The sequence below is a fragment of the Lotus japonicus genome, chromosome 4 (assembly GCF_012489685.1).
Source record: "Lotus japonicus ecotype B-129 chromosome 4, LjGifu_v1.2".
In the NCBI taxonomy this organism is placed as follows: domain Eukaryota; kingdom Viridiplantae; phylum Streptophyta; class Magnoliopsida; order Fabales; family Fabaceae; genus Lotus; species Lotus japonicus.
In genome coordinates, this window is record NC_080044.1 from 39673495 (window position 1) to 39745583 (window position 72089).

Sequence of the window (72089 nt, forward strand, 5' to 3'; positions counted from 1 at the left end):
TTTTGGGGTTATTATGACCATGTCTTTGGTACTCTTATTGCCGGGTCGATTTAAGGTCGATTAACCGACGTCTCGATTTTCGCGCAAACAAGTATTACAGTAAAATATCACACATAGACACACACACACACACACACACACATATATATATATATATATATATATATATATATATATATATTATAGTATAGTTAGATTGTTAGCGCATATTTGCCTATTCTGACTTTCTAGGGTTTCGCATTTCCTATGAGGTCGTTACCTGGTTGGTGGGATGTTACACTCTCCCCTCCTTTTTATGAATTTCATCCTCGAAATTCACATCCTAAAATACTAAACAGTTGAGGGTATGTCCTTCTCATATCCTCCTCTAATTCCCAAGTAGCTTCTTCATCTTCACCCTCACTCCAAGCTACTTTCACAAACAGGATTTCCTTTTTCCTAAGTTGTTTCATCCTCCTATCCAATATCCTCTTAGGTTCGGCCGTGTGTGTTAAGTTCTCCTTGAGTTGTATATGTTCAGGTTTTATCACATGAGAAGGGTCGGGGATGTATTTCTTTGTTTGGGAAACATGAAACACATCGTGCAAGTTTGACAAAGATGGCGGTAGTGCCACCTGGTAGGCTGATGTTCCTACCTTCCTAAGGATCTGGTAAGGTCCTAAATATTTTGATATAAGCTTTTTCGACTTAATTGACCTTCCTATCCCTGTAATTGGGTTAACTCTGAGGAAAACATGGTCTCCCTCTTCAAATTCTAAGGGTTTTCTCCTACGATCATAGTAAGTTTTCTGCCTATCCTGTGCTATCTTAAGCTTCTCCCTAATTCCTTTCACCTTTTCCGACATATCTCGCACTACGTCGAGTCCTAGTACTAACTTGTCTCCTTCATCAAACCAACTCAACGGGGTTCTACACTTCGTCCCGTACAATGCTTCAAATAGTGTCATTCCTATGCTTGAGTGGAAACTATTGTTATATGAAAACTCCACTAATGGCAAACAATCTTCCCAACTGCCTTGCTCCTCTAAAACGCATGCTCGCAACATATCTTCCAGCGTTTGAATGGTTTTTTCCGTCTGTCCGTCCGTCTGGGGTGATATGCTGAGCTAAACTTCAAATTCGTTCCCAAGGCCTTGTGTAGGCTCTTCCAAAATTGTGATGTAAACCGCGGATCTCTATCCGAAACTATGCTTGCCAGTATTCCATGATGTCTCACTACTTCCTTCACATATATCCTTGCAAATTTCTCTAGTGAGTATGTCATGTTAACCGCTATGAAATGCGCGCACTTTGTGAGTCGTTCTACAATTACCCAAATAGCATCGTTCTTGCTCTGAGTTCTCGGTAATCCTGTGACAAAATCCATGGAAATGCTCTCCCACTTCCAATCCGGTATCTCAAGAGGTCTCAATTTTCCAGAGGGTTTCTGATGCTCCACTTTCGCCTTTTTACATGTCAGACAGGTCATTACCTTCTTCAAGATGTCTTTCTTCATTCCGGGCCACCCAAATCTTTCCTTCATGTCCCGGTACATTTTGGTGAATCCGGGATGTATGCTCAAAGAGCTTCTGTGCGCTTCTTCCAAGATTCTTTCTCTCAGCTCCTTGTCTTCCAGGATGTATATCCGCTCGTGGAATCTCCACAATCCGTCTCTCCCTTTGGTTAGCTTCTCGCCTTCATTTTTCCTCATCTGCTCTTGAAAATCCTGGTCTTCCTCTTGACTTCGCTTAATTTCCTCTAGAAATTCGCTTGTTACCACAACCATACCGAACTTCATCTGCTTTGGTCGCAGTTCCACAACTAGGTTCAGGTCTCTGAACGCTTCCAATAGCTTCAGTTCCTCTACCACATTTGCTTTTCCTGGGTGGTACTGTAACTTGAAATCGTAATCCTTCAAGAATTCTACCCATCTCCTTTGCCTCATATTCAACTCCTTTTGGTCAAATAGATACTTGAGACTCTTATGATCGCTAAACACCGTGAAGTTCGCACCATACAAGTGGTGTCTCTAGATCTTGAGCGCAAACACTACTGCTGCTAGCTCCAGGTCATGAGTGGGGTAATTCACTTCATGAGGTCTAAGTTGTCTTGATGCGTACGCTACTACTTTCCGCTCTTGCATTAGCACACATCCTAGTCCCATCTTTGACACGTCACAATACACTTCAAATTCCTTTGCGGGATCGGGCAATACCAAAATCGGCGACGTAGTTAGCCTTTTCTTGAGTTCCTTAAAGCTCGCTTCGCATTCTGGCGTCCATTTATAAGGCTGATCCTTCTTTGTTAACTTGGTTAATGGCATCGCGATCTTGGAAAATCCTTCGATGAATCGCCGGTAATATCCTGCCAGTCCGAGAAAACTTCGCACTTCCGTAACCGTCTTGGGTGCTTCCCATGAGTTAACTGCCTCTACCTTCGCTAGGTCGACCGCTATTCCTGCCTTACTCACCACGTGTCCTAAAAATTGCACAGATTCTAACCAAAATTCATACTTGGATAGCTTGGCGTACAGCTGTCGTTCACTTTGATGACCCGGGTGTTTAAGTTATTTTTCTAGCTTATTTTTATGCATTTTAATATATTATTTAGGATATTTTAGTCATCTTAGGTCATTTTAGGATTATTTCATGCATTTTATTATTTTTATGTGTTTTCAGTATTTTTCTATAATTTTTATGATTTTTATTCATATTTTATTAGATTTTCGGATTAATAAAGGGGAGCTGATTTTGTGATGACGGATCACGAGAATTATCATGCACTTGCAGAGATGGATGGCTGCAGTTTTGTTGTCTAACACATGGCGGGATCAAGGAAGTGGTCCACCGTAAGAATGGTACGCGCGAAGCACTTAATTGTTTACTTAAAGCTTGGCCCAATCGGAGGCTGACATGTGGCAGGGTGTTGGACCAAAAGCAAAATCAGCCCAAAAGATGTCACGTGCTTAAAAAGTTAAGAAAGAAAGGGATTGGCTGAAACAATATATATATTGAAAACCTAAAGAACGTGAGGGGGGATTAGGAACGCAGTAGCAGTGTTACAGTAGAAGGAACGAAACGGCTTCGAATTTTTCATAGGTTTTTCTTACTCCTTTGTAATTTTTATGGCTATGTTTGGCTAAACCTCTTTAGAGTTAGGGTGATTGATCTAGTTTTCTTTCAAATTATGGTTTGAACCAAGTTTTAGTTATGATTATGGATTCTATTTTATTTCTTGAACTACTCCTCTGTTTTCATTGAAACTTTCTATTGCAATAGTTTGTCTTACTATTTTCTATGCAATTGGAAAATTGGTAGAATTTAGGGATTTGGGGAGAAATTGGGCAAGGGTCTTTGCGCCTTAGGAATAAGGGTAACAAATTGCTCGTGTTTGCCTGAATTGAACTTCATCTCTAATTAATTAGGATTAGGTACTAAGGAATTAGCTATCACTAATTAATTGGAAGGGACATTTATGCAAGGAATTGATAAGTGGACATCTAGGTTTAGCACCTTGATAATTAATTTGATTCATAATTATAACTGATTGGGGAGATACATAGGGAGAGAGTTAACGAAATCAGGATCCCTAGCGCCTTTTTAAATTGAATTCACTTCAATCGTTTATTTGCTTTCTTTTATTTTATTGCAGTTAAGTTTCATACCAACAATCATTCATCTCTCTATTTTTATTTTTATTTTCACGTCCTTTCATTCAAAGTTTAGTTAATTTAGAGTATAAACTATGCAATCTCTGTGGTTCGATCTTTTTATTACTCCGAGCAATCTGTACACTTGCAGATTCGCTATTAGTATTCCCAATACTATTCGGAGGTGTTCTTCATGTTCTCACTTGCTCCTCGAGTAGATCAGAGTATCATCAATGAAGACCACAACAAACTTGTCGAGATACGGGTTAAAGATATGATTCATGTAGTCCATGAATATCGCAGGTGCATTAGTCACTCCGAACGGCATGACTAAATACTCATAATGCCCATATCTTGTCCGAAAGGCCGTCTTCGGTACGTCTTCTTTCTTCACTCGAATTTGATGGTATCCGGATCGCAGATCTATCTTGGAGAAGACTTCAGCTCCTCTTAACTGATCCATCAAATCATCAATCCTAGGCAACGAGTACTTATTCTTGATGGTCACCTTGTTTAGTTGTCGATAGTCTACGCATAACCTCATGCCACCATCTTTCTTCTTTACCAAAAGAACTGGTGCTCCCCGAGGGGATACACTCGGCCGCACAAACTTCTTATCCATAAGCTCCTCCACTTGCTTCTTCAACTGCGCTAGTTCCACCGGTGACATCCTATACGGGGCTATAGAGATAGATCCCGTTCCAGGAACTAAGTCTATAGAGAACTCGACTTCTCTTTCTGGTGGTAACTCAGATACTTCCTCGGGGAAAACGTCGGGAAACTCCCTTGCTACGGGTATCCCTTCTATACCTAAGTCGTCCCTATCCGCATCTAGTGCTCCTAAAAGTACGTTCGATTCGCTCTCGGGCGCTTTTCCTACCTCTTCGGTTCGCTTAGTCCGCTTAGCGTTTCCTTCGCTAGTCCCAAAAGTAACCGTCTTCCTCCTACAGTTCAGGGTTGCATCTTTGGCCGCTAGCGAATCCATTCCTAATATTACTTCTAATCCTTCTAAGGGTAAGCACACTAAGTCTTGCCTAAAGGTTCTTCCTAAGGTTTCTAACCTACAGTCTCTACAAACCTTCGAGGTTCTACAGGTATTTCTAGTTGGGGTACTTACTTCTAAGTCCCACGCCAAACTTGTCACTGGTATACCTAATTGTTTGACCCTCTCTTGTGATATAAACGAATGCGTTGCACCCGAATCATATAAAACACTTAAAGGAAAACTATTAACATAACACGTACCTTGGATAAGTTCTGGCGCCTCAACTGCCTCCTCCAGTGTCATTGCAAACACTTTCCTCTTATTCACAGGTCGTCCAAACTTCCGGTTATCCTTTGGTGTCGGTGCACCTTTGCTACTTCCCTCGCCTGTTGTAGCGGTAGGGTTTCGATTCCCATTTCCGCTAGCCTGTGTACTAGCCTGTTCCCCTAACACGGCTCTACACTCCGGAGCGCGGTGTCCATTCTTTCGGCACCTTACGCAGAATGGATTGCTAGGATTGAATCCACTTGTCCTGTTGTGGAATCCAAATCCTCCTGTTCGATTTCCGAACTGATTTCTTACTTGCTCGGGTGGCCTAAAGTAGGGCTTCCTTCTTCCTTCCTTCTTCTTCGGCGCCTTATTAACACCTTCTCCCTTCAAGTACTCCTTCCTGGACTTCTCATTTTCCTCAAAAATCCTACACTTCTCTACTAGAGTAGCAAAGTTCAGAATCTGGTCATGTCCCACAGCAGTCCTGATGTCTGGCCTCAGTCCATATTCAAACTTGACACACTTTGAGGTCTCATCAGCCGCTGCACCATAATGTGGGTGGAACCGACACAGTTCTTCAAACTTAGCTGCATACTCTCCTACTGACATCATACCTTGCTTTAACTCTAAAAATTCCATCTCTTTCCTTCCCTTCGCATCCGCCGGGAAGTACTTTTCCAGAAACACATTCTTAAAGATCTCCCAGGTTATGGCTCCTTCCACTGGAGTTATCCTTCCTCTTACTCCAGTCCACCATGTCCTAGCTTCTCCTGAAATTAAATAACTAGCAAAAGCAACCTTACGCGGGTCAGCACATACCAACGTCTCATAAATCCTTTTTAACTCTCGGATCCACTCATACGCTCCGTCGGGATTGTAACCCCCTTCAAACTTTGGTGGATCTCGTTTCAGAAACTTGTCCAATCTGTGGTAAACATCCTTCGCTGCCGGTTGGTGTCCACCTCCATTCCCGGCTCTTTCCGCTTGTTCGGTCAAGAAAGCAGTGAGTTGTTCAATAGCTCTAGCCATTGCTGCTGTCATCCTTTCCTGAAATTCACTAAGTGATTAGTTTCCTATGACCTCAATTACCTATCATAGACTCCCTAGTAGGCTTCTAACCCTAGGCCGACGAATCACTGCTCTAATACCAAGCCTGTGGCGTCCCCCTCCTTAAGTGACGACTTCACCTTACTCCATCACTTAGGAGTGAGCACGCAACGTAATTTTGGGTAGTTTTTTTTTTTTTTCTACACACTATTATCTCGTCAGGTCGGGATCGCAAGAGTAAAGATTACTCGAGCATTCCCTTTTAATCCCCCAGGCATTTCGACCTCCTAACCTAAGACTACGCAGAATAACGATATAAACCACACAGATCATACATAACGTGCATAGTTGGTGGGTGGATCCACCGCATAAGTCTACAAATAAAAACACAACACATAAAGAGGACATAGCGCCACAATTTCTTTCATTCTTATTATCTTAATTTTTAATAATCAAAGTATTGATTTATGTATCAAGTACAATAGACATATTCCCCGTGCAACATACAGGTAAAAAACACTAGTATATCTCAAATGAATATGTATATCAATATTTAAACACTAGTATATCTCAAATCATAAATTTTATGAATAAGTAAGTTGAGTTTGTTAATACAACAATTAAGACTTATCCATAACATAAACTATATTATCTATCTACAACAGAAAATACAATATCTATAAGATTTAAATTTTGAAATCTATAAGATATTATCTAGAAGTTGCTGAGTTGGTTGTGGTTTCTACATGCTCTCGTAAGTTAAAGTTTCCAATAACAACTCGTATCATGTCTGTTAAAGTATGAAAATGTGTGGTGCTAAACAATTTTGTAAGGAGATCAGCAAGTTGATGCTTTGTTGAAACATGAGAAACTTGAAGGTATCCTTGTTGAACCTGCTCTCGGTCAAAATGATAGTCTACTACAATAATTTTCATCCTTAAACGAAACATTGATTTGGATAGAGGTAGGTCGCGCCTACATTGTCACGTAGTAGTTTCGGAGGAGAAGAAATGAAGTACCAAGTTCAGAGAGGAGATTTGTGAGCCTCATAAATACTGAAGCAGTTGATGTAGCAACCCTGTATTCTACATCCATGGATGATCAAGCAATTGTGCGTTGCTTTTTGGAAGACCATAATTGTAAGACCTGGATTTACAGAACTAGTTACTTTCCGACTCACGCGTACGATCAGTGTAAGCGTGACAGGAGTTCGTCGTTTGAGAAAGATTAATGAAGAAGAAAGTTCAGGAATTGCTTGAGGAATGTTTCATAGTTGTTTTAGGAGTTAGTGCGAGTCGTCTGTACACCTGCCTTATAGCGAGAGTGTCCAGAATATGCTAATTTCGCTCTTAAAGCAACGTTTAAGTGAGATTTCAAATCCTTGGAAAAATTAAAAAGTTCTCTTTATTTTTGCTTCGACCAGTGTTTCATTTCGGAACCCTGGACTGTACGCACGATAGTATTCACTTCTCGGAAGTCCGACGACGCTAATTTCTTTGCTTCAAAACCCTAAATTCAATCACTGAATGAAGAATTTTTCTATTCGGAGATTTTAACGAAGTTTCCGTCCGCGCTGCCAGATTTGTTTCGATGTTTCCAATCTTTCTTCAGAATGAAGTTTTGTCGTCTGACCTTCACAGCAAAAAGTAGTTTTTCGGGACAGATTAACTTACACCGCTTTTGAGGTTTTAGAGATCGTTTTTCCCTAATTCTAGAGATTTGTTTTGAGTTCTGGAATTCTGTCGCCAGAATCTCTCTTAGAATTCACCGATGAACGTGCTGCAAAAATCGGAATCGCGAAATTTTCATTTTTCCGCGATTTCACCTTCCTATAAATAGTTGAAAAATTCAAAATATCTTCCATTTTCTTCCAAGGAGGCCGCGGGTTGAGGAGAGAAAAGAGGAGAAGAGATTTTCGCCGAAACTCGACCGATCTTCGAGCTGTTTGTCCCTACTTCAAGGTATCGAGGTAACTAGCTTGATTCTTACCTCTGATCATTGTTTCTACTGCGTTTCTATATCTCTTTCTGTGCTCAAAGTTTCGAGCTTTTCGTAAAACTATCCGTTTTTCTTGATTTTTCGCTTGGGATATCTTCTGTACTTGCCCAAGAGCCTAGAACACGCGCCGATATTCGCCGATTTTGATCGAGTTGTCAAGGATCTGAAAAACTGATTCAAAACCCTTTTTGTGCACATATCGAAACTTTAATGTCGAAAAGTCGCAATCCGACTTCGTGCCTTTAGGATTAGTTTCTACAAATGTCGTTAGGAACATCGCTGTCAAATTTGTTTTCCGAAGCTTTAACTTTGAGGTTTTGAGCTTTTATTTTGGACCAAAACGCCCCTGAATAGCCGTATTTCGATCCGATCGTCCGAAAATTTTTCCGACAGTTTCTTTACCTTAGTTTTACCCTAAAACTACCTTGTAATCAGATTAGATCGAAGAAAAAGAGCCGGAGCTCTTTTCCTCTTTTGGCCGAGAGCATGTTAGTGGGGGGGGGGAGTTTTTCGTTTTCGAAAACTTGTCTTTTCGTACTCGATTATTGTATTCTGAAGCTTCAATGCTTTGTCTATCGTTAATGAGTTGTATTGTGATCGAGCTAATCAATTTTGTTGGATTTCTGCTTTGTTTTCTCCGAGGTTCAGTTGAAGGAACTTTGGGTTTCTCAGAGCAATTGTGTGAAGGAAACTTAGACCACGAGGCTGGAGCAACTCGAGGTTAGGGCAACTTACCTTTTAGCTAAGACTGCATGATAGGCGTCGATAAATTCGACTTATGCTTTACTTTTATATTGATTATAATGATGAATTAATGTTATGAGGTTTTCCATAACTTATGGTATTGAGATGTTATTGAATTGTGCGTTTTGACGCGACTTCGGAGTGGGGATTCATTGAACTGGTTATCTTTGATATTTCGGGTTGGGGAAACAACCCTAGGCAAGTTCAAACAGGGGGTTTGAGACTTAGCCATTTGTTTGTATACTTAGACTTTCCCCGGGATTTACATTTGGTGGGTTTTTGGAAAACTTAGAATGAATAGAATTTCGAAAACTAGAGACCTTAGAGAATTTAGTATTCAAGAATTAAACTAATAACCTGACTAATTCAATTCGAAACATTTTTATTAACGAATAAACCATAGGGAATCTAAAGGGGAAAATGATTGCGAAAGACGGGGAAAAGTCGACTTTTGTTGTGGGTTCTGGAGAATTGCTGGACACCAGGGGGGTGAGCCACGGTGATGATTGAAATTCACCGAGTACTTTAGTACTCTTGTTGTTGGAGTTGTGTTGTATTGACCGACACTAAACTCTTGGGTTTTGAAATTGGGTTTTGAGCTAAACACTTGCGTTGGGAGGACGATTCGATGTTTGGCTAACCATATTGCATCATGCATCATTTGGGGGTTGTACGATCGAAAGATTGGGCCTCGGTGAAGAACGGGAATGCTTCAAGAACAGTGAAGAACGGGAATGCTTCACGAAGGTTGGGGATTGCCTTCATCGAAGAACACCTGGGTGTATCTTCGGCATAGCGGGCAGAGTGGCACGACCTAGGGTGGTTGGGGCTGATCCGACTATGCATGGGTTTGTAAGTGACACCCGAGCGGAAATGGTTAAACACTAGGCCGGTGTTAGGACTGACTCGATGCTGCCCATCCCACTTGAACTATCCGGATCATAATGAATTGCATTTCACGCATACATTCACTCTGACTGGAATTGTATGCTATTTGAATTATTGAAGCTTTGTTAGAGCCAATAACATGCTAGGATTATCTATATATATATATATATATATATATATATATATATATATATCAACATATATATCTATATTCCAATCACATGTTGAGTGTATAATTACTTTATTCCGTGAGTTGACCCTAGCGCTTTGGCTTTGGTTTCATATTTGTGTTTGGGCGGTCGGCCTGCTGCCAGATGTCGATGGCGGACTGGTTTTCGATGGTCTCTCCCTCGAGGGGGATCAGGTATGAGTTGGTGGACCGTCATGCCCCCACCGCTTGGGTGATCGATGTTGCGGGTCATCGGGCGACGTACCGGGGAAGGGTCATGGAGGACCGGACAGACGAGCGTGGACGTTTGACGAGGGGAGTGCTACGACGCATGGAGCTGAGCTTTGACTTGCCGCCTTCAGTTCGCTGTGGACCAGGTACTGTTCGAGGACAACCTGCACCACCTCCGACTTCATCTTCTTCCGATGACGAGGACCCAGCCGAGATCGAGGTTGCTGTTGCTACACCTGTTGCGCCACCTCCTGCTACTGCTATCGACCCTACCGACGTGGCGTCGTCCTCGAGGCTCGTGCAGCCGAAGAGGGAGTCAGTTGTTCCATCTGCCTCACGTCGTTTTCCTTTTACTCCACCGTGCGGCTACCGTGTGGAACCCCTGGTTCGGGTGGTGGAGGAGGATGTTCTTACTGGAGAGGTGGATGTTGAGACGGGCTTGACTAGGACGGTGCGCAGGACAGTTAGGAGGGAGGTGGTGGACTTGGACACTGAGATGATCACGGTGGATTCCGACTCGGACTCCGACAGCAGTGGGGACAGCTACTCGCCGAGCGACGAGGGAGAGGAGGAGGAGCTATGAGCGGTATTGGGAGGGTAGGTTAGGCAGCGTCATTTTTTGTGTAGAGCTCTGATTCGTCTTACTTTTGGGACAGGGTAGGTTCCCGATGCATGGCTTTTTGTGTGGTTCTCTTGATGAGGAATCACAGAGAGTCTGTCGGACTATAGGGGTCTTTTGTTTAGGCCATTTTTGGAGCCGACTTTCTCTTGGATGACTGTACTTATGATCTTTTTACTGACACTACTGGTTCTGTACATATTTGCCTACGGGCACACTACTTTGAGGTCACTGCGAGTGCGCGTGACGTTGACGTGCAGCTGAGGCTGTACATGTATATATGTTTGTACATCGGTTAGTTAGATGCTGGGTTATGTCTATATTTTATGTCGCTTGAATTTAAAAAGGAATCGAAAAAGAATATACCGGTTTTTCGCGTAAAGTTTATTTTTGAGTTACTAAAGTGACACCTGGAAATCGGGGTGTTACAATAATATTGGATTTCCACAAAATAAATAATATGAGCAGATGTTGATGTGTGATTGTTTACATTGTCAACCCAGTCAGCATTAGTGTAAGCCAACATTTGAAGACCATTTGTTTTCTGTATGAGCAACCTAATATTCATTATAAATTTGAGATAAAGCAAGACTCACTTAAGATGTTGCATGTGAAGACCAATGTGTTTGTGCATGAAATGAGATAGCTTGTTAATGGAAAAGACAAGTTTGGACGAGTTTGAGTTAGGTATTGCAGTTCACCAATATTTTGGTGTGATAAGATGTGGCATAAGTTGCTGGTGTCCCATCAATGAGTTGTAATGTTGCTGAAGGTGAGAGGGGAGATGAAACAGATTTCGCCCCCGTCATGTCAAACTTTTCCAACAAGTCTCGAACATATTTATGTTATGCTTGACACAGACCATAAATTCCTTGTTGCGCTTGCAAAAAATATTGGGATACTGAATGTGGATAATCCCTGGTGGTTGTGTCATGTACACATCTGCATGAAGTGAGCCTTACAGAAAAGCATTGTTAACATCAAGTTGATGTAGTGTCCATGAGTGAGCAAGTGCCACAGTAATAATCACTACTACAAAAAGGGATTTAGGTAGCGGCTATGGGGTAGCGGTCAGTGTTAAATGCTGCCCAAAATGTTATATAAGATAAAATTATGAAGGGGTCTATCTATTTTTTTTTTTAAAAAAAATAGTGAATCGCTACCCAACTTGGAAATTTCGGTGTTGGGTAGTAGTTGGGCGAACCGGTTCCTAAGTTAATACACTTTTTCCCCCAAAAAACCCTAGTCGCGCCTAATTTTTTTCCTTTTCCCTCTCTCGAATTCTCAGTCTTTGCTTCTGTGTGAGCGATTCTTGGAGTGACTCTTCCTTGCTCTCGCGCGCTGTCACTGAGCTTAGGGGGGTGATTCTGGTCTTATTTTTCAGTTCGACGCTCTTCTCATCTTCCTCGTTGTTCTAGGTTTGTTACTCCTTCCAATTAGCGACATAATTCCTATTTGGACTGAGAGAGTTAAATCGTAATCATGGCTAGGGTTTATTTATGTAGTCCAAAACAAGGGCCACGCATTAGGAATTTCTTTTTCATTTACTAAAGCTAAAGTGGGCTACATAAGAGTGACCTTTTTGGGAAACGATTCCTCTGCTTGTGTTCTATTGCCACTGTTTGAGGTATTTGGGCAGTACAAGGTTGATAGATATGCAATTTTTATCCCTTGGCGTACTAGTGTTTTGTCATCGATTAGTATTTTCTGGTTTAGTGAAGCATGTGTTTGTCTTGACTAACTAACAGAGTCTCAAATGGAGTTTTGGGCATTTTTAGATGAGCATGTGTTTAATTTTTTGTATTGAAGTAAAGATATCTGATATTATTTAATTAGGAACTAGATCGTGGGGTTTTTGCCAGTTAGTTTGTGTTTTAAATTTATGTCAGGAAAATGTTTGGTAACATATTTGGTTCCCTTTCTGCTTGGAATATACTGAAATGTTTTGTTGAATTGAGCCACCTTGATGAATTGTTTCTATGAATTGCATATCCTATGTTTTAATTTTGTGTTCTTGTTTCCCAATTTCAGCGGGATGCTGATAGTGCACTAGATCGCATGTGACAAAAAAAGAAGGCTGATATTAAGCAACTAGATGCCAAAGTTCTTGTCATAGATATATTTGAGTATGATGATCTACCTATTGCGATGCTCAGTTTTGAATTTCCTTTGGTACCTTCAGCTATAGTTTCTTTTTGACTGATTAATAGTGTGCATCGAAAAGGATCTGGTTGTTTCTAATTTCAAGCTTATATTTTTGATGTGGTTATCGTTTGAGAGGCTTGTTTAGCTACATAAAAGTGTGTTGTGTAGCTGAGTTAGTGGTGCTGCTATAGCAGAATTCTACATATTTATGTTTCTTGTGTTAAATCATAACCTTATGACTAATATGGATTGCCTTTTAAAATTATTTTCAAGTCGAATTAATCCTTCACGAATTAAGATGCAGAATTGCAATTTGAATTGAGTAAATAGCATCTTGGTGATATCGTTTTTTTTTTAAAAGCACATCTTAATGTAATAGCATTGTAATAGCCAATGCATTTCCTATCTTTTTGAATAACATTGTAATAGCCAATGCTTGCTAGTACCCAAATTATGATTCTATCTGTTATGTACATGATTATAGAAAAACTCCAAACTCATCGTAATAGTCAATGCATTTCCTGTTGAATGTATATCATTAATTGTTTTGATGATGTTCTCATTGTCAATAATTCATTTTCTTGTCGCAGTTGACATTCTCATGGAAATTAGCAAATTAATTAAAGTGCAATGCCTGGTAAGTGCTTTAACTCTATGCGCCCAACAAGATAACTTTCATTTTACATTTACTTAAAATCCTTTTGTGACTGAAAATGTTAAGTATTTTTTCTATTGTTTTTCAGTCATTAAGAGGTAGTAAATCAAATAAGATGCTATTAGCTCAAACCATGTAGATGCAGTTAAACATCCTAGAATTAGAGTTGAATTCATTAAATAATAGTTGTCAATAATATGGACTGATTGCTTATTTTGATAGATTGATTGGATGAAAGTTTTTTGGCACATATTCACAACCTTCTAGATTAATCTATGCTCCTTTTTGTACCGGTAGTTGTGATTAATTTATTTGTTTGATAGATAAAAAAGTATGAATCGAAAGTGGATGTTAGCCAATCGTTAGTAGGAGGAATATGAGGATGGAGTGAAAGAGTTTATCACATTTACAGTTGAGCATGCTGCGGACTGCAATAGTATAATATGGTCGTGTTTAGATTGCTGTCATTCAAGGCGAGTTAATGTAACTATGTTGGAAGAGCATTTACTATATTATGGAATTGATGAAAGTTATACACGCTGGACAAAGCATGGAGAAAGAAGACATGAATCTAGTAATTTTGAGGCTAATGTGAGTCATACTGCCAATGTTGATGCCGAGACAAATTCATATGATGAGTGTGATCGTGTTGAAGAGATCGTCAACATGGTTGAAGAAGATTTTTGAGAGTGTCCACAGATGTTTGACAAATTAAAAACTAATGCAGAGACGTCATTATATGATGGATGTCTTAAATTCACAAGATTGTTAGGTGTGTTACAATAGTATAGTTTGAAAGCCGGCAACGGATGGACTGAAAAGAGCTTCACGGAGTTACTAAATCTCCTAAAAGATATGCTTCCAGAGGATAATGTTCTTCCTAATAAAATGCTTTGTTCAATTGGATTGAGGTATGAGAGAACAGAGGCATGTCCTAAAGATTGGTTTGTTCCGAAACGAATATGCAACGTTAAAGGCTTGTCCTCGATGTACAGCCTCCCGGTATAAGAAAAATGATCATCTCCAGCAAAGGTGGCATGGTATTTTCCCATAATATCGAGGTTTAGGGGCATGTACAATAGCGCAGAAGATGCAGAGAACCTAAGATGACATGAAGAAGGAAGAATTGATGATGGAATGCTTCGACACCCATCAGATTCACCTCAATGGAGAATCATTAATGATGATGAGTCTCTTTTTGGGGAAGAAGTAAGGAACCTACGCCTTGCATTGTCTACTGATGGAAATAACCCACATAGCAATCAAAGTAGCTCCCATAGTACATGGCTAGTGATGTTGATGATTTATAATCTACCTCCATGGCTATGCATGAAGAGCAAGTATATGATGTTGACAATGTTAATCTCTGGGCCATAACAACCAGGAAATGATTTAGACGTATACTTGGCTCCTCTAATTGAGGACTTGAAACAACTATGGGAGCTGGGTGTGGAAGTTATGATAGGTTTAAGGAAGAACGTTTCACACCGAGAGTTGTTTTATTCGGTACTATTAATGATTTTACAACTTATGGTAATCTGTCAGGATACAGTGTTAAAGGACAATGTGCATGCCCTATATGTGAAAATGATACAAATTCAATCTGGTTGGAACATTGTAAGAAGAATGTTTATCTCGCTCATCGTAGATTTTTGCATCTTAATCATCAGTATCAAACATGGAATAAGACTTTCAATGGGAACTCAGAACAACGAATAGCTCCTATGTCATTGGATGGTGATGTTCTATTTTAAATAGTGAAACACTTGAACTGTAAATTTGGTAAGGATTTTGCAGAAGAACTTCCCAAACGGGGTTGGAAGAAAAAATCAATTTTCTTCGAATTGCCATATTGGAAATCATTACATGTACGACATTTTCTAGATGTCATGCACATTGAGAAGAATGTATGTGATAGTGTCATTGGTATATTACTAATGAATCTAGAGTTGAACCTTCAAGAATCCTGAACTTGAGACGTTGCTTGCTGAATCGTCTAAGAATAAGAAGCTTAATTTTCAGCCATTGCTTTCTTATGTGCACAAACTTCCCAATTGCAAATTTCTTTGGACACATGCACAAAATGTATTGGCACGAGGAAGTAAATTGGAAATAAAGATGCACAATAGCTTATTCAATTGCAAACTAACATAGTTAATTGGTGTAGAGCAAGTGAAAGAAATTGTCGACCATCAAAAACTAAGTGCATCGGCTATCTGTGTGTATATGAGGTACTAATAAAACTTGAAATATGTTATAGTGTTTTATGTCTTGTGTGTAGACATTGAAATATTACTAATGAACTTATTTCAGGTTTTTGTACGATCAAGTTATGCTCCCAAACCAATTAGCTGAGAGGTTCTGCTTTTTGTCTCCTCTTAAATTAAGTGTTTATGAAACTAAACAATCGCAGTATATAGCTGATGCGCTCTTAGTGAATGAGGAGCCATATAGAATCTTTTTCGCACCTTACAATTGTGGGTGAGTCTATATTTGGTAAACTTGACATTTATATTTATTTGATATGAATGTGTCATTTAGGTGTTTTTTTACTCATCATTTTTGTACGGAGCATTGGGTGTTGATTGTCACAAATACCTCAGATGCTTCTATAACATATTATGACTCGATACGTGGTGATCTAAAAACTTACACAGCCATGAAAAACTTATTTGATTCGTAAGATATCTGATTATATTATAGGCTTAATCCAGTTTTTGGTCCCTATCCTTTGTCATAAATATGACTTTAGTCCTTCGCTGGAGCAAAGGTGGGGATTGGTTCCCAGTTTTTTGCAAAATAGTTGGCTTTGGTCCTTCCGACCGGTTGGGTCAACGTCGGAGCTCCGGGAAGCTCATGTGGCATTGCCATGTCATTTAATGAGCTTAGGTGGAATTTTTATATATTTTTTATTGAAATTATTAAAAAAAAATTAATTAACCCCAGTAATTAATGTCCCTAATTAACCTCATATATTATTTAAATAAAATCATTGAAAAGGGGAAATTCAACAAAATCCTCTTGCAATACCCAGAACTCCAATGCCACAAAATCATAACTCTAACCCATGAACTCCCTAAATCTAATAAACTACCCAAAGTACCCAAAGACACGATATTCATCAAGAACCACCAACCTTCTATTTCCCCTTCCTTCATGAAATCCTTTTGCAATACTCAGAACTCCAAACCCTCCACCTCCTCCACGCGGGTATGGGTAAAGGCTGGATATTTACATCAAAAGGAACACGAATCTTCTATCAGCCATCACCATCTTGACGTTGTGTTGAAAGAACATCAGGCTTGCAGAGAACGGTGGTGATAGTGGACGGGATCGAGGACCTGAAGCGCGGATCTGAACCTCGCGCGATGAAGGTGTCAGTTTGGTGGTGACAGATCTGAGCTTTTGAAGCGCTGGATCTTTGGTTGGTGTCTATGGATTCTGTTCTTGAGTATCTGTTGGTGCTGTGATTCTCCTAGCTGGGCGTGGTTGTTGCTTGTGAGAGTGCGGCAAGTTTTGTTGGACGAAGACATAAGCTACCTCTTCTTGGATATTATGTGGAAGGAAAAAAAAATTATGTGGAGGCCCTCACGCTGTGCTCCATTTTCTTTTTCTTGTGTTCTGCTTCCTCTGTTTTACCCCTGTAACTATGCTTCTATTTTTCTTCCTGTTTTTTAATCTTGGTCACTGACCTTGATTTTTTCTTGTATTTGCTTGATGGGAGGCACCCCTTTTAGTTTCGATTCTAGTTTTGATTTTGATGTGTAGTTTCACCGTTCTTTTCGATTTTGATTTGAAGAATGGATATGAAAATATTTTATTTTTGGTCTCCTTCATTTCAACGTAAGAAAGTCTTTCCAGAGGGAGCATTTCAATTATCACTGGTTTGATTCAGGAAGATGGTGAAATGATGATGATGAAGATCAATTTAATTTAATTAGGGCAAGTTTCAGATTGGGTTTCTTGGTTTCTAAAAGAAAGAAAAGATGAAGTTGAGGATGATGAAGATGAAGATTGAATGATGGTAATTAATCTGGGTTTTTTTAAATTTTTTTAAATAAAAATTCCACATAAGCTCATTAATTGACGTGGCAAAGGCCACATTAGCTGGCGGAGCTCCGGCGTTGACCCAACCGGCCGGAAGGACCAAAGCTAACTATTTTGCAAAAAACTGGGGACCAATCCCCACCTTTACTCCGGCGAGGGACTAAAGCCATATTTATGACAAAGGATAGGGACCAAAAACTGGATTAAGCCTATATTATATGACTAGAATTTCAATTGGCATCAGAGCAGGCACCCCTGTTTTGTTTGGGTGAGCTCCAGGGAGATTTTGTCTGGTTCTCATGGAAAATATGGAGGGAGGATCGGTTAACAGGCAACCAATTCTGGATGGGACCAATTATGATTACTGGAAGGTTCGCATGACCGCGTTTCTCAAGTATATTGACAACAAGACTTGGAAGGCCATCGTCAGAGGATGGAGTCATCCCATCAAAGTGCAAGCTAAGGGAAGTACTTCAAATGCAGATGAGAAACCTGAAGAAGAATGGACAAAGGATGAAGATGAAGCTGCTCTGGGAAACTCGAAGGCGCTGAATGCTATCTTTAATGGAGTGGACAAGAACATGTTCCGGTTGATCAACACGTGTACTGTGGCAAAGGATGCCTGAGAGATTTTGAAGACTGCACATGAAGGCACCACCAGAGTAAGAATGTCAAGGCTCCAGATGCTTACTACTCAGATTGAGAACTTAATGATGAATGAGGATGAGACTATTTCTAAATTCCACATGCGTGTACGTGACTTGTCCAATGCCTCGTTTGCTCTAGGAGAACCCATGTCTGATGAGAAGCTTGTAAGGAAAATCTTAAGGTCTGTTACCAACAAATTTGCTATGAAAGTCACGGCTATTGAAGAAGCTCAAGATATCAGTAGCATGAAGGTTGATGAACTCATTGGTTCTCTACAGACTTATGAGTTGAAGTTGGGTGAGAAGCCTGAAAAGAGGAGTAAAAGCATAGCCTTTGTTTCCAACACTGATGATGCAGATGATGCTGATTGTGAAGGTGAGAATCTATCTGAAGCTCTGGCTCTACTGGCAAAGAAATTTAATAGAGCACTGAGAAAGATAGATAGAAGAAACAGGTCGAATGTCTAGGACATTAAGACTGACAATTTCAAGCCCTTCAATTCTCAGAAAAAGACCAAAGAAGAAGACAAATCTGGTCAGAATAAAGGTGTTCAGTGTCATGAATGTGAAAGATATGGTCATATTAGAACTGAGTGTGCTACTTACTTGAAGAAGCAAAAGAAAAGCATGGTGGTAACATGGTCAGATGAAGACACTGAGGATGAGGAAGAACTCTCTGCTAACAGAGTTAATGCCTTCTCAGGAACTATTGATGTTTCACAATCTAGTGATGAAGAAATGACAGATGAAGAGTTGGAAGAGACTTACAGGCTTTTGCACACTAAATGGGAAGAAGCATGCAAACTTCTGAAAGAGCAAGAAGATAATATAGAGCAGCTCAAGTCAGAAAATGAAAAGCTGAGAGGGACTATTGATAAACTGCAGGATGATCTTGATGAATGGAACACAAAACTTAAGGATGTTGATACTGTAGAAAAGGCTAAACTGATGGTAATTAATGCAGAACTTCAGGAAAAGGTGGTCACTCTGACAAATAAACTTGAAGCCACTCACAAATCTGTGCGTATGCTGAATAGTGGATCTGACATGCTGGATGAGATTCTGAAGGAAACAAGCAAACAAGGGAGGAGCGTGAAAGGAATTGGCTTCAATTACAATACTTCCAATAAGGAAAATCAGAAGCAGCCAAAGAAATTTGTTGGTGCTAAAATGAAATATGAATTTAATAATCCCATCAACTATCAGATGTCAAACCCAATGTCCCAACATGAGCCTCAACATAGGGGTCCTCAGCTAAAAAGTGCTAAGTCTAACCCATGGAGATGTCATTATTGTGGAAGAAATGGTCACATAAAGCCTTATTGATTCAAACTCTATGGTTATCCTCAGACACCGAATGTGTTGAAGGGTTCAAAGGAGAAACAGATCAAGAAGACTTGGAAGCCCAAAGACCAAGTGACATGCCTCATAGCTCACACATCTTTCAGAGCTTCATCAAGTGAAGACTGGTACTTTGACAGTGGTTGTTCAAGACATATGACTGGAAACAAGGACTATCTTGAAAATCTCAGAGGATACGCCAGCAACTTTGTCACCTTTCGAGATGGAGTAAAAGGAAAAATCAAGGGAATAGGAAAACTGGTAAATCCTGGATCCCCTGATCTAGATGATGTGTTTCTTGTTAAAGGATTGACTGCCAATCTTATCAGCATAAGCCAACTCTATGATCAAGGACTTGATGTCTTATTTAGTAAGGCAGTGTGTGTTGTTACAACAAATGATCATAAAGTAATGATGCAAGGAATCAGATCCAAAGACAACTGCTACATGTGGATCTCACCAGAGAAGGCACAAGTTTCTAGATGTTTGATATCAAAAGTTGATGAGCTAAACCTATGGCACCAGAGATTGGGCCATATCAACCCTAAGTGCATGCAGAAGATCATCTCTGGAGAAGTTATTCGCGGTCTACCAAAGTTGAAAACTGGTGAGGGGAGAATATGTGGAGAGTGCAAGATTGGAAAGCAAACCAAGATGTCTCATGCAAAGCTCCAACAACCAACCACGACAAAGGTTCTTGAACTGTTGCACATGGATCTAATGGGGCCTATGCAAGTTGAAAGTTTAGGAGGTAAAAAATATGTTTTTGTGTGTGTTGATGACTTTTCCAGGTACACGTGGATTGATTTCATGAAAGAAAAATCTGAGACTTTTGAGATATTCAAGAGACTTTGCCTGAAGCTTCAAACTGAGAAAAGCAGTGTTGTAGTGAGAATCAGAAGTGATCATGGAATAGAGTTTGAGAACTCAATTCTCTGATTTCTGCGACTCAGAAGGAATAAGTCATGAGTTTTATGCTCCCATCACTCCTCGCAGAATGGTATTGTTGAAAGGAAAAATAGAACTCTTCAAGAATCCACCAGGGTGATGCTTCATGCAAGAAAGATTCCAAAGAGATTCTGGGCTGAAGCAATGAGTACTGCTATGTCCACAACAGAGTAACTATTAGAGTAGGAACTTCATCTACTCAGTATGAAATCTGGAAAGGAAGGAAGCCTACTGTGAAACATTTAAACATCTTTGGGAGTAAATGTTATATTCTGGTTGATCGTGAACCAAGAAGGAAGCTTGATCCCATGAGTGATGAAGGAATCTTTATGGGATACTCAACAAACAGTAAGGCTTATAGAGTGTATAACTCTCGTACAAAGGTTATGATGGAATCTGTCAATGTTATTATAGATGATGTACCAAGCAAAATGTCTGAGACAAGTGCGAGTGAAGATGATGATGCTGATGTCCTAGCCGATGTCCCAGCGATTGACCTCGACAATGAGTCTGTGACTAGTGCAGATGAACAAGAAGGAAAAATGATTGAGTCAAATAAATCCTCATCCATCATAATTCAGAAGAATCGCCCTCCAGAAAACATTATTGGTGATCCTAAGGAAAGAGTAACTATCAGGTCCAAAAGTTTCATTGCTCATGGCTGCTCTATCTCTAAAGTAGAACCCAAAAATTTCAAGGAAGCACTGACTGATGAATACTGGATAAATGCAATGCAGGAAGAGCTTGATCAGTTCAGAAGGAATGAAGTTTGGGATCTCATCTCACGCCCTGAAGGAATGAACATCATTGGTACTAAATGGATTTTCAAGAATAAGTCAGATGAGAATGGAGTGGTCACTAAAAACAAAGCGAGATTGGTTGCTCAAGGCTACACTCAAATAGAAGGAGTGGATTTTGATGAAACTTTTGCACTAGTGGCTAGACTGGAATATATAAGGCTATTACTGGGAGTTGCATGTCTGTTAAAGTTTAGACTCTATCAAATGGATGTAAAGAGTGCTTTTCTGAATGGGTCCTTGAGTGAAGAAGTTTATGTTGAACAACCTAAAGGATTCATAGATCCTCATCATCCAGATCATGTGTACAAGCTGAAGAAGGCCCTGTATGGATTGAAACATGCTCCAAGAGCGTGGTATGAAAGACTCACTGAATTTCTTGTCAGCAATGACTATTGCAAGGGAGGTATAGACAAGACCCTGTTTGTAAAGAACGACAAAGGCAAGCTCATGATTGCACAGATATATGTGGATGATATAGTATGTGCTGGAATGTCGAACACGATGGTGGAACATTTCGTTCAACAAATGAAATCTGAATTTGAAATGAGTTTGGTTGGTGAGTTGAATTATTTCTTGGGTCTTCAGGTTAAGCAAATGGAAGACTCTCTGTTCATTTCACAAAGCAAGTATGCTAGGGGTATTGTCAAGAAGTTTGGACTAGAAAAGGCTGGTCACAAAAGAACTCCTGCTGCTACACATATCAAGTTATCTAAGGATGAACAAGGAGAAGATGCTGATCAAAGCCTATATAGGAGTATGATTGGTAGCCTTCTGTATCTTACTTCTAGCAGGCCAGACATCACCTTTGCTGTAGGTGCTTGTGCTAGATATCAAGCTGCTCCAAAGACTAGTCATCTCTTGCAAGTGAAGAGAATAATCAAATACGTTAATGGTACATGTGATTATGGTATTCTCTATACACATGATACGAATTCTACGCTTGTTGGTTATTGTGATGCAGATTGGGTATTCTCTAGACATCACCTACGCTTGTTGGTTATTGTGATGCAGATTGGGTATTCTCGAAACTACCAATAACTGCTGTTATGACATCATCATCATGATTGCTTCTCATCCACTCAACTGCTATATAATCATCACCAACGGCCACTTTTCTATCTTAAAACTGATTGAGTTTTCTACTTTTGCAATTCTGATTTGTCTTTGCTCTCAATTTTTCATCAATTCACTGAACCTGCATACACTGCCATATTTCACCATGTCTCAAGTCTCAGGAAAGCAAGATTCCATCAAAGGCAAGATTGAGAAGACCTCTTCTGGAGTCAAGGTTATGGGTTTGAATGCGCAGGCCTCCGCTCAACCTAAGAAGGCTTTTGCAAGAAAGGATTCAAGAACTCCCGCCAGAAAGCGCTACATGTCGAGTGCGAGACCTTAGGGCACTCATAACTCACCAGTGTTTGATGATGTTTCCCATGAAATTTCCTCTGGAGGTGATGAGGCCGATGTTGAAGCATCTTCTCCTCAAACTGAAATTCCCGTGTCCAATGTGCCTGATAAGGAGAATTCACCATCTCAGGATTCATCCTCTGCGTCCAAGAACTCAGAACAAGAGAATGAAGCCCACGAGGAGGTCGCTTCTGAGGAGTCTACCAAATCTCCTCCATCTGTTCATGAAATTTCAGATGCTGATGACTCAGATGATGTTCCTCTGGCAAGTGTGGCTGCCAGGATGAAGAAGAGAAGAAGAGTTTCTGTTGAAGACACCCCCTCTGGTTCACAAAAGAAGGCCAAATCCACTATGGATGTGAAGAGCAAAGGTAAACAAAAGGTTGTGGATTCCTCTCACAAAAAGGTGAAGAAAACTGCTGAGAAGAAGAAAATTCCAAGGATTGATTTGGAATCTGAGTCAGATGTTGAAGCTGATGTCCAGGACATTCAGACTTCTGAGAAGAAGAAATTCTCTGGTAAGCGAATTCCTTTCGATGTTCCTTCTTTCCCTATTGATAATGTTTCCTTTCATGCTGGTGAGAATGTTCTCAAGTGGAAGTATGTTTGCAACCGTCGGATTGCAAAAGAAAGGGAGATTGGCAAGGATGTGCTTGAGTGTAGGATGATTGTTGCTCTCATTGACCGGGCTGGTCTAAGGAAGACTGTCATGGATATTGGAAAATGCTATGAGAAGCTAGTGAAAGAGTTCCTAGATAATTTGACAGATGATGTTGGCATTCCTGGAAGTGCTGAATTCAGGAAAGTTTATGTGCGAGGGAGGTGTGTAACCTTTTCCCCTGCTGTGATCAACCAAGCCCTTGGAAGAAGTGTTGTGGAGTTTGTTGAGGAAGAACTGTCTTTGGACAGGGTTGCCAAGGAACTCACTGCTAGACAAGTGAAGAAGTGGCCGGCTAAGAAGCTTTTATCTACAGGGTTGTTGAGTGTGAAGTATGCTATTCTAAACAGGATAGGAGTGGTGAATTGGATTCCTTCTCATCATACCTCTGCTGTCTCTGCAATTTTAGTCAAGCTGATCTACAGAATTGGAACTGAGATTCCTTTTGATTTTGGCTCTTTGGTGTTTCCCAAACTTTAAAACATGCTGAAACTTGTGTTGTAAAGCTGCCCATTTATTTTTTTTCGCTCTTGACTGCTATCATTCTGAAGCAGCATCCTGATATACTCAGAATGGATGATGTGACTTTTCCTAAGGATACCCCTATCACTTTGGATCATCGTTTGTTCCTGGATCCCCATGTCCTGGACATTGATATGCCATCTCGCAGGACATCAATTCCTGTTTCAATGTTTGCTTCAGGAACTTGAAGTGTGATTGCTGAATCGGAGGATCTCTCAAAGGAACTGCAGGTATCTATCAAGGTTGCTACTGAGAGGAAATTGAAGGTGGATTCTTTGCTTCTCAAGCTTAAAGAGGAGGCAGGTCTTGAGGATGTAGCTGAGGAGGAAGGATCTGAAGAACTTGCAGAAGAGACTTCATCTTCTGGCATTTAATAATGGTTTTTGTTTGTTCTGATTTGGCTCATTTTCTTGTTTTTCAACCTTCGCCAAATTTATTCTAAAAAGGGGGAGTTGGTATAGTTGGTAGTTAGAAGACCTGACGGTTCTGTTGAAGAATATGTGTTTGTTTTCTGTTTCTGCTCCTGGTTTGTAATAGTTAGCAGGTTTATTTCAAGACAGTGTGACAGTGCTATGTTTGTTTAGTTTCTAGTTTCTACTGGTGTTCTTGTCAGACTTATCTGGTATTTGTGTACTGTTATGGCTATGATTTATGTACTTCAAGCAGTTTTTATGTGTGGGTTTTTGGATGCTTCATTTGAGGGGGAGTTCCACTATGTCTGCGTATGAAGAAGCATTGTTTTGAGGGGGAGGTGTTGTTTTTATTTGTTCCGCTGCTGATTCTGTGTGTTTTACCCTCTCTGGTTATGAAGTTGTTTTTAGGAAAAATTTGACAAAGGGGGAGATTGTTGTTCCTTATGTTGTCATGCATTTTGCTAAAAACAACCTGATGTCGAAGCAGATGTCGTGACATCTGATTCTGTGTAGCCAGGACATTCGTTCACTGGCTGGCGTGCATCGTGGGTCCCTTCTGTGATCTGTTAAAGATTTGTTTTGTTGTTACTTGAGGTTCAAGTAACTGATTAAAGGGAGTTTTTTGCGGGTTGTTTATTGTTGAAATAAATCTATGATTGAAGATTTGTTTCTATCTTGTTATTTGGTTGTTACGCAAATCATATCTTGGAAGATTGCGTTTGGATTTCAGTGAATCAATATGTTCTTTAGCCCAGCTAACCCTAGTGCCGTCTCTGCTAAAGTATAAATAGAACAAAGACTTAAAACGTGAAGTTACCGAAGCTAAAATTGAAGATCAAGTGTTTTAGTTATGGTACAAAAATCACTAACATGAGGCCCTCCAATAGCTGCACACTCCACTTGGGCTACACTAGCACCGACCACCTTGGTCACCTTTATGTGATTTTGAATCTCCGCTATTCGTTCGGAGAGTTGCTTGTTGGAGGCCAAGAGCTTGTCATAAGCTTCAACTTCAAACATACTCCTTCGGGTTTGGCGATCATTTTCAGAGTTCATGGCTCTCGCTGCCATCTTTTCTATCAAGTCATACCCCGCTTGTGGGGGAAGAGCATCGAACTCCCCATTTGAAGCCGCATCTAGGGCAAACCTCCAAGAGTATTGTAGACCATCATAAAATGTTGCAACCAATTCAGCTTGGGTGAGATTGTGTTGAGAGCATTTCCTCAAGAGCTTCTTGAAGCGCTCCCAAGCTTCATAGAGATTCTCTTCAGCGGTTTGCACAAAATTCATGATGTCTTTTTTTAATTTCCTCAAAAGGGCTCTTGGGAAGAACCTTGTTGTGAATTTTTCTGCTAAGTCTTCCCAAGTAGTGAAGCTCCCTTGAGGTTGAGAATTCAGCCATTCCTCAGCGGTGTCCTTCAAAGAAAATGGAAACAAGCTCAACCGAATTGCATCCGCCGGAACATTGTTCACCCGGTAAGTGTTGCAATTCCGGATGAACCTCTCCATGTGGGCATGTGGATCTTCCAAAGTACCTCCACCATATTAGTTTTGGCTCACCAAGTTGATGAATGTCGGTCTCAACTTAAAGTTTCCCACTCCCTCAGGAAAGACAATGCTCCCGGGATAGTCATAACTCATGGTAGCCGAAGTGAGTTCCCGAAGAGACCGGTTGGCATTCTCAACTTCTTATTCACATAATCGGAGGGTGATCCCCTCTTGGATTCTCGCCTCAATATGGGCTTGCATCTCCTCCTCCGTCATATGGCCACCCATGACGGTGTCTCTCTCGAGAGCAACCTGAAAGTGTGACACTCAAACAGAGAAAGATTAGTAGCACCAATTCTAGACAAAGATAAAAACAAAAACAAAAAACAAAAAAACCACAAAGTAAAAGCTTAAACCAAAAACCACAAACAATTCCCCGGCAACGGCGCCAAAAACTTGTTGGTCAATCTGCAAGTGTACAGAATCTACCCGGTTTTAAATTATCGAACCACAGGGAATTGGTGCGGCCATTCAGTTTAAACCTCGAGTTCACGGTAGGAAAGCGAGTAAAATTCAGTTTTAAAGGTTGGTTGTTTGTTGTGATACTTAATTAGAAAACTAACAAAGATAAGTGTGTGATAATCAATGGTGAGAATGCCTTAGGTTCTTGCTTGACTAATTCAGTTCTAATCAACATATTCTACCCACAAAACTCTGAGTCGCTCCTTTATGCTCTAGCCTAATCAATCATCTATCGATGCCGCGCATAGACAATCCTCTCAAGTCAAAAGATAGGCACAATTCCTTGACAACCTAAACATTTGCTAAAGGCACTAAGCATGCAGTTCAGGCCAACAAACCCCAACCCTTCCTCTATTCCTAGTAGCAAGCATAGAAGGGGTAATCCCACAACAACTCCCTAATCTATAACAAACTTCCGTTCTATTATAGAAAAGCATGCAGCTAGTTCGCGATCAAGCTTGAAACATAAAGCATGGATATGAGATTCAAGGGTTTACTCAGAGGATTCATGAATAGAAATATGAATTAAGATTAAAACATCATAAGTCTCACATAGAACCCAAAGCAAAAGGGATTTAGCCAAGCATGACTATAGAACCCTTACAAGAAAGAAAGGATAAAACCTGGAATATGGACTTGGAGAAAGCTTCTCCTCAAGCTCCAGAGCCTAACCTTACTTCTAACTTATTTAGGAATGTATATAAATGACAAAAGTTACAAAAGAAATGACAAAAAGCCTATTTATAGGCAAACAGGTCGAGTCTGGGCACTTAGGCGCCAATTCAGAGCGCCTGAGCGCCAATTTCAAGTGAGAAAAGCGCCTCTGGAAGGCATTTGTCGCTCAGGCGCTCAATAGGAGCGCTCAGGCGCCAATTCCTTTCTAGCATCATTTACAGAACGATCCACTTGGCGCTCAGGCGCTCAACATGAGCGCTTGAGCGCTCTCTTCATGCTAGAAAGGTTCTTGAACTTCTTCTTTACTCCTCTTTATGCCTCGCTTCAATTCTCCAAGCCTCTTGACCTTCTTTCTTCAGCAGTTTCAGACCTGATTACTTAGGAACAAAGCAAGGAAAATATCTAGGAACTCCAAGAGATTATTAGCATAACAGACCCTCAATTCAAGTAGAAAAGATATGCAAGTCCTAAACTTACTTAAAATGCAAGAAAGGTCCCTATAAAACTACAAATTTATGAAAACAATATAAAAACTCAAAGAAAGATAAAAATGCATGATAATGCATGAAACACTACATGAGACTCAATAAAAAGACTCAAAATAAACTACGAAATGACCATAAAAACACTACTAAAATAGGGTCATCACACCACTATACTCAACGACAGCTCGCCCTCGAGCGTGAACAACACTCGCTTGCCCTCAAGCGCAAGAAATGCTCCTAAAACAAGCGCTCACAAAGAATACTTTAAGAGAAAACCGGGGGATTTAGCAACTACAGCTGGTTCCAAAAGAAAGACACAACAATCCACTTCATGCAACTTTTAGACAAAGGAGAGTGTAGAGTCCATCATGAGAAGCATATAGATCTAAAATCCTAGGATCAGAGAAATATTTAGTGCACTGAGCACACAAGCAGTTCATAGGTTCTGGATATCATTCACTCAAGAGCAACCAAGATCAAACATGCACAAATTCAATGAGACTTCAAAGGGTTGAAATGTTGGCTTGGTGAAGTACAAGGTAAGTCCCTAAGGAAGGCTAGGCTTCAAAACATATTGAGTGTGGTCCAATTAGTAACCCCGAAGCTTTCAATAAACAAACTTAATAAGCACAAGTCTCTTGACCCCTCTTTTTCAATTTTCTTTTCTTTTTTCTTTGACACTCTAATTTTGATTAGGAGTGCTTTTCTTTCTTTTTTCTTTTTTCTTTTCTTTCACTTGGGGCAAGAGATACTTTCAATTTTAATTAGCTCCAAAGCAATGCAAGGACCAACACTCCCCAAATTCCAACCTATCATTCATCCCAATCATTTAGCTAACAAAGAAATCTTCAATAGGCTCAAATGAGACAACTAGGGACAAATGTTCATACCAACAACTCTGAAGCTCAAAAACCTACAAGTCTCAAGAATAGTGCAAGTATCACAAAGCATACAAAGAGTGAAATCAACACAGAACCAAGAAGTACAAGTGAGTCAGGATCCTCCAGAGAAATTTTATGGTGAAGGGTCAAAGATGGACCCTTATGGACTCACACCAACTCTATCCTCAAGAAACACTCGGAAGACCGAAGTCTCCTCCTCTCTTCCCCAAAGCATGCAATCACTCATCCCCAAAAGAAACACATGTATTCACAAAAACATTTTCCAAAACCAGCACAACGTTAGAGAGCATAACTACGGGCATAAACATGTGAGCATAGGGAAGTAAAGACCCAAAAACGACACTAACAAAACAATGCATGAATAAAAGAAAAATAAAAGCTACAAAAGAAAAATATGCAAAAATGCATGAGCTAAACTAAGGGAAAGAGTCAACCTCCTTTACAAGTTACCACGGAGGCCTTAGATACACCTCCTACTCCAGAATTCAGGCTCTCATTCCCTGCAAAATGCAACAAACAAACAAGCAAAATAAAACAAGACTTGGGTTGTCTCCCAAGCAGCCCTAAGTTATAGTCCTAGGTGGACTCTCCTTCCTTTGGTGTTAGGAAGGAAATTCCTTACCATCAATCTTTCTTCCACATGTGCAAGGTAGGAACCTTGCACAAAACCTTTGGAACAACTCCTCCCAAGAGAGGGTATCATCTAAACCATCGTACCAAATCCATGCTCCCCCCTTCAAGGAGTGAGGGAAGAGCTTAATCATGAGCTCATCACTAGTCACACCTTCCATATTTACAAGGAGACTAGCTTGAGTGAATCTGGCCATGTGGGCTTGGAAATTCTCATCTTTAGACCCCTAATACTTGTTTTCACTAACAAGCTTGATGAGAGCTTGATTAAGCTCAACATCTTTTTCACTTATCTTGGGGGTCTCCTTTGAAGACCTGGACAAGCTTTTGATCATATCACAAACAAAACCATCATTAATGTTAGTTTGTAAATTAGGATTGAAAACCGAAAATCTTACCTTGTCCTCACCAACTCTGAGAATGAGCTGACCCTTATCAACATCGATCTTCGCCCTGCCAGTGGCTAAGAAGGGTCGGCCAAGAATGAGAGGAATCTTAGCATCCTCCTCCATGTCTAGCACCACAAAATCAACTGGGAACACGTACTTATCAACCTTAACCATCACATCTTCAATGATCCCATAAGGTGTTTTCAAGGATCTATCCGCCATTTGTAAGGAGAGCAAGGTCGGGGTGACCTCTCCTAACTTCAGCCTTCTAAACATGCTAAGCGGCATCAAGTTGATGCTCTCTCCCAAATCACACAAGGCTTCAACAACAGTCAACCCCTCAATCTCCACTGGGATAGTAAAACTCCCAAGATCCCTTCTCTTCTTAGGCATCTTTCTTTGCAAAATGGCACTACACTCCTCGGTCATCATGATAGTTTCATCAACCTCACTCAACTTCCTTCTCTTATTTAAAATGTCCTTCATGAACTTAGCATAGATAGGCATTTGTTCTAAAGCATCGGAAAAATGGATATCAATATGGAGTTTCTTAAAAACATCCATAAATTTTGAAAACTTTTTATCCAAATTCTTTTTAGCCAATGCTTTAGGAAATGGAACTTTGCTAAGCTCAGGAATAGGATCATTCATCAATCTAGTTTTAATAGGAACACTACCTTCCTTCTCAACTATTTTCTCACTTTTTTCTCCCTCTGCTTTCTTTTCTAACCCATTCAACACTCTACCACTTCTAGTAGTAACAACAACAAAATTTTCTTGTTCGGGATTGGGGATAGTATCAGAAGGAAATTTACCTTGAGACTTTTCGGCTATTTGCTTGGCTAGCTGGCCAAGTTGGATCTTCAAGTTCTTGATAGCCGCCTCTTGGTTCTTATAGTTTTTCTCCATGCGGTTGATGAAAGTCTCAACCAACTCCTCCAAACTCTTCTTGCTACCACCACCATCAACTTCACCTCTCTCATGTGGCTGCCTTGAGGGTTGGCCTTGAACACCTTGATTAGTCATGGTACAAAAATCACTAACATGAGGCCCTCCAATAGCTACACACACCACTTGGGCTACACTAGCACCGACCACCTTGGTCACCTTTATGTGATTTTGAATCTCCGCTATTCGTTCAGAGAGTTGCTTGTTGGAGGCCAAGAGCTTGTCATAAGCTTCAACTTCAAACATACTCCATCAGGTTTGGCGATCATTTTCAGAGTTCATGGCTCTCGCTGCCATCTTCTCTATCAAGTCATACCCCGCTTGTGGGGAAAGAGCATCGAACTCCCCATTTGAAGCCGCATCTAGGCCAAACCTCCAAGAGTATTGTAGACCATCATAAAATGTTGCAACCAATTCAGCTTGGGTGAGATTGTGTTGAGGGCATTTCCTCAAGAGCTTCTTGAAGCGCTCCCAAGCTTCATAGAGATTCTCTTCAGCGGTTTGCACAAAATTCATGATGTCTTTTTTCAATTTCCTCAAAAGGGCTCTTGGGAAGAACCTTGTTGTGAATTTTTCTGCTAAGTCTTCCCAAGTAGTTAAGCTCCCTTGAGGTTGAGAATTCAGCCATTCCTCAGCGGTGTCCTTCAAAGAAAATGGAAACAAGCTCAACCGAATTGTATCCGCCGGAACATTGTTCACCCGGTAAGTGTTGCAATTCCGGATGAACCTCTCCATGTGGGCATGTGGATCTTCCAAAGTACCTCCACCATATTAGTTTTGGCTCACCAAGTTGATGAATGCCGGTCTCAACTTATGGTAGCCGAAGTGAGTTCTCGAAGAGACCGGTTGGCATTCTCAACTTCTTGTTCACATAATCGGAGGGTGATCCCCTCTTGGATTCTCGCCTCAATATGGGCTTGCATCTCCTCCTCCGTCATATGACCACCCATGACGGTGTCTCTCTCGAGAGCAACCTGAAAGTGTGACACTCAAACAGAGAAAGATTAGTAGCACCAATTCTAGACAAAGATAAAAACAAAAAAAAAACAAAAAAATCACAAAGTAAAAGTTTAAACCAAAAACCACAAACAATTCCCCGGCAACGGTGCCAAAAACTTGTTGGTCAATCTGCAAGTGTACAGAATCTACCCGGTTTTAAATTATCGAACCCCATGGAATTGGTGCGGCCATTCAGTTTAAACCTCGAGTTCACGGTAGGAAAGCAAGTAAAATTCAGTTTTAAAGGTTGGTTGTTTGTTGTGATACTTAATTAGAAAACTAACAAAGATAAGTGTGTGATAATCAATGGTGAGAATGCCTTAGGTTCTTGCTTGAATAATTCAGTTCTAATCAACCTATTCTACCCACAAAACTCTGAGTCTTCTTTATGCTCTAGCCTAATCAATCATCTATCGATGCCTCGCATAGACAATCCTCTCAAGTCAAAAGATAGGCACAATTCCTTGACAACCTAAACATTTGCTAAAGGAAATAAGCATGCAATTCAGGCCAACAAACCCCAACCCTTCCTCTATTCCTAGTAGCAAGCATAGAAGGGGTAACCCCACAACAAGTCCCTAATCTATAACAAACTTCCGTTCTATTATAGAAAAGCATGAAGCTAGTTCGCGATCAATCTTGAAACATAAAGCATGGATATGAGATTCAAGGGTTTACTCAGAGGATTCATGAATAGAAATATGAATTAAGATTAAAACATCATAAGTCTCACATAGAACCCAAAGCAAAAGGGGTTTAGCCAAGCATGGCTATAGAACCCATACAAGAAAGAAAGGATAAAACCTGGAACATGGACTTGGAGAAAGCTTCTCCTCAAGCTCTAGAGCCTAACCTTACTTCTAACTTTTTTTTTTTTTTCGTTCCATCGGAAAACACTTCTAACTTATTTAGGAATGTATATAAATGACAAAAGTTACAAAAGAAATGACAAAAAGCCTATTTATAGGCAAACAGGTCGAGTCTGGGCGCTTAGGCGCCAATTCAGAGCGCCTGAGCGCCAATTCCAAGTGAGAAAAGCGCCTCTAGAAGGCAATTGTCGCTCAGGCGCTCAACAGGAGCGCTCAGGCGCCAATTCCTTTCTAGCATCATTTACACAACGATCCAATTGGCGCTCAACATGAGCGCCTGAGCGCTCTCTTCATGCTAGAAAGGTTGTTGAACTTCTTCTTTACTCCTCTTTATGCCTCCCTTCAATTCTCCATGCCTCTTGACCTTCTTTCTTCAGCAGTTTCAGACCTGATTACATAGGAACAAAGAAAGGAAAATGTCTAGGAACTCCAAGAGATTATTAGCATAATATCCTAAACTTACTTAAGATGCAAGAAAGGTCCCTATAAAACTACAAATTTACGAAAACACTATAAAAACTCAAAGAAAGATAAAAATGCATGATAATGCATGAAACACTACATGAGACTCAATAAAAAGACTCAAAATAAACTACGAAATGACCATAAAAACACTACTAAAATAGGGTCATCAGACTGCTCGTCGCCCTAAGCTGGCGCTTCTGGGCGAGGGACCTCGGGGTCTCGCCCAGTCCACAAGTCCAGAAGACACCGAGCTCGAAGCATAAGAGATAAGTGTGTCTTTAAGTAGAAAAACTAAGGCGACGACTACGAGAAACTAACTCATGCTAACGCTTAAGGTCTAATTAACCAAGAATAATGGCCTACATGGCCTGGTAATTAAAGCTTTAAAGTTAACATTTTGAACTTCTCGCCACACTCCCCTAGCGACTCAAGTCCACAAGCAGGCATGTGGCGATGACACTTGTCTTCCTCGCCCTATCACCGTAAGGCACATGCTCTGACTTGTGACATCTTGACGCACATGGGCCTATGACACGTGGCAATCGAGGTCTGCAAAATCTCAACTGCCCTCACAAAACGTCTCCTCGAATCCCCATAAACCCTGCAAGTTCGGATACTGGGCTAATCACCTTTATCCGTTTGCAATTTCCTCTTACTGCATCACTTCCACTTCCTGAAAACCCGCAACCGCAATCATTTTCCGTTGTTATGAGGCACGATCCCCCACCTTTTCCCCACATTTCCCAACAACTGCTCCTAGCTTCCCTTCACACGTTTCCCCTTAATCATCATACCCTGCTTAGAAAGTTGTTGTTCCTCTCCCTCCTTGATCTTTTACCACCGCGACTTCCTAGGTCCCCCTTCATAAGCCATTGCCTTAGTTTTCGTAGCTTACCACGCTCCGCCCCTCTTTCTGGCGAGTCTTCCCAGCATTGAGATAACCTTTATCCTTTTCGTAATGACATCAAGATGTCAAACCAGAAACTCTAATCGCAGCGTCACCGTCGCCTCCCCCTTACGCTGCGTTACTCTAGTTAACCCCCCCCCCCCGGGGGGAGTTTCGCTCGAAGAAAAAGACGTTGTTGCTTTCCGAACGAGGACTTAGGAGTCCTTGCCAGCTCCCGGAGTGAGAGCCCTTCCCGCCGGAACGGTGCCTAACCAACTGTCTAGCTTGGAGCAGTGGTCGTCTATTTGCGAAATTTCTTCTGAGTCCGGTGGGCTTTGCCACGAGAAACCCCTTGACAACCTTATGTATTACGGAGTTTGCTCAGCCTCCGAGCGCCCTTGGCTTCGTCCTCAGGACTATCATGTGGGTGGCCCCCATTTCTTCTACGCATACGGATACATGTTCACGAGTTTGGGAATCAGGTTTCCTTTTTCCCCATTTGTTTGCTCCGTGCTCCATAGTATTAATGTTGCTCCTAGTCAACTCCACACCAACAGCTGGGCCTTTCTGCGATGCTTCGAAATCCTCTACGACACAATCCAGCAAGAGCCTGAACCTTCCACTTTTTCTATTTCTACTGCGTGTCCGCCCAATTATCGCCGCCGCGTAGCTAGGTTTCCCTGGAAGCTCGCCCCGGTCGTCAGCGTTTCAACCCTTTTTGGTGCAACATTACCGTGGATCTGGCCCGGAAGTTTTCAGGGTCGTGGTGTCTCATGAGTATCCCCGAGGTTTTTACCCAGAGCGACGACACCGCCCGATTTCCCCTCTACTAGACTGAAGAAGTGCTTCGGGTAGTTGACCCACTTGAGGATTCCCTAACTCCCAAGGACAAAACTGTCATCAGTTTCCTGGCTAGACTCCCAGTCTTAGACTGTGCTCGCGTGATTGGTAACTACTTCCCTTTATTTACTTCATATTTTCCTACTTCCTGTGAACTCAACCTTGTCGTTTGCTTCAGGAAAGATCCATTTTGCCGGTGAAGACCTTCTATCTGCTTTTAAGAAGAAAATAATCGTCTCATTTCCTCCTCAGGTTAACTTGAAGAGCGACAAGACGTCCCTATTGAAGGCTCAAACAAGTGGGAAACGACCCTCCGGTGAGGAAGGTCCCCGCCCTTCCCCCAACAAACTGCGCCTCGCGTTTATCGCATCGCCTTCCGGCGAGGGGAGCACTCCCATTATCTCTGCGTCTTTCTATGAATCTGGAAAGACGATTGGGGCGCCCCGATCCGACGGTTCTCCCAAGGTAGCTCCAGTTTCCTCACCCAACGCCCGGGGCGGTTATGTTGACAGATATCTCCCTAATACAACGGTTGTCCCGCCACCTCTAGGTCAACAGTCAATGCCACCTGTTAGTTTACCGCCTCCACCGAGTCACCACCCGGCCCCGCCCTCAGGCTTTGTGAATCAAGACTCGCCATATTCCCTATTTTTGACGCCATCGTAAGTTGTGAGGATGGATGAGGTGGTTAAACAGAAAGGTTTGGACAGAGTCTCGGAAGGCGCTTTGGCGACAGTGCTCCATGCCTTTCATTGCTACAAGCGTTCGGCCCAGGACGCCGGTGCCTTGCGGTCAGAGGTGGCGCGCCTTCGCGCCCTCAGCACTGGACTCGTTGAAGAGCGCCTAGCACTCCTCACTCAGCTAAATGCCAAAGAAGCCTCCTTTTCCAAGGAGTTGGCCAAGCAGACTATTCGTGTTGAGGATAGCTTGGAATTCCGAGACAGGAGAATTTCTAACTTGGAAAAGGCCCCTGCGAAGCTTCAGCTAGATGTGCAGTTGGAATCCGAACCGAAATCGGACTTGGTGGCTTCCAAGGATCTAACCCTTTCTTTGATGGAGACTGAACTTGAAAACCTTCGCTCTGAACTGGCGAAGAAAAATGAGGCTCTATCTGAGGCAAAAACTCAGGCTCAGCTTGATGCAAAGGCTTTAGAGGTAAAAATGAGGTCAGACGCCGCTGCCTCCGCCGTTTTTTAGCGCGACCGTGGCTTTTTCCTCGCCAAGGCCCAAGTCCAGCATCTTCATCCCCAGATCGTCCTTCACCAAATGGGGGCGTTCAAGAAGGTTACTCTCGCCGGGTTGATTGGTGTCGACGATCCCCCAAGCTTTGTCGCCGAGCGTTTCCGGAATGAAGAAGACGTAGAGCGAAACGAAGAACATTAGCAGTTTTTTTTTTAAGTCAATTTTGTAACAACGATCTATTTTTGTTGTCTTTCAATGAAAATTCCAAGTGTTCCTTCCGCAGTTTTCTTCTTCCTTTTTTCTATGTTTCACCTTTCCACCACCTTTTTTTTTTTTTGAATTCTAGCTTAGGCCTTCCTTTCCTGCCAGCCTCGTACCCCTCACAAGCCTTGGGCGCACGTATCACACTGGGAAAACTCCTAGGCCATGAGCCACGCGAGTCAACCTTCCTACAGAGTCTTATTCCCTTATTCTCGAAACGTCTCACTCCTTCAATTCCAGTAGGGGATTATTATTGACCACCGGCCAGGGATACTTATGGCTTCATTACGATTTGCACCAACTTCCAAGGGGACTCCTCGAGAAACTGCTTTGGCAATAACTTCTGGAAATTGAACTTAATGTATAAATAGCAGTTCTCCTATAACAGTCTTCAAATCTTATCTGCATCTAAATTCAAACGTTATAATGACCTCCTTCAAAAATTGCATCAGTGAGTTGAGGAAGAAAGCTTTTGCCGAGGATCTCTTCATCAACGTTAGGTATCCAGAGGATCCTAGCGTCTATCATTTGACCAACCGATTACTAGGCATGAGCCTAAGTCCAGAGTTGGACAATAAACTCAGGGGGTTCCTCGCATTTGTGGAGGAGCTTCAAGAGGGAGTTGTACAATTATGTCGACATTCTGGCGGTAGAGGCTTCCCTGGAGGTCATGGCGGCGAGTTCCGAGAAGCAGGAGGTTCGCCGAAGCTTGGTACAACTGGAGTACAAACAGCTCCATCTGGAGCTTGAGAAAACAGAGTTTCGCTGAAGCTTGCATTAGTAACTTTGAGAGTGTGCCATGTATAACTAGGACTTTAGCTCGGAATTGGACTGAGACTTCTGTTCACACGCATATTTCCCGTAAGAGTAGGTGTGGCCCCACCAGCCTTATTAGGCGGGGACTTATAGTTTCTCAGGGCCCAATGGCCATTAGGTTACCCGAGACTTTTAGCCTAGTTAAAATGCTCGCCCGCGTTTCGGGAAGACTTGACTCGCCCATATTTCGGGGAGGTTCTTTGGATAGAAAGCTTATTCGCGCACGTCGCCAACGGGTGGCGACGGGAAGCTTATCCGCACACGTCGCCAACAGGTGGCTACGGTCAGCGCCGGACTTTCCGGAGCGATCCTCAGACATCAAGGTCGTGTTGGGATCGCCACCTTCCGGGAATTTTTCCCACCAGGCTACCGTCTCAGTTCAATCGTCAGGAGTATTGCTAAGAATATCCTTTTGTATTTGATTTGTAAAGATTTTGCATCGAGGGATTCCTCGTTAAAAAACTCCCGTGACGGAGAAAAAGAGTGCATCTTTATTTTTGGTCCTATCTTTTTAGTTGTTTCCTCGCCATGCTTTAGTTGTTTCCTCGGCGTGCTCCTACTTAATGTCTGGCTCTCTTGATCAGAGTATCACGTCCAACGCCCCATCCTCGTCGCCACTTTTGACAACCATGTCTTGCTCGGTGCGCCAGGCTGACCTCGCTGGCTTCCAATTCTCAACTCCTGCCAGTTGCTCGCATTTCCTCTTATTCTGACGGCGTTGTGGTTGGTTACCCTTTCCTTCCACCACTTTCTTCTCCCAAGTCAAACGAGTTTGCCCTTCCTCCGCCTTTAGTGCCGCCACTTTTTCCTTATCTCCCGCTGATACGCCCCAAGTTGATGCAAGGGCTGCAATGGATCGTCTAGGATTGATCTTGGATGATGAGAACTCTGAAATGTGAGAAAGAAGAAGAAGAATTTCGTGATGGAAGGGAAATGGACAGAAAAGAGGGGAAGTTTTAGTGAAATGGAAGATGAAGACTTCACACAAAGGTGGTGGCAAACCCTTGATAAGCCTAATTCTTGAATCACTCAAGAACTATGAGAATCACTCTCACAAATCTGAATCACTCAGAAAAGAAAATACTAATTCATTCATATTCTCCCAATTACAATGGGTTGAAATGCCTTTTATAGGAAAAGAAATCAGCCTAAAATAATTAAGTCTAATTTCTCTTAAGAGAATCCTATTCTGGAAGTTACACAAAATAAAAGAAAATTAAAGCTTTGTTCAGCCCCTTTATCCATGTACAATGGCTGAAGGCATCTTGTAACTCCCTTCTTGATTGTTCTTCATGGTTAGGGAACCAAGCATTCAATGCTCTTTATGCAATTAACTCTTTTGTCTTTGTAACTCCTTTTCTTGTCTTGATAGCCTTCATTCTTCTTGTCTATTGCTGAATCATATTCAGCTCTTTTTATCATTCAACCATTGATGATTTATTCCACACAAGCAAAGAGTATCAAGAGAGAGATGCCCCCCCCCCCATTCAGCTCCATGCACCACACACACCACTTTCAAGTTATCAGATAATTCACCCCAAAAATACATACGAAAATTTAAAGAAAAAAATAGAAAATTTATGATTTGCTTATTTGGACTTCAATCTTCAAGTGACCCCCTTTGGTTCTCATCATTCCCTCCTTCTTCGAGAAAATTCGCCCTCGAATTTAGCTCTTGATTACCTCCGGGATCAAAGACTAATCTCATGAATGCAAACCAACTTCTAAAACACTCGTGTTCAATGAACTCAAAAGCTAAGAAGCTATCCCAATCCGCATGCCACACACTTTGCAAATAGCCATATTCATCAAGATATTTAAAAAAGTATTTTCTTCTGAATGCATAATTTGAACCAGTTGTCTCTATTTCTCCACCAAGGGAATATGCATAACCTCTTAAACTAGTGACATACTGAAAAACATGTGAAGACGCACTCAGCATGCAAGCTTTATAACCAATACTAAAACAATCATCCATGTGAGTCAGATTCACATAAACAACTTCCTGCTCCCCCTCTTGAGGATTGGTCATGAATGCTGGCTTAGTAGCTAATGGTGCACTTGGAATGAGACCAACACGATTCTCAATCCTCAATGTTGATGTACGATCACATGATTCTTGACCCTGCAAAATAATTTCAGCACCTCTAGACAAAGAAAGATCATTAGAATTTAAATCAACTTCTTTGCAAGAGTACAATTGACCATCACTATTATTTTCACCCTCATTTTCTTCTTTCTTCTCACTCTCTTTTTCTTTCACTCTCAATTCCTCTCTCTTTTCACTTTTTCTCTTTTCTTTTTCTCTCAGTTCTTCTTTCTTTTCACTTTCTTTTTCTCTCAAGAACTCTTTCTTTTTATTGTGGAGTTCTCTAAGATAATAAGAATGTGCATAACGCTTCCTCATCATTTTTCTCATCTCCTCCCAAGTATTCACCAATGGTTCTCTATACCGTTTCCTTTCTTTTTGTTCTTTATCCCACCAAAGTAAGGCATAATGACTCAATTTCATGGCTGCCATATTTACCTTTTCTTCTTCTGTGTATTTGTGGCATGAAAAGAGTTGCTCAATTTTCATCTCCCACTGAATATAAGCTTCTGGATCATTCCTCCCTTTAAAAGGTTGTATGCTAAGATTTTCTTTCTTAATTCTTTCCTCTCTAACATCATCATCATAACCTTTTCTCCTCATTATTTCTTCAAGCCTCTTCAATATTTTCCCATTGTGCTCCTTCAACATCTTGTCAAAAGCCTCCAAGAACAATTTGTTATTTCCCACAAGAGGAGGGCTTGTTCCTGTCATAATTTCCATAAAGAACAAACAAAAGTGAAAGCAAAAAAAGGAACCTGACCACACTTCTCACATGTTTACACTCTAATGGATGATTCCACTAACTGAAATTGGCTTTTGTGTGATGACCATCTCTTGTTTTTTTTTCACTCAAAAATTCTCACAATCTCTTGAGTAAATCAAAGTTAAGACACACAAAGAATTATGCCACCAAATTTGTGTAGGGTCATACAGATTAGAATAGACAAAATTCCAGAGAAGAAAAGAATAGAAAATCCTAGAACCGGAGCTCTGAATACCAAATGATACGCCCCAAGTTGATGCAAGGGCTGGAATGGATCGTCTAGGATTGATCTTGGATGATGAGAACTCTGAAATGTGAGAAAGAAGAAGAAGAATTTCGTGATGGAAGGGAAATGGACAGAAAAGAGGGGAAGTTTTAGTGAAATGGAAGATGAAGACTTCACACAAAGGTGGTGGCAAACCCTTGATAAGCCTAATTCTTGAATCACTCAAGAACTATGAGAATCACTCTCACAAATCTGAATCACTCAGAAAAGAAAATACTAATTCATTCATATTCTCCCAATTACAATGGGTTGAAATGCCTTTTATAGGAAAAGAAATCAGCCTAAAATAATTAAGTCTAATTTCTCTTAAGAGAATCCTATTCTAGAAGTTACACAAAATAAAAGAAAATTAAAGCTTTGTTCAGCCCCTTTATCCATGTACAATGGCTGAAGGCATCTTGTAACTCCCTTCTTGATTGTTCTTCATGGTTAGGGAACCAAGCATTCAATGCTCTTTATGCAATTAACTCTTTTGTCTTTGTAACTCCTTTTCTTGTCTTGATAGCCTTCATTCTTCTTGTCTATTGCTGAATCATATTCAGCTCTTTTTATCATTCAACCATTGATGATTTATTCCACACAAGCAAAGAGTATCAAGAGAGAGATGCCCCCCCCCCATTCAGCTCCATGCACCACACACACCACTTTCAAGTTATCAGATAATTCACCCCAAAAATACATACGAAAATTTAAAGAAAAAAATAGAAAATTTATGATTTGCTTATTTGGACTTCAATCTTCAAGTGACCCCCTTTGGTTCTCATCACCCGCCCCCCGTGGAGGCTTACCGAATGTGGGCAGCCCCCAGGGAGTCGTTTCCCTTTGCTCCCACCTATAGAGGTCAACGTTGTTCCCTACCAACTTATCTAGGCGCCTTTCCTGCTCGGCGGTGAGCCTAGGCTCAATTGCCAGCATGCCTCTACTAGTTGCATCCATGTCCCCATTCTCCAGATGCCGCTCATTATCAGCATAAACAAAAGGTTCATTTCGTCCCGCTACCCGAGCTTCCTCGCCCTGACTTTCCTCTTTCCTCAACCTTTCCACTTTTTTGCTGACCTCCTGTTCTCACCTACTTGTGCTATTCTGGCTCTGCATAGCTGGACGTTCCTGGTTGCCCTCTGCGACTTTAATTTCATGACACATGTGTCTGTTACCAGCTTCCTTCCTACCGTACAAGTTGAGATAGCTGCTACATCATTTCTTTGCCCCCTTTACATCTACCACTATTTTTCCTACCTTTCCACAGAGTAGTGGATACTTTATCGTGAGGTGGGCTGTTGATATCATTACACAGAGGCGGTTCAAAGTGTTTCGCCCTATAATGACGTTATACGCCGCCACAACCTGTAAAACCAGATACCTTACCCTTAGGAGCTCGGCGTCTTCGCCAACTCCAAAAACTGTGTCCAGGTTGTAACACCCCGATTTCTGTGGCGTCACTTTAGTAACCAAAAAGAAAACAAAGCGGAAAAACGTGAATATTTTTTTTCGATATTTGTTCTAAGTAAATAAAGACTTGACAAAATAAAACTTATCGACGAAAGATAAAAACAACTAATGTACAGATATATTTACAGTACCCGCAGTAAGTAGCATGTCACGCACGAGTAACCTCCAGTGACGGAAAAGTTGTGCCCGTGGGCAAATATGTACAAACTGAAACGAAAGGTCAAGTATTCTGAAATACAGTCCTCCAACGAAAGTAGGTCAGCCCAAAAACAGTCCGAAGACCTCCTAGTCCGACCAACTCTCTGTGATTCCCGTAAAGAGAACCACACAAAAAGCTAAAGGTCGAGGACCTACCCTGCCCCAAAATGAGAAACTGAAGATCAGAGCCACAACGCTACTCCTACCCTAATCCTGACTAGAGGAGCACACCACAACACTCCCAACTATGCATCACCATGGTCGTCGTCTGAATCTGAATCCAAGACGACTAGGTCGATGTCTCCGATCATCTCTCCTCTCGCTACTGGAATCTGCTCCTGGGATGATCTCACGGGTCCAGGTCTCGAACCAAGGTTGGCAGCAACGACAACAGTAGGTGAGCTAGAGTCCGAAGAAGTCCCTCCCACAGGCACCTCCTCCGAGGGGTCCTCGTCGTCCGAAGGCGACGGTGGTGGTGGTACTACGACTCCAGGTCCACAGTGCACACCTGGTGGTAGGTTGAAGCTGACGGTGTAGTGTCTCAAAACTCCGTGCGTCAAGTTTCCCATCCTGTCGACGCGATCCTCCATTATTCGCCCCGAATAGATGGCTCGGTGACCGGCGGGGTCGACCACCCATGAGCCCGGGGTGTCCTGATCCAACATCTCGAACCTAGTCCCCCCCGAAGGGACGACCATCTCGAACCAATCTGCCATCGACATCTGACAAAAAGGGCATACATAGCCCCCCAGACACAGGTAGCACGCGCGAGGGTCAACTCAATAAATTACATAATAGTACATCCAATAGGTAAAGTTTAAGCAGTAGTTACATAGGCTTAGAAGTTTGTGACAGCATTATAAATTGTATAATTTCCACTGAATATAAATAACAAATAATAACAATTAGCATGTATCAAATAAGATTAACAAGTAACAATCACACCCGGCAACTAAGTCAGTATGCATGGTGCATGAGTGCAATGCTAAGGAACAAGATGCAATCCGGAGGGATGGGCACCATCGAGTCAGCCCTAACACCGGCCAAGGTGGGACCATTTCTGCTTGGGTCGTCTCTTATACCAAACAAAATGTAGTCAGATCAGTAGTGAACCCGTAGGTCTGCCATTTCTGTCTGCTACTAAGAATCACCATAGTGTTCTTATATGGAAATCCGGGTCTTAAGACCATTTTGGAATCCATCGAGGTCCGACTTCCTGCCGTATATTACCTCAAAATGTGTAAAGAAGCATTGTTTCTATCTATGTTTTCATATCTGGTTGAACAGCATCTCCTAGGTCAACGCCAGCAACCCCCGGAGGGTCTTCAGCACCTTCCAGGCCAGCGGGTGTAATCTTCTTAAAAACTCCCAAAGAGTCAAGGTTGACATCAGGATGTAGATGCTTGACTTGAGCCTTGGCGATCAGGAAGCCCCGAATGCGTTCAACAGCTGCTGTCTTGGCTGCGTCGTTCTTCATTTGCTCCTCCAGAATCTTGGTTTGAGCATCCTTCTCGGCCAGGAGTTTGCACTTGGACTCTAGATCAGAGCGAGCGTCGACAAGAGCCTTGCGCCTATCCGATAAATCCTTGCGCAGCTGGGCAATCTCTTCTTCCTTACTGGAAAGATCTTTCTCTTGAGCAGCAAGGGCGGCATCTTTAGCATCAAGGGCCTGCTTGAGTTCGTTAAACTTGGTTTCCAGATGCTCTTCTTTCTCATCCGCTGCGGCCCGCGCCAGCTTCGCCTCAGCAAGTTTCTTTTGCATCTTTGACGTCTTCTCTGCTTAAGAAGCTAGCTGGCGGTGTAGGTTGGAGCAAGTTTCATCGAATCGAAGGTTGGCGGCGCGCAGAGTCTCCACTTCCTGGCGAAGCTCAGCAGTGCCAGATAGGGGCCGAGCCTGCCAGGCTACCTGAGCAAACAGGCAACTCGCGCGGAGAAGATTCAACACAGCTTCCTGAGCCACATCTTGCGGATTATGGCTGGGAATTTCCCTCAATTTCTCAAGATATGGATGAGAAAGAAGGAAGGAAAATGGATCGGGGTTGGAGTCGCTGGAGGGGCCCTTCGGGCGATCGGGCGAGAGTTCCTCCCCCTCATTGACATTCTTTGGAGAATGAGGGGTTGGTAAAACATTGGTGGGAGAGTTTGGGCAGTTGCCAGACGGCGAGGTGTGAGCTGGAGCAGAGGCGTTCGCCTCGCCCTGGTGATCAGCTGCAGGAGACTTGCCCACATCTGAAGAGATACAAGGGGCGGGAATGATGCCCTCTTCACCAAAAACAGGGGAGATAACGGAGGGGTTCGCCTCACTCGCCTTATTCTTCTTTAGGGCACCTTCATCTGCCGGTGAGCTCTGTCTTTTCTCCACAGCACGGGCAGAGGGGGAGGCTTTGGAGCTGTTAAGAACAAAGGCATTCAACAACTCAGCGGTAGAGAACGTCATCGTTTTACCTGAAAAAGGAAAAGAAAAACAGTCATCAGGGGGAAAGGCGAGGAAGAGAGTAAGCGACAAACATACAGGAATCAGGACCTAATCGGGGAAGCAATTTAGATCCTGGGGGGGCATTAAGCAGGTCAATACAATTCAGGAGCGGAAGTTGAAGTAAGGTTTCCAGGGCGATACTATCTCGGGGAGAAGGAGACATGGTATGGGGGCCATTTAAAGATCGAGGGGACGAGGTCCAGTAAAGAGGGAAAAGGGTTTCTCCTCCCCTCTCCGTGAATAATGAGGGAAAAGGGACAAATCGTTCTCGACCGGGCCGAGGGACCAAGACGACCCAACCTTGAGATCCTCGAAGATCCACCTCAAAAAGGAGGGAAAAAAGGGCTGGAGAAGGCGCAGCATCAACACTGTGGCAAAGGATCTCGAAACATCGTAGGTAGGCCCAGGAGCAGGGGTGAAGTTGGCAAGGGGAAACGTTGATGTTGCGCAACATGAGGGTAAGGAAAGGTGAGAAGGGAAGTTTTATGTTCAGGTCAAGGAATAGGTATTCATGGATGAAGAAAAAGTGAGAGTATCAGAGGTCGTTAAACTCTCGGTGCTGCCAAGGGCGGTCTTATTCTTGACAGCCGGTGGTGCGAAGGAGGTCATTTAGCAAGGAGGAGTAGCAAAACCCACCGACTCGATTAGCGAGGTTATAGACAGATTCGCTGGTTGACAGTTCAGATGATTGGTCAAGGATTTCTTGGTTGGGTGCCTCCGTGACAAGGGGGGAAGAGAGGCGAAAGTTGCCAAGCGGTGAGCCTTGATTTCCTCGAGAGAGGACAAAGCCCCTGTGGAGAACATCAAAAGTAAGAAGGAGAAGAGAAAAGAACTAACCAGAGGTGGGGTTGTGGAAGAAAGAACAAGGGATTCACAGGATTAGTAAGGGAAGCCGGCGCAGGAATCAGGAGCGAGAATTCAAAGGATGGGAAAGTAGAAAGTAAAGGCAGCGTGTTAGGCGAAAAGTTGTAGCCGTTAATGCTGATTGGTTCAAATTCAAAAATGCCAGGGTTTGACGTGGCGCATTAAACGGAAGGCACCGTAAAGGAAGCTTATCGGTTGAAATTCGGGTTGGCAGGGTTCGCTGAAGATTCGAAAATACATTTCAAAAGTGGCAGTTGAGATTCAGTGGATTTGCTGACTTAAAAACTACTTCAGGGCGCAACGCGTGGCGAACGCACGACACCTGTCAAAGTGTCATGATTTAGGGCACGTGCGCAGTGCTGGCAAGGCGAGCAGGTCAAGTGCCATCGTCCTGGGACTGCTTGTGGACTCAGTTTGCCTAGGAAAGGGGTGGTGTAGCGAAAAGTTTGGAATACGAAGATTTTTTGACTTTATTCTCCCGGCCATGTTGGCAATTGTTTTTTCATTTTGTTAAAAACTTTAGGTTTTATCATTGTTTAGTCTTTCATAGTCCTCGCCTTGGTTTCTTCTGTTTAAAGACACACTTAGCTTTCATGCTTCGAGCTCGGTGTCTTGTGGACTTGTGGACTGTGCGAGACCCCAGGGTCCCTCGCCCAGGGGACTCAGCCTTAGGCGCGGAACATGCCTGAACCTTGGGCCCCTCTCCCCATGGCCCAACCGGCCCATTTAGACAGATTAAAGGCACGAAGGCCCAACCTCAAATCTATAAAAAGGGGACGGTCACCATTTGTAGGTGACTCTTAGCTCATTTGGCAATAACAATATTGAAATTCAGTTATATTTTCTATCTCTAAGCATTTAAGAGCTCATCTATCTAAAATCTACGATCATATTCCACACACTCTTGGCACTATACCTTGATTCTATGTTCTTGGCGAGAACAAAGTCTTTTGATTTTTCTTTTGAAAACTTATTTGTACGCATATTTATGGATATAATGATATCTATTATTGGGTAATTACTATGCATTATCTAGAGCATGTTTTGGACAAAAATATACTTGCATTTTTGGAACCTTGAAAGTTTAGTCGGCATATTTAGGACCTGAATCGTAGTGAATTGTTGGAACCAATTCATGAACTTCGAAGCTCAAACTGAGCTATCGGGTTGGACGTTTGGCCACGAATTGGTGCGCCATATTGATCCTCCTGCACTACTGGAAGGTCGTAGGAGCTTTTAGGATGGTTAATTGTAGCAATTGAGCCCTGAGGTGAAAAACCCCAATCTCACCTCTCGGTCAGCCTCTGAAATCGCAAATTGGCACTGTTAGAGTGCCCAGAAGTTAAAATTGATGGTTCCATTGAACTCAGGAGGTAGAAAACTATAGGAATGGACTATTAGATGTTAGTTTTAGGCTCAGTTTATAGATTTCTTAGTTTGCAAGTAGACTTTGAATTAAGTGCTTAAAATAAGTGATTCTGAACCTGAGCATGAGCTGAAAAACAGTAAGTTGGACTTAACAGAACCTAAAATCAGTAGAACAATGAGCAGGTAAAGACTTAGAAGTCATAGCCTAGTGATAGATTTAATTTACATAATATGGCTTAGGTAATTAAAATAATTAAATCGTAACTTTTTAGGTTTGAGTAAGATTAATAGATTAATGACTTAGAAATAATGAGGTCAGGAAATTTATGATAATATAGGACAACATGAGGTCAGAGATAATGATATGAAAAGAGTTATAGAAATTAGCTATTAGAAAATGAAATTAGTTTGCATAATAAGACTAAATAATTAAGTTGTGATATTTGGATTAATAATTAAGCTAACTAGATGGTATAATGACTCAAAACTAATTAGGTCAGATTAGTGGACATAAAAGATATGGGGTCACACCCTAGTTAGTTGAGACCAAGGTTAAGTTAGGATGATGCTAGTTTAATAGTTTAATGGTTTAGATAATAATAATAATAATAATAATAATAATAATAATAATAATAATAATAATAATAATAATAATGATAATAATAATAATGATAACAAAAAATTTAATGCCTTGATTAGCCTATCATAACCCAAGCATAATCGATGATGCAGAGGGAGCTACCTCAGACATACAAGATCCTCAATTGGTAAAGGTTAAAGGTAAGGGGGGTTATACAAGACCTTGTCTTGGTACACAACTCATAAGTTAAACATTATTACGGTAGAAAGCATATTATTACTTGCTTATGTGTTATTGGATGCATGATTGGATGTTGTGCTTGAAGATTGAACGTTGGATGAATTGTTGTGCTGAATTGCTGTGATTGTGATTCATGCTTGAAGTGATGCACAGTAGAAGGGGATGATAGTACACTATGGGATATAGTGGTACTTAGGATTATGGAGCCTAAATGGCATGGTATCAGGACTGTCTCTGATACGTTGAAGCATTTGAGGTAGTGGGAAGAGGGAAAGGATAATCCCCGATTTAATGAGTTATTGATACTTGCTTTTGAAAATTGACCCACCTATAACATCTTAGGGTTACCCGTAGGATAGATAGAACAAATAAATGAATAATGATAATAGAATAGGCAAGTGAGCCCTTTTCTCTAAGCAATTAAAAGAACATAACCATTAAATGGCGGATTAGAGTTCCCGCTTGTATTCCTAAAACTACTTTGAAATTCTGGTTCACACACTGGACAGATGTTGTGCCACATGTCTAAGACATCGAGTACAACATATGGAATGCAGAACACACAGTACAATAAATATATCAGTAAAACAATAAAGATGGACACGAAGGATTGTTAACCCAGTTCAGTGCAATGTCACCTACGTCTGGAGGGTTTTTACCCAGAGAAAGTTCTTCCACTATTATAGAGAAATTGTACACAAAAGGTCTCTCAGAACTGCCACAGTTCAAACCCTTTCTACCTAACTCTACCCGTGTAAGAATACTTAGTCCTCCCCCTAAGTATGAGAACCCCTCTCACTTTCTCTAAATCACTGCCACAGTGATTCAACAACTTGTAACAAATACAAACACAGATCTCATGATCAAACAATGAACACACAACTCTCAGACAAGAATAACAACACAAGAATATGCTGAGAGAACAACAAGTATGAACTCACACAAGAGTAAACTCTAATTTACTCAACAGAAGCTCTCCTAAACAACTAGGTCTAGGTCTTCATATATAGCAGTCATCCAGGCCTTGTCTTCAATGGGCTTGGGCGAGCAAAGAGTCCACACACAGCTAGGGAGTTACCAGGAAACAAATCTGTAACAAAAGTCTTCAATTAAAAGTTTCCTTTTCCAGAAATTAGCCTCCCACAATTTCTCAGATCAAATCATTAAACCGGATTTGATCACATTCAGAATTACCCTTGACGGCGCACAGAAGCTTCCATTCAACCCTAGCTTGATTACAAAGACCCACATTTAAAGAGAAAATCCTTGGAAAAGAGACTGTTGAGAAGAACAAGCAGGTGCGCAACCTGGTTGAAGCAGGGATCATGAAAAAAGAACTCATTGATGGGAACAACTTCTTCCAAATGTTTGACTTCCAGGACAAACAGGTCTACGATGAGATTTGCAAACCATGGGTAGGCTGCTTGGTTGTTAAGCTATTAGGAAGGCATATTGGATACAAGGTATTGTGTGACCGTCTGCGCATGCTATGGAAACCGGTTGGAGGTATTGAGGTTCGTGATATCCATCATGGATACTTTCTAGTGCAGTTTGATCTCCAAGATGATCGAGAAAGAGCGATGGCTGGGGAACCATGGATGATCTATGATCACTATCTTGCTGTAAAGCCATGGACGTCGGACTTTGTTGCTGCCAACTCGAAAATAAACACGACTGCTGTTTGGATTCGCATTCCGTGACTTGGCTTTCAATTCTATGATGAGAGTATCCTGGTTACGTTAGAGCAGTTGGGACCCCAATCAAAGTTGATATGAACACAACAGAAATGCAGAGGGGGAAGTATGCTAGGATATGCGTTGAGATCGACCTGAACGAACCAGTTTTGGGGAGAGTTGGGCTATGTGGAGTGTGGTACAACATTGAATATGAGGGTCTTCACTTGCTATGCTCGAAATGTGGCTGTTATGGTCACCTTGCACGTAACTGTACTGGGAAACCAGTCAAGCAGCCAGCGTCCCAACCAAAACCGACGGCGAATACGGCACCAGATACACCAGTGGCGGCGGCTGCATCTCTAGGGAGTCAGGGACAACAGGGGGCCCTAGAATCTGATCATCAAATGTCGGATGGCAAGGATACCGGTGTGATTGGCGCAACCATTGAATGCCCTCCCGCAGCACATGATGATTGGATGCTGGTTACCAAAAAAGGATGGAAAAATTTGAATGCAAACCCAAAAAAACAGGCATCGAATATTCAGAAGCAGTTTCGAATGCCAGGAGTGAATTCAGGCGTGAATAAAGGGATGGAGAAACAGACACTCAATGGGAATAAAGATCTGATTCTGAGTGGGCCCATGCAGTTTAATGCTGAATCAAATAACAAGAGTATTGTTGTGATTGGTGCTAACCAGAAAGGCAGGAAACGAGTGAGAAAAGAAACTGGCCAGGGCTCCCCATCTGTTGAACGTGGTGAGCCAATCACCCTCCCTGCTGTAACTCACCAGCAGGGGAAGCAAGGTAAAGTTGCACCAGAAACCAGGATGATAGGAAACAAAAAAGTGTTTGTGTATGGGGATGGGACCAAATCTACCATGCATATGCAACACCAAGAAGGTAACCGTTACACCCTCCTAGATGATGAGGATGAAGTGCAAGGAGATGCCATGACTATCCAGGTTGTTAGGGAAGCACCCTATGACCCATGAGCTCACAACGTTGGAGCGTCCCCGCTGGGCAAGTCGTGATTGCTGCCCAAGCGGTTCCCCCTTACCAACGATTGTTTATGGATAACACAAATTTTAGTGTTTTGGCCTGGAACATCAGGGGGGGGAGCAGGAGCTCGTGGGCAAAGACGAGTTCGTGACTTGATTAAATCGTTTCATCCTTCTTTATTGGCTATCGTTGAAACTCATTGCCAATTTACTTCAGTTGAAACTTTTTGGAGGAGAGCAGGGTATGAGATGTGTGCTTGCTCGGAGGCAGTAGGTCATCGGGGTGGCATATGGATACTTGCACCAATTAACAGGACCTTCACTGTGCGAATAGTGGACATCCACTTTCAAGTAGTATCAGTGTCAGTTACTGTTGATAATAGATCCTGGGTTTGCTCGACGGTGTATGCTAGTCCAAATCCAATTTTGAGGGAAGAACTTTGGGTACACTTGACAACCTTACGTCAACAAATACTGGAACCTTGGCTTGCTTTGGGGGATTTTAACGAGATCACTACGCCGTCCGAGGCATCTGGTGGGGATTTCTGTCAGGTGCGCGCGACTCGAATGCTATCCATGATAGAAGCTTGTGAATTCATTGATCTGGGTGCTACAGGGAGTAAATTATCTGGGAGAGGCGACTTAATGGGCGCAGCATTCTTTCTAAGCGCTTAGATAGAGCCATCGGGGATATTTCTTTGAGGCATAATTTTCCACAGGTCTTACGTAGAGCACCTTGCTCGTGTGTACTCCGATCACTGCCCCATCCTACTTCGTTGTAATCCTATTCCAGAGGATCGTGGTGCTCATCCCTTCCGCTTTCATGCGGCTTGGGCAACCCACCCTTCCTATGAGCCCTTGATCCGGGACACATGGAAGAATCCACCACCGTCGCTGGTTGGCAAACTCAATAATGTGAGAGCGGCATCCTTGGCTTTCAACTCCAACGTGTTTGGTAATATAACACGGAGGAAGAAGCGGGTGGAGCGACGCCTTCAAGGTATCCAGCTTGAGCTAGAGAGGCGTGAATCAGAGTCCTTACTTCGATTGGAGAGATCTTTGAATGAGGAGTATGAACAGATACTTATTCAGGAGGAAATAAATTGGTACCAAAAGTCACGAGAGCAATGGGTGAAGCTAGGGGATCGTAACACCAAATTCTTCCACACCCAAACGGTGATAAGGCGGAAACGCAACAAGATTCATGGGATGTTTATTGGGGAGAATTGGTGTTCTGAGCCTGAAGCCTTGAAGGCGGAGGCCCAAGCTTTTTTCACTAACCTCTTCTCTATTGATACTCATGTTTGCAGGAATCATGTTATGGAAATCAGGCCGCCATCTATTGCAACGGAGGATAGAATCGAGCTCATTCAACCTGTTTCTTTGGAGGAAGTTCGCAGTGCGGTGATGGCCATGCAACCCTTCAAAGCACCAGGACCGGACGGGTTCCAAGCTTTCTTTTACAAGCAGTATTGGAGCATAATAGGACAGGATCTTCACTCCATGGTAGCTGATGCTTTTACTCAAGGCAAGGGAGAATCATCACTTCTTGAGACACTGATTGTGCTTATCCCCAAGATAGAGAATCCGCTTCGGTTCAAAGACCTCCGCCCAATCAGTTTGTGCAATGTGGCATACAAGGTGATCACTAAGGTCTTGGTTAATAGATTCAGACCTCTTCTTGATAAGTTTGTTGGACCTCTCCAAGGGAGCTTTATTCCGGGAAGGGGAACAAAGGATAACATAATCCTTGCACAAGAAGCCATGCACACTATCCACACCTTTAAACGGAAAGGAGGATTGGTAGCTTTAAAAATAGATTTGGAGAAAGCTTATGGCCGAGTGAATTGGGACTTTCTCCGAGCAACGCTTTATGATTATGGGTTTCCACCTATCATCGTTGACTTGATTATGTGGGGAGTGCAATCTGCTTCTATCTCCATATTATGGAATGGGTCTAAGCTTGAGTTTTTCACCCCTCAAAGGGGTCTCCGCCAAGGGGATCCGTTGTCTCCGTATCTCTTTGTCTTGTGCATGGAACGATTGGCCCTTCTTATTCAGAAAAGAGTGGATGAGGGAGCCTGGCACCCAATCCGTATTGCCAAAGAAGGTATTGGCATTTCACATTTATTTTTTGCTGATGATGTATTGCTGTTCTGCTAGGCGAATAAGGCCCAGATGCGAGTAGTCGCTGACACTCCAAAGGAATTTTGTGAGGCTTCCGGAATGAGAGTGAATTTGGAGAAATCTAGAATGCTTTGCTCCAAGACAATTGCTACTTCTGTCCAAGATGAGTTATCTACCATATTGGGTATTCGAAGGGCTTGCAATCTGGGTAAATAACTTGGGATTCCTCTATTGAAAGGTAGAGTCACCAGAGAACAGTTCCTTCCTGTCATGGATAGAGTGAATGCCCATTTAGCATCATGGAAAACCCGTATGTTAAATAAAGCTGGGAAGCTTTGCTTAGCTAAATCTGTGCTCACATCCCTACCTGTCTACACCATGCAATCACTTTGGCTCCCTCAATCAGTTTGTGATTTTGTAGATAGGAAAATTCGAAGCTGTCTCTGGGCGAAGGGGACAAGCAATCGTGGATGGAATCTAGTGGCTTGGAATGAGGTGGCTCAACCAAAGGAGCATGGAGGCTTGGGTCTTCGGAGTACCAGATTGAATAACATTGCAATGCTTGGTAAATTGGTAGATAACCTCCTGCATGACAACCACAAGCCCTGGGTTCAAGCTTTGACCGAAAGGTACTTGCAAAACAATATAATTCTCCAGGGAAAGTGCAAGCAAGGTGATTCCTATGTCTGGCGGAGCATAATTCGAGCCAAGGATTATGTTGGAAATGGTTTTCAGCCGCAGTTAGGGAATGGAGCATCGTCTGTTTGGTATAGCAATTGGCTGGGTACAGGCAGAATTTGTGATAGAATACCTTTTGTTTATATCTCAGATACGCAACTAACTGTGGCGGACCTTTGGCGGAATGGCTCGTGGAATTTGGATTGCTTGTCTACCGTGCTCCCGCCTGAGATTAGAGCGGAGATTACGTCTGTTGGTGTCCCTCTTTCGAGGCTCCATCCTGATGCTCTTCGTTGGATCCATACTCTAGAGGGGCGTTATACACCTGCTTCGGCATATGACAGCTTGGTGGTTCCGGCGACTGGAGACTTTGCTGTTTGGAGGAGAATATGGAAATCGAAGGTACCAGAGCGTATTCGCTTCTTCCTATGGCTTGTGGCTCATGGCGCGTTGCCAACAAACGTAAAACGGTTCCAGTCACATATGGCTCAGACTGCAGCTTGTCCCCGTTGTGCAGCAGATCACGAGGACATAGATCACCTGTTGAGATGGTGCCCAGACTCGAGGAGCATTTGGCGCCAATTCCAATCTGTCCTTCCCCCGCTAGCTGTGCAGATTAACTTCTCTTTGTGGCTCAAAGATTTACTTTCTCACCGAAATTGTGTGCTTGGAATTGCCGACTGCGCACATTCACTTCGACGGGAGCTGGAACCCGATGACTGGTCGAATGGGGTGTGCAGCGGTGGTGCGGGACAGCACAGAGCGGTGGGTTTCTGCAGCTTCCTTGAGCACTGGGCCAGGCAGCGCGTTCCTGGCTGAAATCCGGGCAATGGAGCTTGCTTTGAAACATGCTATGGAACTTGAATTGAGGGAAGTGATATGCGCATCTGATTGTGCTAATTTGGTTAGTGTTCTTCAATCAGGAGGGAATGTGAGCACATTCTGGGATCAGGAAGACATTCAGAGGGTGAAAGAGCTGATGGAGAATTTCCAGAGCTGTACGTTGGTTCAAGTAGCGCGGGAGAAGAACAACACGGCTGATACTCTAGCACGGGAAGCGGCTAAAGTTGGATCGCCTTTGCAAGTGTGGAAGAGGCCACCTTCATTTGTTTCTGCATCACTGTATTTAGATGCTTTGAATTAATTTTTCTTTGTCGTTAATTTTCCTCCTGTAACCAAAAAAAAAAGATAAACCCGTAAGTAAGTGAGTTAAAAAATTAATATTTATTTATTTATCTTAAACATCATCAATTCATCTAAAAGCATGATGATTTTTTTTGGTTACAATAGGAATGCAAAAGCAAGATGATTTAACTTGAATTTTGTTTACGATAACACGAGCAAATGGCAAAATCTTCTGATAATATAATATTGTATTAATTGACATATTTTATTCAAAAAAGACGTCGTGAACCTTATGATATTGTTTTATTAAAAACATTATATAGAGAATATGTCATTTACATAAAAAGTAAAACATGACAGATAAAAAATTATCAATTAGACAGTAGTAATAACTGAAAAAAATAGCCAAACGATATTTACATAATTTTTTTTATAAAACCCGATTGCGAAAACTAAGTATTCCGAGATTTTTTTTATCATGAATAAAAAACCAAGCAAACCCTAGTACCCTCTTCAATCATACAATCAAAGCGTACACAAAATGAACCTAAGTGCTCACATTAACAAAAAAAAAAAAAAAGACAAATAGGCTCGCTCACGGTCACAAAGAACCAAATTCAACGAAATAGAGCTCATTTGTAGGCTTCGTAATGGACAATCACGTGTTTGTATGAGAGAAATATTGGTAGGTGTGTTTGATTAATCCTGCGTATATATTTTGTAATTATGTGAAAAGTGGTAGAGAATGAAGAAACTAATGATTTCCAGATAGGTTAAATTGCACTATCATTCTAGATGAATTTCAATTACGCATGCAAAAACGTTAATTTATGGGTCGAAACATCAAATTTCTTTTGATAAAACAGTATTGGGAAGCCATGGAATGATAATACAAAACAAAATCAGCACCTCAATTCCCCTTAATTTGTGAAATAGAAAAACAAAGGAGAATGACTCATGATCAAAAACATTAGGCAAGAAATGGTCTATATATCTTAGAGTTGGCTAAAGAATAGTCAGATCGAAAACACCAAAATCACATTAATTAATGTTCAAAATAATGATTAAGAAATGGCAATTATATCTAAAAATATATGGAGAATTTACCTGAAGAAAAAGAAGGATTGAAAAGTTATGTATCTTTTTTCTCCCTCCTCTGTGTGAGAGAGAGAGAGAGAGAGAGCAAGCAGCCGAAGAATTTGTTAATTCGATCGTGTGTGAAGGATAGGAATGGAGGTTGGTTGAGTATTTAAGCTATTATTACACACTTTCAAATGCAGGTTTGGGCCAACCATTCATGGACGGTGCTGTGTCTTAATACTTTTGGCCCAAATACAATACTACCAAATACCGATTCACTTTTCTAGATTTGACTCTCTTACATGTTTCAAAAAAAAAGATTTGACTTTCTCACTCACTATTGATACCGCTATGTTTGGCCAAACCTTAACACACGCATTTAAATTCTTTTTTGTTGTCTTCATAGTTCATATGCACATTGACTAAGGTGATTAGACTTCACCTAAATTTTAGCTGTACCGACAAAATTTATGTACACATATTTGATGAGAATCGGCATTAAAAGGGATTCAAGGGAAAAAGAAAAAACAGCAACAAGTAGAGAAGATGGTTCCTTCTCTATTTGAAAATTGATCCAATTTGGAGGGAGAATAATTCGAGTCTGTAGATTAATATGAATTCAAATGTGTTAAATTAGTTTGTCTAACCCAATAATGGATCCAAAAATTTATTATTGTGGGGGTAATATACACATATAAATTTATAATATCAAAAATAGAACATATTACTATTAAAAAAATTTAATAGATCATAGTGTGGCGGCATTTTCTATTATATGAAGTGTGTGGAGCAATATAATGAAGGTGTGAAAAACGACTAGAAGGGGGGTTGAATAGAGTTTTGAATATAAAAACTTTCCCCTTAAGATTTTAAGTAAATCTTTTCGGTTTCTCTGAGATAGAAGGTGCAGCGGATAAAGATAGAGAGAAGAGAGAAGCACACAAGTATTTTATCCTGGATCACTTGATAAATCCCTCAAGCTAATCTAGTCCACCCGTTAAGGTGATTTCTTCCTTCTTAGAATGAAGGCAATCCACTAATCAGATAATTGTTACAACTGCACTTGAAACCTACAAGTGACTAACAATACACTGACTTAGCTATCACTAAGATTCACTCTCTTAGTCTTCTCTAGGATCCGATCAACCTTGATCTCCTAAAGGAATCACCACTAAGATTCACTCTCTTAGTCTTCTTAAGGATACTGACCTACCCGGTCCCTTAAGGAAAATCAAACAACTGTTTGAGGTTGGTGTTTACAAAGGTTTGCTTCTAAATAAGCTGAGTGTAAACCAAATAAGAATAGATGAAGAAAGTAGAGGCTTGAATCTTTTCTTGTATTGCAGCTCTTAATTTCTCTCTCTCTTCATCATAGTCTTTCTTCTCTTCTTCAGCCTTAAATAGTCCAAGGTGCAAAGGATGTTTCTGTTGAGAGAATATGACCGTTGGAGGGCATTTCTGGAACTTCCAGAACCAGCTGTGGCTGAACCTTGGTAGGTAGGCTTGTCAGAATAGTACACTGCTCTTGTACTTCTTGATAGAGACATTTGCCTTTAACCATTGACTTCTGATCAGAGGAATGCTTCGTGTTGGAACTTGTGAAGCTTGGTGATCAGAGTCAGAGGGAAGCTTGGATCCTCTGACCTTCGTAACTTCTGCTTCTGGACCTTCAGAGCCTCTGGTCCTTCAGAGCTTCTAGACCTTCAGAGCTTCTGGTCATTCAGAGCTTCTGGACCTTCAGAGCTTCTGGTCCTTCAGAGCTTCTGGTCCTCAGAACTTCTGATCCTCAGATCTTCTGGTCTTTAGATCTTCTGATCTTCAGATCTTCTGGTCTTCAGATCTTCTGATCTTCAGATCTTCTGGTCTTCAGAATCAGAACCTGTTTGTCAAAGCACTCAAGACAAACGTTAGAGTATCATAATTGTTCATCCACAAATAAATACTTGTTGTCATCAAAACATAGAGTTGTACCACATGACCAAATCTTGATCTTACATATAACACTTAGTATCTTAGTATCATTTTTATAATTTTTAGAATTATATCGAGGCAAATGCCCCTATTATGTCTAATGTGCTCCAGTGTCTGCACTAACCCTCACATTGATTCAATTAAATTAGAAGTGAGATTTATATTTTTAGTGGATTTCACATGAATTTTAATCAATCAATATATAAAAGAGTATTGAAAAGAGAATATTAAAGTGAGTGTTACTAGCATTTTCTTTATTTGTTTGATTTATTTAACCACATTTGTAAAAAAAAAAAAAATTGAATTTCGTTTTCCATCATAATTTTGAAATATACAATGTGAGAATGTTCTTGAGGTTATATCATGATCTTACACAATTATGAGCACTTATGCTAACATTTGAATTATTTTCACCACAATATGGTCCACATAATTACTTTAATGACTGTAATTTCTCAATTTTGTGTCCTATTCAACGAAATTAACAAAGGTCGTGCTCAGAGCAACTTAGGATAAAGATCTTCGTAGAAATCATTTAACGGAAGATTAGAATGCTTAAAGATGCATTTGTGTGCAATTTGCTAAACGCAAATCATTGGCACCAAGCTGAATGAAACCTATTGGACAAGGATCTAGTTGGAGACTCCAACCGCAATTAATGACATATATTGGTCTTCAAAATGTGCAACAACCAGAAAGTGGCTCATGATTATCAGTTGAGAGCACTTCTGAAGTAGGCTTGATTCAAAGCGAGACAAGCTTAAGAAGACCTCGAACTAGAACAGAGGCGACAAAAGAACATATGATCCAAGATTCTTGTGTTCCTCTTGAATTTTCTAAGAGATGTTATGCAACGACTATGCCATCTTAAGGATGAGAACAGTCGTTCAGAAGAAGGAATTGTTGATGTGGAACTAAAGAAAACTTGAAGCAGGAAGCAACCACTAAAGAAAGGAACTACTTGAAATCCATAAAGACCACACGCTAGTGAAGATCACAAGTCTCTTGTTGACGTGAAGATCCTCATGATAAGAGTTACTCATTCCTGAAGATTATAAGAACTCCTATGATACATGATCAACTGCAGAAGAAGATATCTTGATCTAGAATGTCTATCCATACGTCAAGATCATCTTGTGCTGAATATTTTCTAATGATAATCATAGGAAAGATTATTCAAGAAATCTTATCATGATCAAGACAATATGTCTCCAAATGAAAAACATATATTGAGTTGAAGTCATCGGCCAATTGGTTAGGAGACTTTGAATATCTATTTGTTGAAGAGGTATTCAAACTAGGCTACAAGAAAATGACTCTTTAGGCTGGTTGGGAGACTTTGAATATCTACATGTTGAAGCGATATTCCCACTAGAAATCTACAAGAAAAATGACTATTTGGATTCAGGCCTTCAAATTATAATCTAAAGAAGTTCCAAGAGGAATTGCTCTGATGGCGGACAAAAAAAGGGCATGCAAATAAAAAATATTTTCATAATGTGATCAATTGGAAGAGAAGAACAACTAGCATTCGAGGACTTCGAGTTCAATGAAGCTGGGTTGAAGATCCCTTGATTGTCAAAGCTCTAGTAAAGGAGTTCTTTGAAGACCGTTTCAAAAGAAGGTCAAACTTGCCTCTGTTTCTTAATGTTGTTCCCTTTAGAATGATCTCAAAGGAACAAAATACTTCTCTTACAATAACTTTTGACCTCGAGGAAATCAGAGCTGCGGTTTGAGATTGTGATGGTGATAAAAGTCCGGGACCTGATGGCTTTAACTTCAGGTTTATCAAAGCTTTTTGGCACGATCTGAAAGATGACTTTAAGAGAGTGGTGGATGCTTTTCATCGTCATGGTACTTGGCCTAAGGGGGGGAACTCTTCTTTCATCGCTTTAATTCCAAAAGTAGATAACCCCTCAAAGCTAAATGAATTTAGACCTATCTCGCTTATAGGATGCATGTGCAAGGTGGTAGGAAAAATTATGGCCAATAGGTTGCGAAGGATTATGGAGCACATAATTGATGAAAATCAAGCAGTTTTCATAGGAGGTAGACAGATGTTGGATAATGTCTTGGTTGCTAATGAGGTTATTGATGAGGCGAAAGAGAAGAAGAAAGGTTGTCTGGTGTTAAACGTGGATTTTGAGAAGGCTTATGACTCGGTAAGTTGGGAGTTCATATACTATATGATGCGAAGGATGGTGTTTTGCAACAGGTGGATAGGTTGGATTAAAGTTTGTGTGGAAACAGCTTCGGTATCAGTATTGGTGAATGGAAGTCCTACTGCAGAGTTTAAAATGGAACGGGGGCTGCGACAAGGTGGCCCACTGACATCATCCCTCTTCTTGATGGTAGTAGAAGGTCTCAATGGGTTGATGCGCCAAGAAGTTCATCAGAATCTGTTTGAGAGCTTCATAGTAGGGAGGCAGGATGTCCAAGTATCTTTACTCCAGTTTGCAGATGACACCCTCTTCCTTGGGAAACCAACAACTCAAAATGTTTTAGTAATGAAGAGTGTGCTCATATGCTTTGAACTTGTCTCGGGTCTCAAGGTAAATTTTGCTAAAACCAAGATGAATGGTATCTCTGTGGGAATGGGTGATATCCAACCATTTACAATCATGCTAAATTGCTTGTCTATGGATATTCCCTTTGTCTACCCAGGTATTCTTCTGCGTGCCAACCCTAGAAAGGAAGCCACTTGGAAACAGGTGGTCCAGAAGCCTAGGTAAAGGTTCTCAATGTGGAAGAATAGGTCACTCTCCTTCGGGGGAAAACATTAATTTGTTTATTAAGTAGTGTGCTCTCATCGATCCCACTCTTCTTCATGTCTTTATTCAAGCTTCCAAAGAGTGTAGCAGAGATTTGTAAGAAGATACAAATGCAGTTCTTGTGGGGGAGTGATGGCGGAGTTAGAAAGATAGCGTGAGTGAAATGGGATACTGTGTGCTTGCCAAAGTCGGATGGGGGTCTTGGGGTCAAAGACATGATGAAGTTTAATAGAACCCTTCTATTGAAATGGAGATGGGGATTTCTATCAGAACAAGAAAGTCTACAGGGGAAAGTTTTGAGAGAAAAGTATGGGTGTGGAGATAGATTGATGGAATCTAGGAGAGTAAATAAGGGTTCGTGGTGGTGGAGGGATCTTCAGAAAATGTAGTTGGGCGCGAGGGATCTGTTTGATGATAATGTGCGATTAAGAGTGGGTGATGGAGGAAATACTCTTTTTTGGCATGATAAGTGGGTAAGGGAAGAAAGGCCTTTGAAGAGTAAGTATGGAAGACTATTTGGCATGTCTGTTCAAGGTAATCATTTAGTAAAGGATATGGGTGACTAGAGGGAAGGAATGTGGAGATGGAGTTTTGTTTGGCGAAGAAATATGTTTGACTGGGAGGTCCAATTGTTACACGAGCTGGTAAGGGACATTTAGTCTACTCAGCCGAAACAAGGCTCTACAGACAAGTGGATATGGAAGGCATCGCCGAGGGTTGCTTCACGGTAAAGTCGGCTTATGAGACCCATTACTTCAGAACCAGCAAGACATGCAAGGAATTATTCATAAGGTATGGCACATAGCGATGCCTTCAAACGTTCAATCATTTATGTGGAATGTACATCATGATAGAATTCAAACTAAAGATAATCTCAGGAAGAGGAAGATTATTCAACCAGGACCAGATTGTGTGTGTGTGCTATGCTCTGAAGCAGAGGAAGGTATTTCTCATCTCTTATTCTCTTGTGAATTATCCTGGAGAGTGTGGATGTGCTGCTACCGCTGGATGGGTATTTCAACAGTCTTGGATCAAAATCCAGCTGCTCATTTCCTCCATGGCCACGGTTGGACAATTAGTGCAGTGGAGGGCTGGCTCCCTATTTGGCCACGGTTGACAACCAGTATCAGTATGGGCAATTTGGTTGCACAAGAATGATATAATTTTTAAGGCTAGACCCTTGAGTGTGGAAACGGTGGTTGGTCAAATCAAATTCAGATCATGGAAATGGCTCCGTTGCAAAAGAAAGGAGTTTACATGTTCTGCATATGAATGGACTACAAATCCTTCCTTGTGTTTGGGGTTGGGTGCAGCCTAGCAGCATTAATTCCATGTAATTAATAACTGGAAAGAAGAGGGGATTTTGCTGGGAAAGGGACTGCTGGCTTGGACAAGAATCGTGCTGTTTTTTTTCCTCTAGTTGTATTATACTTTGTCGTGGAAAATAGGTTGCTTGTTGTGCTTAGACTTGACTTTTAGTCTCTGTTGTGGGCTGTTAGAAGAGAACTGTTACTGAATTTACATTTTTGCTGGTTGTTGGCTAGTTTTGGCTCTCTTGTTGCGATTTTCTGTTATGTTCTAGCTCTAGCTGTGTTTTTCCTTTTTGATGTTTGCATTTGTACTGTGGGTTGTAACACCCCCTAAGTGTTACAATTTTTTATTCATTTCTTTTTTGCCTTCCAAAAAAAATTGACACACATTGGAATAATGATTAGATAAGCTTATGAGGAAGCATAAACTTAATTAGTCTAATTTGATGTTGATCCTGAGAAATAATAATGTTGAGCAACCTTGTGCATATATGACTTGCAAAATGTATGCTGATCAAAAGATGCCCCACAAGCTACATTGCTCAAACAAGCGTAGGGATACTTTCATGTGTTTAACATGCAACTAATCTTGACTAGGGGTTACAACTACCATTCATCCTAAGAGACCAAGATAAGTATTTGAGGGAGTCAAATACTTGGTCTAAAAACTTCAAAATCCTCAATGTCAACAAGTGTGATGAACATATTCATTTGTTGAAGCTACCTAGTTCTAAGAATTTGATGAGATGCGGATTGTCACTCTGAAGACATAGTTGTTAAAGAATATCTAGAAGGTTGCATCTTGGGCTTAAAGAAACAATATAAGTCTTTTGTCAAAAAAAATAGCATCACAGTGACAAGTTTATTGCTATTGTTTAAAGTGGTTGAATGACACAGAGCAGTTGAAAGTCAAACAACACTTTCACTCTCTCGCACAATGTCAGTCTACCTTTAAGTCAAACATACCAAAGTTTGTGTCTCAATGAAGCTAGGGACAAAAGCTCGCTTATCATTGAGAACATACTAGCAGGCAAAACTCTTCTCCAATGACTAGAAAAATCAATGTCTATAAAAAGAATATATTTTATAGTGGGCATATAAGTAAACATGAGCGGTGCAAATGAACTATACGCATAAGCTACCATAATACAAGTTGTTGTCACCCAGAGAGATATATATGTCAACACATATTATCCATTATGTCTATTGTTTGCTGATAGATTCTATGTACACTGATGACTAAGAATTATATGATTTTTTTCTCTTTATTTTTTCTTGTATTTTCTTCCTTTATTTTTATCTTTTTAAGTCGTAATTAGTGCATGTCTTTAGTTATAATTTAGTCTTTTTTTAGCCCTTAATTGCACTTTTAGTCCTTAGGATTCAGTCTTTTGCAGTGTAGTCATTGGTCTAACATGTTACAGGAATTGAGGATAAGATGAGAAATATGGAATTCTAACATGTACTGAATATTTAGCTAAACTTCCATGGCTTGATCTGCATTATTTGATGTTTTGTGGTTAGAAGATGAGTTTGATGAATCACTTAGTGTGCAACCAAGTTATAAATGCTTGTCTAAGAATCTTTGTTGGAGAGGAACAATAAAGGTTGGTGATGATTAAGGGCCAAGAGGTTTTAGAACCAAGTATAGAAGAGAAATAAAGTTGTTGAAGGCCTTGAAGAGCATTAAAGTTTGCATTGTGAGTAGAAGAAAGAAGAAAAGATGATGCTAGACAAGGATGGTAGCATGTGCATGGACATATGGCACGCACATGCGTACATGGTCAGTAGCTTTGCATTCCTGGTGAACAACGACCGCATGTGCGTGCATATATACATGCGTGCCTCATCAGTTATTTTTTCTTATTTAGTTTAGTACCTTATTTTTTCTGAACAAAGGTTTGTGCCAGTTGTCTTAGAGCTTTCTTTCTTTTTTAAAGAAGAAAATGATCTATATTCATTTTTTTATAAAGAGATATTATATTGAAGTTTTAAAGTTCCAAAATGTTCAAGTTAGATTATGTCTTTCTTAGTCATGTTCGGCTAATTTCCTTTTAGCACTTGGGATGTGAATCCTTAACTTTGTTATGATTTAGTTTATGAGTTTATATGAAAAAATGTTTTCTTCTATGAGTCTATTTTCCTGTTATAATATTAGCTTGAATGCATGCGAGTTACTTAGCTTATTCTTTTCAACAAATGTAAGTTTGGTTTATAATAAGAGACTTGAGATAAAATTGATTGGAAAGATAAATAACTCTTATCTTCAAAAAGAATTATTCGTAGGTACTAAGGAATTAAACTAATGAGATTGAATCGAAAACTTTATTTGACTTGATGAATAAACATTTAAAGACTTAAGCTAGATCAACTATAGAGTGAATTCCATGATCTTCATATACTCTCATTTACTTATTTATTTTCGTGAAACTAAACCCAAGTGCTAGTCTTTAATCATAATATTTTCTTTGTTTTCGAATATATGTCACCTTCAAACTGAATATATATTGCCTTTTACATTCTTGTGCTCTAAACAACTCTTCCTACTTGCAAATCAGTTTGTCTCACAATCCTTGTGGTTCGACAATCTTTTATATTACTTCGAGCGTACCAAACACTTGTGGATTGCATATCATACAGTTCAATATAATATCTCATCTAGACATCTCTAGGATAGAAATCCTCAATGTTATTCAATTTAATTTTCTCCTTAGGACTTATGTACAACTGCTCAGTGCTAGATTTCAAACAATCATAAAAAGATAGCTTGAGACAGTTTAGGACTTACAAAGTCTCAATCTGCAACCCATAGAGGTTTAAAACTTGTAACCTATTGTTTATTCGATTTTTTGGTAAACATATAAGATAATCCTTGAAGATTTACTTAATATGAGCGCACCCTTAAAGACTTTTGATTAGTATACAAATCTCAATCAGTCAAAATGAATACAATAATGTCTAGGAAACCATTTTTGGATCATAAATGAGCTAGAAGTTCTCTACATAGTATATTGTACATGTCCTTCATGTATATGAAATTAAATTGACAATTCATACCACATTCAACTTGACTTGAAACACACACAACACTCCTTCTTTTACTACTAAATACATATGAATATATGTATTCATTGATCTATTGTTTTCCTATGCATCATGAATTTGGTTCAAGCTTAATGGCAAGAAATAAAAAAAATTGAAGAGCTGGAAAAAACTTCGCTGACAAACATTTAAAACATAAATACATCATATAAATGCGAATATTCATGAGTACAAAGAGATTATATCAAAATATTCAATTCATGGATACACAACAGATTACCACAACACTTATTCATAAAGGTAAGCAATGAAATCTTCTCTGCACTAACTCCAAGATGTGCAATCTTCACATGTTTCTCAACACCCCCATACGGGTTTTCGAGTAAGAAAACCCACAAACAATGAATCAAAAAGTCAACTTCTCTGAGATGCCAAACGTACAATTCAGTACAAAACTTCTGACTACATGATAGCTGAAATCTAGGTCCAAACTAATCCTACAATTGGGTAGGAAAAAATTTAAGTGATAACAAAAAATTCCATATGCTCATATCCAACACACAACTATTGTCATCAAGTGTGATAATACTAAGGCATCAAATAGTTTCATGAATAAAATATATTTTTAAGAATTTAGCCTATTTCTTCTCAATTCCAAATAAGTCCAACAAAAACTTTACCAAGTCAGGCAAGAGAAATAGACGAGATCTGTAATAGGTAGTATGAAGAAAAATATCCATTTAAATTTGAATTTAAATTAGAACCAAAAGAAATGTGATTCCATTCTACTCAAATTTCAAAATGAATTTTCTAACTTGGATATACTAAGAAAACAAGAACTTTTGCTTCTTCAGATTCTTCTGCTTCAGCTTGGAGAGCTATCGACTTCTCAGATTTAGACTTCTCAGATTTGGATTTCAAAGCTATAGACTTCTTCCTCAGATCCTGCATTTCTGAGCGCTTCAGTTCATGACATTTCAGTATGCTGATGAGTTCTTCTAAACTCATATGCTCAACATCTCTTGTAAGCTCTATTGAAGTCACTAAAGGCATCCAGCTTTCAGGAAGACTTCTAATAACCCTTATGACATGATCTTTTGTAGTGTAGCTTTTGTTGAGAGGTCTTATTCCAGCTACAAGCAACTGAAATCCGGAAAACATATCCTCAATGGACTCGTTAGGTTCCATGATGAAGGATTCATACTTCTGGATCAAGGACAGCGCCTTTGATTCTTTCACCTTCTTGTTTCCTTCATGGGACATTTTCAAGGATTCAAAGATACCCTTGGCAAACTCACGATCTTGTAATCTTTTGGTACTCTTCATAGGAAATAGCACTAAGAAGAATAGCTCTAGCTTTGTGGTGCTGTGAGTAAAGCTTCTTTTTCTCAGCAGTCATCTCTGATCTGGAGATCTTCTTGCCATCAGCATCAACAGGACGCTCATAGCCATCCACAATGATATCCCAGAGATCTGCGTCAAAGCCCAGAAAGAAACTTTCGATTCTGTATTTCCAATATTCGAACCTTTGACCATCGAACATAGGAGGCTTTGCATTGTAACCATCTTTTTGCGTTTAACTGGTGGTAGCCATTTGTTTTTCACACCGGCCCGGATCATTGAACACTGTTAGGTGTGGTAATCAGAACTTGCGCTCTAATACCAATTGAAGGTATTAAAAACGATAGAAGGGGGGGTTTGAATAGCGTTTTCAGAATAAAACTTCCCACTTAAGATTTTAACAAATCTTTCGAAACACAAGTAAAGTGCTTAAGATAAGAGATGAGAAAAGCACACAAGGATTTTATCCTGGTTCACTTGATGAATCACTCAAGCTAATCCAGTTCACCCGTGAAGGTGATTTCTTCCTTCTTAAAATGAAGGCAATTCACTAATCAGAGATTTGTTACAACTACACTTGAAACCTACAAGTGACTAACAATACACTGACTTAGCTCACACTAAGATTCACTCTCTTAGTCTTCTCTAGGACCTGATCAACCTTGATCTCTTAAAGGTAAAAATAAACAACTGTTTAAAAGATATTGTTTACAATGAGATTGCTTCTGAAAAGCTTGTAGTAAACACAATGAATTCGATGAATAAAGATTGCTAAGAAGATTTGAATATTGCTTGCGCGTATATGTTTCTTTTAACAGCATCATTTAGTCTTCAGCCTCTATATATACTCCAAGGATTAGGGTTTGAACATTGCATGGGAATGCTACCGTTGGAGGGCAGATATGGGATTTCTAGCTTCTACTGGGGCTGAGAATGTTAGGTTAGGTCGTCAGGATAGTACACTGCTTTTGTACTTTGGATAGTGACGTGACCTTTAACCTTGTTGACTTCTGATCAGAGGAATGCTTCGTGTTGGAACTTGTGAAGCTTGTTGATCAGAGTCAGAGGGAAGCATGGATCCTCTGACCGTTGTAGCTTCTGATTTTGAACTCAGAGGAGAAGTACTTGGTCTTCAGAGCCAGTTTGCTTCTGGACTTCAGAGTCTTCACTTTTCAGCTTCTGGATCTTCAGAGTCTTCTAAACCATCAGAGCTTCTGAACCTTCAGAGTGTCTGGGTTATAAGAACGTCTGGATCTTCAGAGCTTCAAGTGAACTGAGTCAACATCCGAGCTTGACTATCTTCAGATCTTCTGAAGCTTTTCTACTGTTCAATTTGATCATAGAGATTGCGAAAGCGTTGCTAGGGTCACTCTTTAAGCAAAGTGCTTCTGATTTGTGTGAGATTATATCAAGGTCAGAGCCTGTCATGAACACACTCAGAAAACACGTTAGAGTACCATAATTGTTCACACTTAAATGTTAACTTGTAATCATCAAAACATAGAGTTGTACTACACGATCAAAACTTGATCTTACAATCTCCCCCTTTTTGATGATGACAAAACCAAGTATTTTGATGAACAATTCTTAAACAATAAACTGAATTCACTCAAAGTAAAAAGAATAGAAATAGACTTATCTTGATGTGAATGGTTTATTTTGCTCATTCTGAATCCAAGTCACAGCTTGATTCTGAGCTTAGCTCCCCCTGAATCTAAGACTTAATGAAAATATTAGTGATATCTAGATTCTGAGCTTAAATAATAGAAGAGTTCAGAGTGAAAACGCATGACATAGATGAAATGAAATAATCAGAGCGCATAAGTATTCAGAGTCATGAGCAGAGTAAGGTATCAGAGTCAACCAATATCACTTCAGAAGAAGTTAAAATGTATTCCTTGTATTTGCCCAGTGACACATCTATGGTCATAAAGGTGGAACTCTTAAATTCTCCAAAAGAAAAAGAAATCACACTAACACAGCTTACACATCAAAAACTGGGTTATACTCCCCCCCTTTTGGTCATAAGCAAAAAGCTTGGGGTGTGAAAAACTTAGCTTGAAGTACAAGGTACTCCCCCTTAGAGAAGGGCTAAGTTTCAAAAAGATGGAGAAGGAAATAATGATGTAAAAAAAAGCGAATTAATGAAATGAGTTAATGCATATGCATAACGTTTACCACCGGCCAAGGGAGTAAAGGTAAGCTTCAGTTACCAATAACTTATCCTCGAGAAACTGCTTCAGCATTAACGTTTGGAGACTGAATTGAGCTTATAAATAGCGGTTAAAGCATAACATTCTTCACATCCCAGATACAGAAGAACACAACTAGCAATGGCTTCCTACATAGATTGTATCGAAGAGCTGAGGAGGAATGCATTTGATGAGAGTTTGTTCTTTAACGTGCGCCATCCGGAAGAGCCAACAGTATATGATCTGACCAACCGGCTATTGGGAATGGATCTGAGTCCAGAAATGGACACAATCCTCAGAGGCTTCCTTGCCTTTGTTGAGGAGCTACAGGACCTCTTCCAGCGGGAGCTGGATAACATGGTGAGGAGACAGGAAGTGGGGGACGCACTAGTGTCCATGGCAGAGGGTCATGAGAAGCAGGAGCTTCGCCTGACCTTGAATCGTCTGGAATATGAGCAGCATCGTCTGGAGCTAGAGAAAGCAGCGATGCGTAGAGAATGTAGGAACTTGAGGAGAAATCCTCCTTTTTAATTGTAACGATGCAAATGTATGATATTGCCATTAATAAAAAAACGGTTGTTTGTTGGTTAATTTTAAAACATTTTATGATGAACAACTAATATGCAGCACATAATGGGAAATGTAATAGAAAAACATAACATAAAAAGCAAAGTGAAGAAAACATAGTTGAAAAACAAAGAAATAAAAACATATAAGAAGAGAGAGTTCCTAAAATCTAAGGATTGGGTGTTCTTCGTAGAAGCTTTGTGCACATCTGCTTTAGCTCTTGAAGAATGACATCATGAGAGTCAAGGCATTGTTCAATGAGATCAATCCTAGGATCTGACTGAGGTGGAACAGATGTTGTAGCTTGATCAGAGTGAGAAGCTTGACCTGATGCAGAAGCAACTGGAATAATGCTAAAAGCTTGATTTCTGAGAGCCACAGCTTCAGCTTGAAGTTGAGCAGCTTGTTCCAGAGGTTGCAACCTTGCAGTTTCTTCTTCTTGTTCTTTCTTCTTTCGTGCTTCTTCAATAGCAGAGTAGAGTTGTTCCCTTATCTGCTGTTCAGCCAGAAGTTCTCTTCGTCTGAGACGTTGAGTAGCGGCTTCAACACATTTTGCCTTCTCAGAGTTGAGAAACCCCATCATCAGTGGAACTTGGTCAACCATCCAAGAACACAGACGTTCCCATTCTTCAACAACCAGGTCTGGACTTGCACTTAGGTCAGTGCGACCATGCACATTGCTGATCCTTAATGATGCTTCATGATTAAATGCATTGATGCAGTCAAGGAGGGTGGTTGGTCCAGAGTAAGTGTAGGGAATAAGGGAAAGGTTTGGTTTAGGTGATGAGGAGTGGTTGCTGCTGGAAACTTCAGAGGGAGAGCCAATCTGCAGAGTCTGAGGTGCAGAGTTATTGGTCTCAAGGTTTGGTTGAAGAGTTTCAGTCTCAGAATTCTGTGTGTTATCTGGTGAATGGTTGGAGACTGACTCAGCATTCTCTTGAAGAGGAGAAAGAGGATGAGGAGGAGGAGGAGGAGGCATTGAGGCAAGAGGAATTGCCTGGATGGGGAAATCAGGAGGAACCAGAGGTTCTGGCCTAGGTCCAGAGTAGCGGCGAGGACTAGGAACATTGATGAAATGTTCAGGGATTTCAGAGAGCATTTCTCTAGCAATTTGAAAGAATTGCCTCGAGGTTTCTGACTTGTTGGATGGAGAAGAAAATGGAACATTTGTGGGAAAGGATACAGATGGAGTAGGAGAGAGGTTGTCACGATCAGATGGATGACGTGATTGTGGATTGGTAGTGGTTTTATCAGAGTCTTGAGGTTCATAGGCTTGTGGTGCGGAGGTTTGTTGTTCAAAGGCTTGTGGTTCAGAGGTTTGTGAATGGTATGGAAGAATGATAGGTGTAGTGGAGGCAGAGGGTTTGTTGGCTTGAAGCATTTTCCATAGGGGTTCTTTCTCAATGGTAGGTTGAAAGAAGGAGTCTCTAGGGGGTGAAGGGTGAGTGGTTTGTTGATGAATTGGTGTTGGTTCAGGATTGGTTGCATCAAGGGTTGCATCAAGCAAATTTAAATCATCATCAGAAAGGGCAGCAAACTTACTTGAAGCTCTTGCTGCAGATCTTGTGATTCTGATGGAGGGTGCATGTCTAGCTTGTTCCTGAGTAGTTTCCATGATAACTACTTGAGATGCAATCCTGACCTTCTTAGCCTTCTTCTTAGGCGGTGGAGCATCATCATCATCATTGTCATCACCATCAGAGGGATCCTTCTCCTCAGATGCTTCAACTTGCTTCCTCTTGGTCTTCTTCTTCCTTGGGGACTCAAAGTCCGGAGGCTCTGGGAGATTTCTGAAGAATTTGTTCACATCAATCTCAAAGCCTTGCTGCTTCAGATCCTCAAGATAGTATCTGATTGCCTCTGGATCATCAGCCTTGGACCAGAGAGGATAGACCTTTAGAGGAATCCTTTTCCTTGGCCTTCCTTCAGCAGTGCTGGATTCAGCTTTGGTTTCGATCATGCCCATTCTTTTCAAGGATGTGGCATTGAAAGTATCTCCAGCCAATGTTGTCAAGTCTTCAGAACATCCCAACCTTCGCAGGGCATGCACCAATTTGCTTTCCACAAAGAAGTCAGAAAGCAAACTACCAAAAGGTATGTATTTTATGGCAGATTTTGGTGACGAGGTGGTTCTGGACTTCTTGATGCACTCCTTCAGATAAGAAAAGATGAAGTAAGGCGGGCACACCTTTTTATGGTCCTTGACGAAGAACAACCACACCTTCTGGGTGAAGTTGATGTAATCAGGAGAGCTTCCCTTTTGTCTCTGGTTGATGCAGTGCAGAAGAATCTTGTGCCAGATTCTCAAATCAGGGTGAAGCTCCTTGGTCTTGCAATCATTCTTTCCTGGCTTCCATGTAGAGTAGAGAGCCATGTTGACTTTCTCCTTGGTGTTGGTTGAGACCTTTGATTCTTGCAACTGAAACATGTAGCCCTTGCTCGATTCTGGACCCAGAAGCCTTGCAATTGTTTTCTCAGTTATGATGATCCATTTTCCCAGAATGAAGGATACCACTTGGTGCTCATTGCAATCTGCGTGTTTCCAGAATTCCTTCACAAGCTTGTCATACACAGGACCACTGATCCTTTGAAAATATCCTTCCCAGCCTTGTGCTTGAATCTCAGGACGCAGGTGAAACCCATTTGCAGCAATGAAATCAAAATCAAATCTCCATTCAGCAAGAACCTGGAGTTCTTCAGGAGCAAAGCATCAGGTAACCACACATTGTCTCTAAGAAAGTGGGACAACATCTTCAGCGCCTTGCACTTCATGTTGAGAACTCTCAGTTGAACGAGGACGCAGAACAGGACCCACTTGCCCTGTTGGAAGACCCACAACCATTTTGGGAAAAACTCTTCCATCGGCGGAATCAGACTTGTCACCGGAGTCAGCTCTTTCTTGATTCACCATTGTTGAGGATGAAGGTTTGGGTAGAAGAGAAGAGGTTGAAAGCGAGAGAGAATTGAAGAAGATAAGGGTTTTGCAAAAGCAGGAGAGAGAAGGTAAAACCGAAAGTGATGGGAAACGTGTGTGCGTAGTGGTTTTAGAAGGTAACCGTTGTTGATTAAAAAGCAAAGTAAAATCAACGGTTAAAAATTAAAGACATCATTATAAACAGATAATACACATATCACACGGTGGAGAGAAGCACATCTACACTCATTACAACAGATTGTCAGCACGGGCACAAGGAACGATGTATCATAGCAACTGACACACGTTTACTGTCTCAGCTTCAGAGTAAGCACCAATTGGTACTTAAGCTCTAATAGAGTTACCTTCTGAACTAGACATCTTCTGATAGAGAAACATCGTAGCTAGAGGTTCTGATCCATCTTCATGCTGGACAAAAGTCCATATTCAAATTTTTCAGAATGAAATTAAATCTATCCTCTGCTAAGGGCTTTGTAAAGATATATGCCCACTGATGGTCAGTATCAAAAAACTTCAGAAGAAGTACGCCCTTCTGAACATAATCTCTAATAAAATGATACTTTACCTCAATATGTTTTGCCCTTGAGTGTAAGATAGGATTCTTACTCAGTGAAATTGCAGCAGTGTTATCACAATAGATTGGGATGTTGCTCTCAAGGATTTGATAATCCTCCAGCTGATGTTTCATCCAGAGCATCTGAGTGCTGCAAATTGCGGCGGAGATATATTCTGCCTCTGCAGGATGCATGTAGGATGCATTGGAGTCTTAGCAATTGTAGATTCTGTCATGTTGAACTTCTTCAGAAGTTCTTTAGTGTACTTGCTCTGATGGATGTAAGTTCCTTCTGGTGTTTGATAAACTTGTATACCCATAAAGTACTTGAGTTCTCCCATCATACTCATTTCAAATTCAGCCTGCATCATCTCAGAAAACTCTTTGCATAGAGATGGATTAGCAGATCCAAATATAATATCATCAACATAAATTTGCACAATTAAGATATCATCTTTGTAAGTTTTGCAAAAGAGAGTTGTATCTACTTTACCCCTTACAAACTTATTTTCCAGAAGGAATGAGCTGAGTCTCTCATACCATGCTCTGGGAGCTTGCTTCAGACCATAGAGAGATTTCTTCAATTTGAAAACATGGTCAGGGTTCTTCTCATCTTCAAAACCTGGAGGTTGATGAACATAGACTTCCTCTGAGATGTAACCATTTAGGAAGGCACTCTTAACATCCATCTGATGAAGAATTATGTTGTGATTCATTGAGAATGAGATCAGTAGTCTGATAGCTTCCAGTCTTGCTACCGGAGCAAACGTTTCAGTATAATCTATTCCTTCTTGCTGACTGTAGCCTTGAGCAACTAGCCTTGCCTTGTTTCTGACTACATCTCCTTTCTCATTCAGCTTATTTCTGAAAACCCATTTGGTTCCAATC

The 72089-nt window shown here is 41.0% G+C and overlaps 2 protein-coding genes and 2 non-coding genes across 4 annotated transcripts; 3 read left to right on the forward strand and 1 right to left on the reverse strand.

The window, feature by feature from the left end:
* Positions 1 to 3827: 3827 nt before the first annotated feature.
* LOC130712733 (uncharacterized) lies at positions 3828 to 5912 on the reverse strand. The gene has a single exon (XM_057562553.1). The coding sequence runs from the start codon at positions 5910 to 5912 to the stop codon at positions 3828 to 3830; it is 2085 nt and encodes a 694-aa protein (XP_057418536.1).
* A 16469-nt stretch (positions 5913 to 22381) lies between these two features.
* Positions 22382 to 24123, forward strand: LOC130712734 (uncharacterized). The gene is made up of 4 exons (XM_057562554.1): positions 22382 to 22544; positions 22614 to 23689; positions 23782 to 23910; positions 23980 to 24123. The coding sequence occupies exons 1-4, from the start codon at positions 22382 to 22384 to the stop codon at positions 24121 to 24123; spliced, it is 1512 nt and encodes a 503-aa protein (XP_057418537.1).
* A 1240-nt stretch (positions 24124 to 25363) lies between these two features.
* LOC130716451 (small nucleolar RNA R71) lies at positions 25364 to 25470 on the forward strand. The gene has a single exon (XR_009012063.1). It is a non-coding gene; the product is annotated as a small nucleolar RNA R71 (small nucleolar RNA).
* A 5158-nt stretch (positions 25471 to 30628) lies between these two features.
* Positions 30629 to 30735, forward strand: LOC130716438 (small nucleolar RNA R71). The gene has a single exon (XR_009012051.1). It is a non-coding gene; the product is annotated as a small nucleolar RNA R71 (small nucleolar RNA).
* The last annotated feature ends 41354 nt before the right edge of the window (positions 30736 to 72089 follow it).

What these genes read in the sequence shown, in the direction of transcription:
- LOC130712733 (XM_057562553.1), bottom strand. Translation starts at nt 5,912, where the DNA reads ATGGCTAGAGCTATTGAACAACTCACTGCTTTCTTGACCGAACAAGCG.
- LOC130712734 (XM_057562554.1), top strand. Translation starts at nt 22,382, where the DNA reads ATGTCTCAAGTCTCAGGAAAGCAAGATTCCATCAAAGGCAAGATTGAG. An exon ending in CAGAAAGCGCTACATGTCGA is followed by an intron (nt 22,545 to 22,613) that starts GTGCGAGACCTT and finishes TTTCCTCTGGAG; the next exon opens with GTGATGAGGCCGATGTTGAA. An exon ending in CTTTTGATTTTGGCTCTTTG is followed by an intron (nt 23,690 to 23,781) that starts GTGTTTCCCAAA and finishes ATTCTGAAGCAG; the next exon opens with CATCCTGATATACTCAGAAT.